Source organism: Pempheris klunzingeri, chromosome 11 (assembly GCF_042242105.1).
Source record: "Pempheris klunzingeri isolate RE-2024b chromosome 11, fPemKlu1.hap1, whole genome shotgun sequence".
NCBI classification, from domain to species: domain Eukaryota; kingdom Metazoa; phylum Chordata; class Actinopteri; order Acropomatiformes; family Pempheridae; genus Pempheris; species Pempheris klunzingeri.
The window spans coordinates 1854523-1915470 of record NC_092022.1 but is presented as its reverse complement, the minus strand read 5'-3'; the positions used below and the strand labels follow the sequence as shown (position 1 = coordinate 1915470).

The window sequence follows — 60948 nt, the reverse complement described above, 5'->3', positions numbered from 1 at the left end:
AAAAGAAATATTAAATTCAAATATGTTTTTGGATCAAATTTGGCCACAAATTTAAAATAAAGACACAAAAGATGCACAAAAAAATTCTGCATGTTGAAACATAAACTAAATATTTGTTAAGAAGTTATTTGAACTATTTCCATGTTTTAGTTTCTGAGCGAGGCTCAAATTTATCCACACTATGGCCTCCAACGTTATTTAGCCTCTTTGGTGACAAGCTAGGCTGATAGGGTTGGTACCAATGGATGACCAAGGTCGTCTAGTTTCATATAATATAACTGACTTAATAATAAAAGTTAACAAATGAAATAATATAGTTATAATGTTAGTCTGAAACAGGATTTGAAGTCCTAAAACATTCAGCTACCACATCTGTATTGATTGATTGAATCAGTAATTTGTTGTTCGAGACAATCTGTATTTTAATTCACCTTTTTTTCTGCATATAACTTGAAATGAAAGGGTGACGTGACAGGAGGAAGTGGGAATACCCGTCAGTTTTCTGGAGAACGTATGCAATTGTATGTTTACCAAGGAAACCTGGAGTGTGACGTGACGGATTCATCATTCACTTGTTTACACTGATTATTTAAACCATATAAAAGCCAAAAATGTAACTGATATAACAAATAAACCTTACTTAGACTTCACTAAAGCTGGAGTTCACAGTGAAGCGCCGTCATCTGACTAATACACGGTGGCCTGTTCCTGCTTGTTGGACGCACCGATTGGCTGCGAGGAATTTCCAGGTGAACTCGAGATGCACTTCCAAGGAAAGCTGCGCGACGGTGACCTCCTCCCCAAACAGTTCTGAGAAGCTCTCGGTGGGAAAAGCATGTTTACTCTGTGGACTTCCCTTTGTTTGCTCACACTTTTCCCCTTTAGAAGCTCAGACCTCGATATTTTTCCTGTTAAAAGGATAGAAAGTTTTTGCTCGGAGACTTGGATGCTATTTTAAACCTGCTTTAATCTGTAGTTTCGTATTGATAATTGATAAAATGACTAAATGTAATGAGCTGACTTTGCCGGTACTCGTAGAGCAGAGCTGCTTTTCCCCTCTTTATGATGGGGAAACGTACTTTAATGTCAAATATTACTTTTAAAATGATCTCTTGACACAAGTTTTGTTAGATTTGGGGACCAAAACTACTTAAAGAATATGGTTTGAGTTAAAAGAAGTGATGGAAGTTGTGTTACGTACATGACATGAATGACATTAACAGTTACATTACATGTGTTGGGTTCAAGTCCTGTGTTTCTCCTCCCTACGCAGACTTATGGAACCAGGGAATCTGTGCGTTGATCACATTAGTGTTGTTTTTTAACACATTACGTGCCACCACATGGTCATTTCAGGTATTTCTCTGTGAAATCAGACTACCAGAATATTTAAATAAGCAACTGTTGGCTAACAAATTCACCACTGCAACATTTTAAAGCTGTTATGGTTACGGCTCGTGCTGTAAACACAGGTTTTACTTACTGTAAGTGCCTCTGCTTTACTGTATGTAACACCCTACGTGACCAAAACAATCACAGCACCTGATGACGCTGCGTCTTCCACGAGGCCCCTGAATGACTTCCTCCTCTCTGAAGTCCGGCGGTTCAACCACGGGTCGGAGTCTGAGCCCTCATCAGCGTCTTCCTCCTTAACTGGAAGTCATTGAGAGGGCAATCAGCAGCACAAATGAAGCTGTAAGCGACAGCCTGCCTGCTGTTTAACTGCCTCTGTGGTGAATGTGAGCCTGTGGAAAATATATTACTCAGTGGGGGGAAATAATCGTGTTACATAAGAAGGGAAATGGCAATGTTTATGGATGTAACTACAAGCTCAAGAAGCTAAACGTTAACTGATACGCAGAGTTCTCTGAGCATTTTACTGAATGCTTTAACTTTGAGAGAGTTTTTGGAGTGTTTTTAAGATGTGGGCAAGTTGTGGGGTGCTTTCATTGCCGAGGGCTCAGGTAGCAGATAAAAGATAAGACGGTTATGTAACCAGGGACCCGCCAACCCTCGCAGCTAGAAGGAAGTGCACACCTCTGCTCCAGACTTACTAAATAAAGACACAATCGCACAGTCAGACACCAAAGCTTTTTGTTTTGTGACAAGCACACAAGTCAAATAGCTCGTCGGCCATGTCTGATTTCAAGCTTTGCCTCGGCGCTCCGCAGCACTTCACAAGATGAAGATTTCATCTCCGAGGCTTCACAGACAGTAAGCATGAAACACTGAGGACTGTTTAACTTGCTGTGTATTTATTTCATTGCTTTTCTAGCTGGTTTATTTATAGCGAAAGGCTTGTTCTGCTTTTCCAAACATCTGACAAAATCTCTACACTTCACTGCCGAGAGGAAGAGGCCTTATTGTTTAAGTTATTTGTAAGTGATATAATAGTTTCAGAGTATTGAGAGTCATAATCTAACAGACAGGTTGGGTGACGGCAAGGCAAAGATCAGCCACCTCCCAAAAAAATGCTTTTTTTAAACATTTAATTATCCATTTTCTAAATTTTGTCCATTTGAGGTTTGACAGCTGTGAAGACACACATTCAATCCAATTTCCACCTCTGAAGTCATGAGGGGCAAACATGACCCCATCTGAAGGTGGATATCATACTTCTTGTGATCTTAAACTGAGACTAGAATAATAACCTCTACACTCCCAGGCCTGGGACGTCTGGGGTTGTTGTTCTCCACCTCACCTCACACTAGTGATACCACAGATTTTCCTTTCCGATTCCTTTCTGAGTGAAATTTCAGGCCGGTATCGACGACACTGATCCGATACTTGGTACAAAAAAATCAAAGTATAAAGTGATGTATTTTAAATTATAGCTTCATAATGAACACAAGACGTCACACTACTCGTTCTGATTGTGTTATAATGAAGAATTATGAGACGAGACAAACTAAATACTGAAAAGTTGCGTGTAAATTGACAGCATCTGAACATTTTAACCCAAACATTCAACATTCACACTCATTCTTCCCTCATTCAAAGGTTTTTGTTTAGGAACATCAGCATATTTACAGTTTTTTCCTTTAAGTCTGCTCCGTTTTTTTGCTCACAACCTCTCCTGCCTTTGAAAAGATACGCTTACGCAGCCGTATTTCGCATATGACTATGACAGGGGGAAGAGAAAGTAGCTCCTACCAACTGGGTATCATTTAGACGAGATCCCAATAGTATAGTTACTTTCCACCGTGTTCCTGTTAATTCCAAATTACTAAAATATCGATATTTTAATATGAGAATCAATTCTAGAACATAAATATCTGGTATCGGAGGTATCGGATATGTCAGAATCGATCCGCACACCACTACCTGACACAACACAACCCCACCGACGCTGATTTGAATTACAGATCCATGAGTTTGAAGGCTTTCTGGACACCACAGCACATGATGTTGCATTGATGGTGCTCGAGCCAACGCTGTGTCTAGACCCCCACTGTGCGAACGCAGTGGCCTCATTGAAATGAATGAGGGAGCTGAGTTTTCTTTCACACATCTCTCTGTTGTCTGTCTGAACGCGGCCCGACACGCCGAATGGCTGCAGAGGGGAGCAAGAGGGTTTGGAGAAAGTGTTTTGAACATATTATTCTCCTACGCTCCCCCCTCCCCCAACAACATAACTGAGATGGACAGCAGGGAGAAAACTCTAAAACTTGGAATTTGATTTTTAAAAATGTACGTCTGGTGGATCGGTGTGTGCCAAACTCACAAGTACAAACAGAAAAGGATCTGCCGATGGACTCATTTTGTTTAGCCAGCCGGATTCTTTGCTTTAACAGAGTTTGGTCTTTCCATCCGAACAAGTGCAGGAAAGGAAAGGTGATACTTAACCGCCGATGCTGCCTGTAACTGTGATTAATAGTCTTTCTCTCTCCTCCCTTATTTCTTTCCAGCCGTGCACGTGCTGTTTTTTTCAAGACAAGCTGTTATTTGTGGGCGCAGCACCGCAGAATTAAGGGGTGCAGGTCGCAGTTACGACCTTTAATTGCTCTTTTTTTCATAATAAAATCCTGTTTCTTACACGAACACGGCTGTTAAATCCATAAAAAGCGAACCTCCAGCACCCAAACACTGGCACTTATAGCGTGATTGTGCTGGATGGCCTCACATCGCGGCCCCTCGGCTGCTCTTTGATGTGAGGCAAGTACACTCGTTGCATCACTCTCACTCTTATCGGCACTTATCCAGACGTTTAGCCCCTCTCCTTTCACTCCAAGGGGTGACGTGCAGAGGAATCAAATAACTCTGGGTTTCTGAGGAGGAGAAAACAAGGATTGTCCTCGTGGGAACAGCGCGGTAAGTGTTGCATCCATCTGCATGCACGTGGAGAAAGAGGGGGAAACATGCTCCTTCTCTGCTTTGAGCTGAGGTCATCCTCATTTAGTTCATTAAAGCAGGTTGTTGCCAAAACATTAGATCATCCCACGGCTTGTTTTGTCATTATCTGAACCAAAGCCCCTCCGCCGGCCCCCTCCCTTTGAGAAGGAGAACTTCATGTTACTGCAGTGGAGCTCGCAAACTTTCCTGCTCATCATCCAGCTCGAGATTTTTTGGTTTTGTTTTATTATAGGCTGGAAAATATTGTATTCCTGCCAGCTTGTTTTCATGATTCCTTTTTGGTATATTAGGATTAAACATATTGTCCTTTTTACAGGTTTAAAAACATTATGTTGTAAATTATGTAAGATTATAGTTGTAACAGAAGATTTAAAAAGGACTGACTGACACTGACTGGTGCAGAATACATCCATGTCTATGCAGGGATAAGATGATAATGTGGTTGTTTTTCCATCACAGTCAGGATACAAGAGAAGCTTTGTTGATGTTGATTCAATCAATCAAATAACTTTAACATGAGATAATAAGCTCATAAAAGAAAAGATAACAGAATTTAATTCCCATTCATTTAGCACAATATAACATGAAGGTAAGTAATGGAATAAATAACACGACATATGCAAAGTATGACCAAAATATTATTATTATTTATGGATGAACTACCTCTCCAAAACATAGTATTAACAGTAAATTCAGTGCTTTGTTTAGTATTTGTTTTGTAGAATATTTTTAAATTTAAAGTGCTTCACATTTATTTCTTTAGAGTTAAGCCATATATAGTATGTGATTGTCTATATGTGTCATGTGTCTATATTTATAGCTGTATATGTGGAGGATGTAAATAGTGTATTTATGTTTATATGTCTATTTTTTTCTTTTCACATTTGTCTTACTATTACTATTAAGTTTATCTTAGGCCTATATACAGTGGTGTGAAAAAGTATTTGCCCCCTTACAGATTTCTTCTGTTTTTGCTTTTTTGTCACACTTACATGTTTTAGATCATCAAACCAATTTTAATATCAGACAAAGATGACCTGAGTAAACACAAAAAGCAGTTTTTAAATGATGATTTCATTTATTAAGGGTCAAAAGCTATCCAAACCAACCTGGCCCTATGTGAAAAAGTAATTGCCTCCTAAACCTAATAACTGGTTGTGCCACCCTTGGCGGCAACAACTGCAATCAAGCGTTTGCAATAACTGGCGATGAGCATTCGCGCATGAACAGCCTGTTTAAGGTCATGCCACAGCATCTCAATCGGATTTAAGTCCAGACTTGGACTAGGTCACTCCAAAACCTTCATTTTTTTGAGCTATTCAGAGGTGGACTTGCCGGTGTGCTTCAGATCATTGTCCTGCTGCATAACCCAAGTGCGCTTGTGCTCAAGGTCACGAACTGAAGGCCGGGCATTCTCCTTCAGGATTTTCTGGTAGAGAGCAGAATTCATGGTTTCATCAATTACAGCAAGTTGTCCAGGTCCTGAAGCAGCAAAGCAGCGCCAGACCATCACACTACCACCACCACCACGTTTGACTGTCAGTATGATGTTCTTTTTCCCAAATGCTGTGTTAGTTTTACGCCAGATGTAACGGGACGCACACCTTCCAAAAAGTTCCACTTTTGTCTCGTCAGTCCACAGAATATTTTCCCAAAAGTGTGGGGGATCATCAAGATGTTTTTTAGCAAGTGTGAGATGTGCCTTTGTGTTCTTTTTGGTCAGCAGTGGTTTTCGCCTTGGAACTCTCCCATGGAGGCCATTTTTGCCCAGTGTCTTTCTTATTGTTGAATCATGGACACTGACCTTAACTGAGGCAAGTGAGGCCTGCAGTGCTTTAGATGTTGTTCGGGGTTCTTTTGTGACCTCCTGGATGAGTCGTTGATGCGCTGTTGGAGTCATTTTGATAGGACGGTAGTCCTGGGAAGGTTCACCACTGTTCCATGTTATCTCCATTCGGGGATAATGGCTTTTTAACCCTTTCCAGACTGATAGATGTCAATGGCTATGTTTCTTGTCTGTTCTTGAATTGCTTTATGCCAAACTGCATTTCATTGCCTTGTACTGTACAGGTGTAATGACAATAAAGTTGAATCTAATCTAATCTAATCTAATCTTTAGATCGGGGCATGATGTGTTGCATTTTGAGATCTTTCAGCCTACTTCATATTGTCTATTTAAGTGATTTCTTGATTCTACAGCTCTGGCAGTAATCAGGCCTGGGTGTGGCTAGTGAAATTGAACTCAGCTTACAATTATGTGGTTAATCACAGTTAATTCGTGATTTAACAAGGGGGGGCAATTACTTTTTCACATAGGGCCAGGTTGGTTTGGATAGCTTTTTTCCCTTAATAAATGAAATCATCATTTAAAAACTGCTTTTTGTATTTACTCAGGTTATCTTTGTGCGATATTAAAATTTGTTTGATGATCTGAAACATGTAAGTGTGACAATAAAGCAAAAACAGAAGAAATCTGTAAGGGGGCAAATACTTTTTCACAGCACTGTATGTGTGTGTGTGTGTGTGTGTGTGTGTGTGTGTGTGTGTGTATAAATAACATATGATATATATAATATATATATTGTATAATATAATATATGATATGATGGTATATGATAAATATACAGCTCCAAATCAAAGTTAGTTGTTTTGCTATTACATTGTGTAGATGAACAATTAAGACTGAATTTACCAGTTAATTTCTCGTGCCTTCATACATCATCATCTAATAAGAAAAATATAAAAATAAAAGAACATTAGAGGGACTAAAATCTAAATTTAAAAAAGGTCCAGTAACAGTTAACAAAAGTCTATTCAACATTTGAGCCAAAACATCGTTCTTTCACGTCCGTATTCTCGCGAGAACACGGACGTGAAATGGTCACCAGGGCAACGGGCATGCAGCGTCCTCCAAAACTTTCGAAGGCCCGGACTGACCAATGAGGGGAGCCCCGACCGTACCACAGTGGGGGCCATTTCAGGGGTGCGCCAAATGTCTCTCCTCAACAACCTATCGCGTAAAATTAATTAACCGTTTCACAATCAGCGAATTTAATGTTACTTGACCGCATGAATCGACTCACCAAATTTTACGGCTTTTATGTGTTTCATTTGCGTACATTACGAACCCCTTCTGTTAGCGGAGGCTGCTGGGAGGTCATTAATGGTATCAGCCGCGCGAAGATTGAAAGTTGCTGTGAAAGTGGACAAATCTGTTTGTGGTTAATGGAGCCGACACCAACGTGTGTCTGTGTCCGGAAATACCTGCTTCCACGCACCTTCACCGACAACTAAAACCCCCAAAGTCTCCCTAAAAACAGCCGAAGACGCTGGTGAGTTTGTACGTTTTTTAATCTAAGTGCTGATGGGTAAATAAATGAACGGTAAATATGGCGCACCTGTGTAAAGAGCTCAACCTTTGCTGTAGCTAGCCAGCATGACCTCAGTTAGCACAATGAAAGGGCCAAACACACTCTAGAAAGTTTGGGAAATGTCTTGTTTTCAAGGTTTCTATCTATCTATCTATCTATCTATCTATCTATCTATCTATCTATCTATCTATCTATCTATCTATCTATCTATCTATCTATCTATCTATCTATCTATCTATCTATCTATCTATCTATCTATCTATCTATCTATCTATCTATCTATCTATCTGACAAATAAATGCACCAGGTCAAATAAAGTGGCACATTTATTGATTGCACTGGTTATTAAGGGTTTTTTTAAATTCTATTTTAATCAATTGCATAATCTAGATGTGATTATAAAGGCTTCAGGAGTCTGGAGATTTGTTTTTTTCTTTTGGTTTAGGCACCTTGAAAGTGCTTGAATTTTACTTTGAAGTCCCTCAGCTGGTTGAATCTTTCCTCTCTCCTCCGCTGCTAAAAGATTTAATGTTGCAGCATGACTATATAACCACATGATGACTGTTTTTTTTTGTAGGTTAGTGACTCAAACATTCTCTGAAATGTTCGTGCCGCAGTAATCCTGCACTGTAATCTCTCAGAGACCACCTCAGCTCCACTGTAGTTGCAGAAATGGGGAGGTGTGATTCCCAGGAGAATGTAAAATGATGTGAGGTAACACGATGGATGCATTAAAAAAAAAAAAAAAAAAGAGAGGAAGTCCGCATGAGTATAACAGGATGTGAGTCTAGTCTGGATAGAAGGTCGCACGAGGCTTCACACTGTTTGGCTGGTGATGTATTTACACCCATGTTTTTACTAGAGGGAGGGGAGCAGGTCTTTTCTCTCCATCAGAGCAGGAAGTCGAGGCCTGAAATGTGCTGCTGATGAATCGGATGTCCCTTCCTGTATTTCCTGGTTGCCTTGTCTTTGAATCAGCAGGTTGAGACCTGAATCAGGGAGATTGAAATGACTGAATCCTGTAGGAAAGTTCTGTGTTTCCTCTCCTTAACTGGGAGGTCAGAGGTCAGCTCCAGTCACATTATATTATTATGTCTCTGAGCTAAAGTGTATTTTTGTATTGAAAGAGTTTCTGCTGAGCCACTTGGACATCCTGTTACCTTAAAAGGATAGTTCAGATTATTTGATGTGGGGTTTTATGAGATACTTGCATATATTTAGTCAGTGTGTTACCTACAGTAGATGGCGGTTGGCACACCCCTCGTTTGGAGGAGCAGGCACTGGCGCTAAGCGATGTATTGCTGTGGACAGTGCCAGCGTAAAAATGTATTTTAGCCACCCACCTAAAACACTTAAGATCAGTTTAAGTGTACACTATATTTACTTTACTTGGCTGTCAGATGGCCCTTTCCACAGAGAACTGAAGCTGTGCTCTTCGCGTGCTGCAAACTCGCCAGACAAAAAGCAGTTACTTTGCCTCGCTGGTCTACCGCTGCCTCGATTGGTTAGTTAGTTAGCATGTGACTAGTTCAGATTGAGTCTGTGTTCTGCAAGGTAAAATTACTGTTTTTGTGAATGGAGTCTGGTGGCTTTGAAGCAAACAAAGAGAAAGAGAACAGGTTCAGCGTACACTTAAAGTGATATTGATGGGTTTTTTTTAACTGACCTTTTTTTAGGTGGCTAAACTATATTTTTCTTGTTACCCATCCACAGCATTAATCAGTGTCTGTTCCAGGACTCCTGCCTGCTCCTCCAGACTGCGGGTATGCTGACTGCCACCTACTGTAGGTAATGCACTGACTATGGAGAAGGACCTCATACAACCCCAGTTCTAAATAATCGGAACTATCCCTTTTTAATATAAGCTATAACATGAGAAAAGCAGGCTAGCCACGGTACGTTGGCATGATAATGGGCTCACACTCGCATAAGACCTGCAAAAGCTGTTCACCTTGGGCAACAGCAACAAATGGAACAACTTGTAACTTCCATTCTTAATCATTCCCAGCTCAGGAATGTGCATCCTGCAGTCTAGAAAACTCTATTTGCTTGTCAGCATGGAGTCTCTTTATTTTTATTGGCCCCTCAGTGAGCGAGCGTTCATCTCGAGGAAAAACAAGAGGCAGTGGCTTGAACTCTGACTCTGCTTCTTCTATCTGAATGGAAAAAACACACCACTTTTGAAATGTTAATAACAGTTCGTGACATGGTGCATATAACAGTAGCGCTGAGCTGCCCACTGTTATTCACATCTGTCTTTTGAAGATTTCTGCAGAGTCTTTGTTTCCTTCATTTGGACAAGGGGGGAAAACATGAAATGGAGTAAAGAGCATGGGTTGGTGATGTCTGGAAAAAAGCTTACTGGGGTTTTAACTGAAGACGGAGGTCCACCACAACCCACCAGTGTCCTGTGCAGGGGAGAGCCGGAGATGGACTCTTGTTTAATGAAGCGCACTTGGAGGATGCTCGGAGCCTTTTGTCTAATTCAGGAGCTTAGATTAGCTCAGTCAGCGGCTTTTCATTGCTGGCGGGCAAAACCATTTAAAATGCTTCTGATTAATATTAAAGTGAACTGGAATGGACACTTGGAAAATGCCACCCTCTCACTTTGAATTATAGTAAGTTGTTTGAGAAGAACAACTATTGATTGTCCACATGCGAGGCAGGTCTACAAACAGGGTTATTTCCATCGTGTCTATTTGTTTGAGATGTTTTGACTCAGTCAGATCATTTAGCACATGCAGAACTAGAGCTTTAGCAATAATAATAACTGTTTTGATTGTAGATATTTTCTTAATGGGGAGTTTGCTTGATTGAGGTTTTTGCTGAGGATTTGCTGCTTTTCACTGTTTGAAATAATTGTAAATTAAATATCTTTGCTCTGTTCTGACAAAATTAGACATTTAAAGGCTATTTTTCCTTATTTTGTATCTTTTTATGGACAAAGCAACTACAGTGGTTGATGCATTAAGAAAATAATTGGCATATTAATCAGTAATGAAATAGTTGCAGGCCTAACCTGAACATGTGTTTACTGGTTACCCTTTCCAGTGGGCCTCGTGGGACCTTATTTCGGAGAAGATATATGTACACTAGTCGAGAGACAAATATGTTTTTGATTCTGTTTGAGTTGTGCCGTGAATTACAGATATCATGTTTGTCAAATTAAAAGGTAATTTTGCAAGTCAAGAAAGTCATATTTTGCCTTGTAGATGGTAAAGTAACATTCAGTTAGATGTGGAACCGCTCGGTGAACCACGTCCTCCCGTCTCCAACGAAATGGGTCATTTGCTAACTAGCTAGCTAACTCAGCTACGTTCCACGCGCTAACGTAACGTTATCTGACTTCATGTGTTTTATCCAGCGACTCCTGGATGAAGGACAAGCGGATCGCTCTACCTGCTCCTGTGACGACATCCTGATGCCATGTCGTTCTAATCATGTATTTTCAAAGTCTGATTCTTCAACATTTTTACGACAAACTTTCCTGACTTGCAAAATTATCTTTCAAACTGACAAACAACACGGCACAATTTAAACAGGATCAATATTTCTGATGTTTTCTCCAATGACGACATACTTCTTAAATATTTGGGTGCAAAAATATAAATCAAGAGATTAATATCATTTGGAAGTTATAGAATGAGTGCTTGTAGATTTTCACATTATTCTCTGGTAAATCACCATGTCTGAGGTTTGGCTTGTGAGGTTTTCTGTCTCTGAGGCTCTCGGATTATCTTTTTTCCTCTGTCTGCCCATCCTGTCGTTAACTTTTCAGTATTTTGGTCCCAGCGGTGGTGATGCCCCGTTGTGAGTTTAGGAAAAAAACGAGGGAATCCTCTCTAATTAAGGGCTACAGTAGATGTCAGCGGTGGTAATATTACAGTTTGTGCTTAACGCAGCTGCCACACAGAGAGACACACTGGAACATTTAATCTCAAACGTTACATCAGCCTGCTGTGATGGCATGCATAATAGAGGAGCTAACCGCTGTCGCTAATGCTGCTCATGTTCTCTGTTTTCTCTCTATGACAGCAAACCTGTGATTAGCTGGAGAGTATCACATTTTTCCTGCCAAACCTAAATGCCATCCATCACAGCGAGTAGCCAGCAGATAATACTGTGGCTCCACTGGCTGTGGCCTGCAATATTAGAACCGGCGTTATTGTTGCAGAACAACATGTGAAGATGTTTTTTGTTTTTCTGCACACTGCAGATCATCTAAATGAGTGTCTTTCAGAGGAGAATGCAGTGATGATACTATTTTGGGAGTTTTTCCAGGATGAACACATGGAGAGTTTGTTGGGAGGGTTGTGTTAGTGCGACTCTGAGCCGGCGTGGCTTCACTTCTCACCCTTACTGTCTGGCTGCTGTCAACGGGCTGTTTTGCTGACTCCAAGTTGTGCCAAGTCCGGCTCATCTCCCCGCCGCTGCGTTTCTCTTCCTGTCTCTTCCGCTCGGCTGTCGTCCACCCTGCGGTGCTACCTGTGTTTGGCCTCCGTCGCTGCACTGACGTAGCTTTGTGTGCCACAAGATGACGATGAGCTCATCTTATGCTGCCATCGTCTTTCGCACCAGGCAAAGTAAACCGCTCCGCTCGGCCAGCATATACAACACAACCACACAGATGCAGACTGACATTATGCAGCACGGGTCCATTAATGTGAGGGAAACACGTTTTTGTTTTTTTTTAGTTAGATGCATTTTTGTGCAGAAGTATCACATGCATTCATTCACATATCATGGGAACGAAGTAAATTCACTGAGGTAGAAGAAGCACAGATTGTAGTTTTTCCAGCAAAATGTACCGTATAAACCTCAAGAAACTCTGGCATTTAGTCTGCCCTGGCTATTAACTGTGTTTACACCCATTACTTAGCTCTCTGTGTGGTGGTTTACGTTGTTGGGGGTCTCATGCAGTCCAGCTCTGGATACAGATACATGAAGCAAAGGGTAGTCGCACCAAATATTGACTTGGTTTAGATTTTTCTATTTCATTGTTGTAGTCGGTTGAGGTGCAGCTAATTTTAACTGGTGGTTTATTCACTGATCATATATTTTTGTAAAAGTAAAATCTTGATCTATCACAGGAACCCGATGGAGTTAAAAGTACAATATTTCTGTCTGTGTGAACCCCACACTGTCACGGAGTCCACAAACAACACCAACCACAAGATGTGATGTCTCACTTCTAAAGAGCACAGTTGGCTCTCTTGCCAGCTTCACAGTCAGGTTAAGCCCTCTCTGGCCCAAATATCCTAGACAGTAGGAGTCATGTGGCTGGAGTTCCCTCCAGTCATTGGCCCGTGGGTGCTCCCAGTTTGTGCCAGTCACCCCCACCCACCCCTCTCTGGAGGAATGGGGCCAAGTGTGACTCGTCGTCCTGGCAAGCTGCGTCTCAGTTTGTGCTAAACTCTGGAGGTCAGCAGCTCAGATCCCTCGCATGCAAACCGCTCGTCTTGTGCGACTGACATGAAGTGACAGCGTGAGAGGCAACACGGAGAGGAGGACTTCCCATGATGCTACTGTCCTGCAAAAAAAAAAAAAAAAACCTTCGCCATCTCGTTATCAGCTCAGATGAGCTGGCCTCCACATGAAGAAAACATGTGATTCTGTTTCTTAAAAGCCTGGCTGACGTACATCAGTCTTGACCTACTTTTAAAGGGTTTTTGGTGAGTGTTTGGCAGGTGAAAGGAGCACAAGTGGTTCATCTGTTTGCTGCTATTAATATGCCAGCAGCCCAAGAGGAGCTTTAGTCATTAATCACAATAATTGGGTCTAAGGCTGGGAACCAGACAGTTAAGACTGAATCAAGGATGACTACACAAGCACAATATCTGGTTTGATGAGTTTGTGTTTGTCTCTGATTCGTCACCCAGAGCGTGCTGTCCTCATGAATCCCTGCACACCCACACAGTGCGCGTTGGGAAGAGTATTATGAGCATGTGAGTGCCAACACATGCGGGTGTGTTTGCTCATGTATTTTTAGGGGAATCTCCCTCGCCCACCAACCTGCCCCGCCCTTCTCAGATAAACGACAGCAGTCAGGATGCCAACCTTTCTTTCATCATTCCCTACATGGTTTACATTCCCAGAAGGCCGTGCTTCCTCCCTGCTTGCGGGAGACGCTGCCCTTTGCCTGTGTGCAGCGCCTCCGGCTGTTCGAGGTCACTTTTAGACAACACGCTCCCGGTTAACCATTATTTGCCCTGCCCCCTCCATGCTGGGCCCACTGACCTACTAACCAGAGAGCTGAAACAAACAGTGTTCAACTTGTTTCTGTGCCATGTTGGGTTCACTCTCTCAACTTTATGTTGCCGCAAACTGTCTGCAGCCTGAGTTGCATCCCAGTCCAAGTCGTGGGTGTCAACTGTAATGTTGCAGCGCAAAGTTTCTATTTAACTGACGGACGCTTCCTTACCTGAAACGTGACAGAGCTAACAAAAGACGCAGCCGTTTTTAATTAATACTAAAAAACACTTTCTGTTTCTGTTCTGCAGTTTGTGAATATATATTATATTATATAATATATATATATATATATATATATATATATATATTTATATTTGCTATTTTTTGTCTTTTCTATTGCTTTGTTTCTTTCACTCTCCCTGTTTATATTGTTGCTGCTGTAACAAGAAAATTTCCCCCTATGGGAGATAAAATAAAGAAGTCTCTAAGTCTCTAAGTCTCGAAACTAACCTCAGCGAGAACGTGGGGGTGTTATCTCAGTCTGGACTTTAGATTTAAAAGTTTTGCAGAGTAGCTCAATGTTTTGGGAAATATTCTCACATTTGTGTTCTTTGTCAGGCGTTGGATGCTAAGGTTGATGCCAATCTCAGGTAGGTGGAGTAAATATGAAGCTGCCAGCGGCTGGTTAAAATGGCACAGCTCAATAATGAGCATGTGACTCGTTTGTTTAATCTGCACTAGAACAGATGTGTGGGAAAAACGTCAATTTTCCATTTTGTGGGGTTTACGTATTTCCTAGTGTCTCTTCTGGTTGCTGGTAACTGGTCATAACTCTAAAACAGACTTGTCTTTTCTTTCTCAGCAAGATATTGCATAATGAGCATATTTCCCAAAATGTAAAATTTATGCCACAGCTGAAGTATTCATAACATATAAAGTCAGAATCATGAAAGTTGAAATAGTTCAAGTTGAAAATAATTAATGAAAAATGTATTCTTTTTTTTTACTTTATTCTATAATTCAGTTGCACTTAACTATGAATAAATAACTCGGATTATCAATCAAGTGCCATTTTTCTGTGTCTTCTATGATGCTACATTAAACATCTTTAAATTCCAGATAGTCATTCGAGCAGAGCAAGCAATTAGAAATACTAATGTGTGTTTTCCACTGTCTTCTTACACTTCACTGACTAAACTATCAATTGAGGAAATACTCATTAATTTCAGCCCTAAATTATGGAAAATGTCGGATCCAGAGTCTCTGCATCTGCTGCCTCAATTCTTGACTAATTAAAAGAAAAAGAATCTGTCTCTTGTGAGTCTCTCCACTTCATGGCAGTGGAAACCACTACGACTACAGTACCCCGTTAGTGCAGCGTAGTAGTGGGCGGTATGAATAAAATCTTCTTGGTGTAATGATCTGCGGCGTTGTCCTCGATGCTCTAATAGAAGCAGAGATATTAACGCAGTGGCTTGCTTTGTGGTGAGATCTGTACCTGTAGTCTATATATCATAAGTTCATCGACCCTGATCCAGAGTTGGATCACGTGTTTATGTAGGTGGTGTCCATCACTGTGCCACCAGTATCTGCTGACGTAGCCCAAGGCAACACGTCCCCCCGAAAGATTGGAGAGACTATCGTGTTCCTTTAGAGATCAAGGAGGGACTCGCATATTTCACTGCTCTCTCTGTATTCGATGCAAATGAGGCGTGATGAAGTTTCAGAGTTTTCTGAGCTGCAGGGCAGTATTTGTTTATCTGCTATGTTTGATTTTTGTTTTTAAAAAAAAAAAAAAGGGGGTCAGGGGCTTTGGAACAAGTCACGTGTTGCCCTAAAGAACTCTTGCTGTTTGAACAAGACCAAAATATTTGCTTTGCATCTTTGCAGCACGTTTGAGCATGTGAAAGTCAACGTAGATCAACTGTCGGCGATAACCAGGCCTGATTAAATATGTCCTGTGAGCATCAACGGCCACTTGCTATCATTTGTGCAATAATACCGCTCACGTGGCCAAATCCAAGGCACGAAGTGTAAACTTGAGCAGATGAATGTCTGGACCGCATACCTGTGACTGTTTGTGTGTGTCATTACAGCAGTGCATTCTGGGAAGTAGAGATGTGAATGCATTCTGACAATTCTTTAAGCCCCAAAGGCACCAAAGTAAATAATTTAACCCATTTTTCAAACTAACAAACAGCACAAATATCACTAACTGTAAAAAGCACCATTGTGTACTTAAGTACCAATCAGCTGACGTCAACCAGAAGATCTAATGGAGAGCTCCACCTGCTCCACCAACAGCTTCTTTATGGTTATTTTACCAATCTGGTGTTGTCTAAAGCTAATTAGCATGTAAGATAGCTACAGCAACAGAAGTTTTACACATCATCACTATTGGTGGAACATGGCTCCAATAGTGGCTGATGGCTGCGCCACCTCCGTTAGTCGTGAAGTGATTTACCGTACGTCACCGATCATGGTGAGAGGAAGATCAAGATGGAAAGTTTGCTGTTTTGTAGTCTTTACCCCTACAACAAGTCCTACTCAGTAAATCTGGCTCCCAGGCACCCCAGAGCTTTGATAAGCTTAGTCTTAGGAGGTATCACCTGGTTTTGTTTTTGATTGGCCAAGTATCAAAAAGGATGCTTTGGATAATTTTTAAGTGAGGTTGTGTAAAGTGCTCATTCATAGTTGGCTCCATAGCAAGGAGTCCCAGCATGGAACTAGGAAAACTATATATCTACACTATATTTAGAATATTTTAATTGCTTCAACTTGCTCTAGACAGTCTCCTCGACTGAGAAAGTAAGCTGTTGTCAAAGCCACCAGACTTCATTCACAAAAACGGTCATTTTATCTTGCAGAGCACGGTAGTACTCTTTGCTACAATGCATTGATCGTCAACATGTTGGTTTGGATTCGAAGTAGTGTGTGTGTGTTCTGTGAGTTAAAATTACTGGTTTTGTCAATGGAGTCTGGTAGCTTTGTGAAGAGAACAGGCTGTCAGACAGAAAAGGCCGTCTGACGGCAAGAAAAACCAGTGAAAATATTCTAAATTCATCAGTGGATATTGGCCAATTAGTCGGCTATTGGCTTTTCTGCCTCAAACTACCGTTGTATCAGCCTTTCAGGATCCAGTATCGATTGGCTTCTACTGGGAAGTATTTTTAATTCTCCTAACATCTCAGGATTTTTCTCGGCGTGATTGATTCCAGTTTGGTATCTTGACCGACGGAGGATGAAGGGTGACTGGGACGGGGCGTGCTCGGGCATGCCGGTGTGTAATGTGAGCAGAAATATGAGATGATAGCCTGGTGAGTCCTTGCATTCGTGGAATGTATGTATGTGTGTGTGTGTGTGTGTGTGACGTGACTTTTACTTTACACGCCTCACCTCCTTTTAGCGATCACTATAAAAAGACACTTCCAGCTGCTGCGTTAGAAAAGAGCATTATGAATAGAGCTAACGGTTTGTGTTTACTAAACACTCAGTGGGGTGTCGGTATAGAGTGGCATGTGTGCACGCTGTGTACTGTGGATCACAGAGCATTTGGCCAAATGAGAAGGCAGCACATGCTGACAATAGCGCTCTTAATCCACCTGCCTCCTCTGTGTCTCCGAGCGAAGGCGTGTGTGTGTGTGTTCTCATGGAGGTGCATTACCACAGCCACAGGCCACAGGAGGCTGTGACGCTAACAGGGTTTAAATGTTGAAAATATTCCCCCCTGGCATAAAGATCGTGTTGCTTTCAGATAGGAGTGACGGAGGAGGAGGAATGCTGAAGAAAGGAATGAGATCAAATGTTGAGAAAATAAAGAGAGTAGAGAGGCGACGTCCTGCTCCTCTATTGGACCTTATTTAGAATAAAATATGCACTAAAGTCAATTTTTTGGATCCCTTTTGAACGCTGTGATTTGCACACGTTGTTTGTCAATTTAAAAGATAAATTTAACTCAAAGTGTCTGGAAATATGTGATTAGAACGACGACACACCCAAAAGTGTGTGTGTGTTTTGTATCAGGATGTAGTCACAGGAGAAGATGTGCTCGACCTTTGGCTTCGGGTAAGATAACATTGTATTTGTGCGTGGAACGTAGCTAAGTTAGCTAGCTAGCTAACGGGTGACGTACATCGTTCAAGACGAGACTGTCTATCTTACGACAAACTGAGACTTTCTTGATTTGCAAAACTATCCTTTACATTGATAAATATTGTGTGTGTAATTTACAGCACAAGTCAAACGGGCTCAAAAACTTTTATATAGTTCTACTGGCCTTCGCCCTCTCTACGTGAAGACAGGATGGAGATGAGGGCGGGGACGTGAGGAGAAAATGGGTCGATCTAGGATGAGAAGAGTAGATGTTTTTCTGATGGAGATATGAGAGGAGGAACAAAAGGCAGAGATGATTATCAGCAAGTCCTCAGAAAGAGGGATGGATGGACAGGAAGGAAGGAGAGTGTGATTGATGGTGCTAACAGAGGAAGAGAAGGTGTCAGGATCTGGTGGCCGAGCCGAAATATTTATCGTCCCACCCCGTGGACTCCCGCTGTGTGTTTTTTGACTGCAGTGCTGCTTTTCTGGGTGGAAGTCCGCTCCCTGCTGTTGCCTCTGGAGAGCGACTGACCACTGCATGTGTGTGTCTTAATGTGTGTGTGTGTGTTCCACTGCACCCCGCCCTGCTGACTCCTTTTTAAATAAGCACCACAGTGTGTTTGGACTGTAATGAGCGACGGCAGCTCCGCCACGGTTTGCAGGGAGTGAAACAAACGAGCCATGAGAACGGGTACGAGTGCATTTACTGATGTGTTACTTGTGTTGACTGGGCACAAACCTAAACTCTCTGGTATTCCCGTAGCTAAAGCCTCTCCTGAACCACTGTTTTTGTTTTGCAGGCCCTAATGACAGGATGTCCTTGACCGCACCTCCTTCATAATGATATTCCTTTTCTTTTGTTTCATTTCATTTCTTTTGTTTATCCCTCGTCCCTCCCCCTGACTCTCTGACTTACTAGAAAGCTCTGATTACCTCAGAATAATCTGTTGGAAAGAAAAAAGGCAGATGTTATCTGGAGTAACTTCAGGTGAAATCAGAGTTTTATTTGGCTGCTGTCAGGAATGTGGTCAGAGTTTTGGGTAAACCCACCTGAACTCGGTCCGTTAATGGTGCTTATGTGCAGGCACAAGTGTTTTCTGAAGTGATTTGTGAGTCTTAGTCATATGAAGTAATGTCTAACTGATCTAGACTAAATAAATGCCCCTTTGAAACAAGCACTTGATTGCATTAGCCCCTTTTCCACCGCAGGGACTTTTCTCATTTACCCGGGATTTCAACCCCAAACTTTCCTCGAAAAAAGCACCTAGTATGGGGGTAGGACTTTTCAGATTCCCCGGGGCTGTGTGCTGCAGAAGGCTGATTGGTGGAACACACTTCCGTGTTTAAGCCAGCGTGGTTGCAAACTTGTTTATTTCATTTCTACAAGCTTCACTTCGTTTGTGTTTTGACCATTTGGAAAATGGAACAAAAGAGGAGAAGCTACGAGAAGCGGACGGACAGCGAGGGCCAGGCTCTTTTGAGCGTATTTGCCGAGGTAGAAATTCAGCAGGAACGACAGAGTGTGTGGAAGAATAGCCGACAAGCTGGCGGAGCTAAATGTAGGGCGAACGAACAGCGAAACACGTTCGGGAAAAGTTGAAAGTTGAAGAAACTTATGCAAGGACCACAACAGTCGCAGTGGGTCCGACCGCCGTACTAACAAGTAGGATGACCAGCTCGACGCCATGCTGGGCCACAGACCGGCATATACTGGCACTCCCCCATACGTCATCAGCCCGGTTTGAATAAATCTTCCACACAGATTATCAGGAATTCTTTTACCCAGGTAAATAAGTTCCTGGAAATGGAAAGGTGGGGTGAAAATCCAGCCATTGTCGTGAGAGAAGAGATGACAATAATCTTTAAATTGTGCTTCTAGTTTATGTGAATAAGGGTGCATATTAGGGATTCTAATGTGAAGCACCCATTATTCATTAACCATCATTAAAATATACTTTTTAGAGTGGATTTTAGAGAAGGGGGATTATTTTGTTAACTTCTTGTTGTATTTAAAGTCGGAGCTCCTCAGCCGTGAGGAGCCGCTCCTCCTCGAGCGAAACCAAAGAAGTCAAAGAGAAGCAGCAAATACTCACAGAAGCTGCAGCGAGGGATTGTTTTGAGTTTCTGCTCAAATAATCACTTGTTGGTCCACCAGCTGCTGTTTGGAGAAATTAGGAATTTTAGATTTTAGATGTTTGGAATAAGCAGTAAAAGGCAGAAGATCTCATGTCACAGTCTGTATTGATTGCTTTCCTCTTGACGATCACTGTGAAACTTTTCCTTTTTGATCCCAGCAGCAGCCTTAAAAAGGTGAATCACTTTTTCCATTTCCTGCATTACAGGTGGCATTTCACAGGTAGTGGAAAATGGCACTTAAAAAGAAAGACGGGGCACTGAGAAAGTGCCGGGAAGCCCATGCGACCATGAGGAAAAGCTCTTGCTTCCTGCTCTCCTGACTCCCTTCCTGCTTCTAGACAGAGGGGGGCGGGGCCTCCCTCGGCAGGGGGAGGAAGTGGGAGGGGAGAGGAGGAGGAGGAGGGGGGAGCACATGAGCCTTGAGGAGGAGAGAGACGCTCAGGTTGGTGTTCACTTTGCTGGTGCGCACACACAGGAACGCACCACGCTCACACACACCGGCACTCCGGCAGCCTCAGAGCTCCTACCTGCTGTGTCTTCTCTGGTTTTCCTGTTTCCACTTTGAGTGCCTCAACTCGTAAACGTCATGTGAGTAAACTTTACCTCCTGTCCTGTGTGTAGACACATGGGGTTTGTGTCTGTGTACTTACCAAGGGGTGGTGGCGGGAGGGGGCTTGTTGCTTAGGTATCGACTGCAAACTTTACACTTGAGTGACATTATTTGAGTCAATATGCCTGTTAGTGACTTAAGCCTTTGTTTTCTTACACGGCCTTCTCTGTGTCCGAGTATTCACTCATTTGTTGCACGTTAGCAAGAAGCTGAGCATGTAAGCATTTATTGTGATAGTTTGAAAAACCACGCAGAGCAGCTGAAATGCTCTGCAATTATACGGACAGCTATTGTCTCTCTCTGTGTCCCTGCCTGTGCTGCCTTGTCCTTGAGATGGAACGCCAAATCTAAAAATACTGGTCTTGATTATAACATTTGGCAGCTCTGCTCCAGGACTATTTTCACCCTCTCAGCTGTAACGGGGGTGAGAAGCTGCATGGCAGGCCGTGGATGTGACGTAGCTCATAACAAGTTTGAGCTTGACATTTTATGTCATCTAGAAAAGGAAAGCGTTTCACAGCGTTGTCGTGCCTGAAGTGCTCCAGGTTACCTCACAGTTTCATTCCCTCATCTTGCACTCTTTTGTCTCTAACGTGTACACGGTTCTAGTTCTGTGTCGCATCAGGGTTTTTGGGGCAGATTTCCAGAAACGCTCGTTTTCACGGCCGCTCTTTAGACTTGGAGCCCCTCCATCTGCCACTGGAGAGGTAATCAAGGGTTATCTAAAGGGTTAACAGAGCGGGAACGACTGCTGTGTGTGAATGTGTTTGTACATGCGAGTGCAAGCAACACTCACGTGTGTGTGTGTGAGTAAAACACTCCCTGAATCCAAGCCAACAGTGAGGCCTAGCCATTGAGGCGACTCCACAGTGACCACTCTCCCTCCCACCAGAGAGTGTGTGTGTGTGTGTGGTGGCTCTGTAGCTGACTGAGGACAGCAGTATGTGATTGCATCCACGCCTGCATGTCTCTGGAATGTGTTCATCATGCGATATTTTCTCTTCTTCTTCTCTCAATTTTTTTTTTCCCCTTCAGGCCCTACTTCTGCAGCATAGAGGTGTGTGTGTGTGTGTGTGTGTGTGTGTGTGTGTGTGTGTGTGTGTGTGTGTGTGTGTGTGTGTGTGTGTGTGTGTGTGTGTGTGTGTGTGTGTGTGTGTGTGTGTGTGTGTGTGTGTGTGTGTGTGTGTGTGTGTGTGTGTGTGTGCGCGCGCGTGCGCGTGCGTGCACCTGACTGTTAAGGTATTCTATATTTCTAGTGTGCACTTGGTATGTTATTGCATTAGTGTGTGTAAGTATGGCTCTATGTGCTCATGTATGTCTCCAGGTGTGTGTGTTACCTAACAGAGTAGATGCCTCCGGTTACAAACACACACTCTTAAGCTCACACTCGTCTCCCACAAGATCTACAGATCTGTTTAGGTGGTTTCATCGTAGTTTCCTTGATAATCAGCAGAAATCCTTTGCTGGATCAGAGTTGTTTCACCCTCTGGAGGCTCGGCAGTGCCAGAGTCTCTACGGGAAGAGTGAATCTGAGGGGTTGTAATCCTGCATGCTAGTTATCCAGTACAGGGAGGAAAATAATCAGCAGCATTTCGTTGTTAAATACATGTGAAATTGTCGCGCTAAGCTGAGGTTTTATCACCGAGACTCAAAGCGTTGATTTATTTTGAAGAGAACTGAAAATCAAATAACTTTATCTACCATTATGTTGATTGGCTGTAATGAGTTGGAGAGAATGTGACACTTTTTAGTCGTATAGTCGTCCTGTTTATGCTGCGACGCTTATTGAATCACTGACTTTTTTTTTTTTTCTTTTTTATTTCTGTGTAGCTAATGTGAGCAGATCACAGATGTTATAACATGTTTGTCTTCGCTGCCGGGTTTACTTTTCCCGAGGGAGGACTTGGCCACCTGCTCTGCCGCTGATTACCTACTCTGTGAAAACTCCCTCCCTTCCTGACATGCGCGTGCGACGAGAAACGAGGATGTTGGCATTTGCGGATGCGCGGCTAACACGCATCCACAGGAGAGACAGGATTTCACTGGACCCCCACCCATGGGTGTAATTGTGCGTGGATGTGTGTGTGTTTCCTGGGGCGACAGACGCAGACAGTGATGGGGTAGAGGCGGAGGAGGGGGGAGCTTCAGGGGCCAAGTGGGGGAGGGCCATACAAAGATGAAGCTAGATGCTATAATAACTGTCTGCTTATGGTCCAGTGGTTGTTTTTGCAGTCGACCAGACCCCAGTGCATAGAAGCGTTGCATAACCGTGCAGTCCAGACACTTCAGTCATGCATGTCGGTTCAGTTCTCCGCCCGGCCAAGAGCTGCCTTCAGTGGGAAGCCGGGGCTGATGGAGGTGAGGCCGGGGCGTTAAGGGTTGAATCCCGCGGGGTCTGGAGCTCCTCTGCTCTCCTCTCTGTCTTCATTAGCTGTCTGTGGAGCTCTCCTAAATCAGCCCTGAAGGGGAGTGGCTGATAACCTTTTGAACTCTTCTGTTTAAGCTTTTTATTGACTTACAAACTGGAAACTGAATGTGGGGTGTCCCAGTGGGGGTGATGGGGCCCTGGGTTGTGTTGTGTGCTCACAACCGGAGAGGCTGTGGCCGACATCTCATCCGTTTAGACTTTAATACAGACTCTTTTCCTCAGGTAGTGCTACAGCTTATCTTATTATCTGATTCCTCTCCAGGATGTATCATGTGAACTGGATACCGATGGCAAAGATGGCGCCTAGTCCAATGAGAATTACTCTCCTGGCACACACGCCAAAGTTTGTCTTTCAAGTTAGGATCCACGTTTTTGGCCCTTTGAATATGTACAATAGTGTTTATCCCATCATGCCTCTGGCTCAGCTACGCCAGTGAATGGCTTGTAACACGATGACGACGTCATTTTGAAAACAAATTGAGAGATTAACTTCCCATGGCCTAAAACTATAAACTAAAGAGAGTAATATGTAACCTCTTTTTCAGTGATGGTTTATGGGGAAAATGCTTTTTTTTGGGGGGGGGGTTTCTTTTTCATTGCAATACCCGGAAAAGTGAGGCTGAGTGACGACCCGTCATTCAGGTCTGATGATACGTCCAAGTTCCCAGAGCATTGTGTGCAGGCGTCATAGCAAAGAGTCCAGAAATAGACGAGCTAAGGTCACCGTAGAACGGGGACAACCTGCTGATCTCACACACACAAACAAACGGTCCCGCTGAGAGCGTTTGTTTGTTTTTCTCTCACATTTTTCCTGTCGTGAGTGCGTCATTACTTCCTGCTCGTCACTCCAGCAAGTGACAAACCAGAGAAACTCTGACTAACTTGCATCAATGACCCCCCTCAGCTCTCTGCTTCGGCTAAAGGTGACTCATTTACAACAACAAAAAAGACACTGAATCCCCTCCAGCTCGGGGAAAGTTGTTGTTGAGCTCAGCCGGACCTCTGAGACACAACTCACCTTATTCAAGATTCAGGATGTTGCACAAATTCACACGTGTGAGCTTTGCTACGTAAGATGAGGAAAATATATATTTAAAAATAAAAGATATGCATGTATGGGGCCTATAAATTAAAAAAATACAAACATCAGATGTAAAAACAGATCAATGGTTGTCTTGTTATCTAAACTCCCTTCATTCAGTTACTTTACAAGATTTGTTAAAGATGTGCTCCTCAGTGAGGGCTTTGTGTTGACATCTGTCTGTAGGTGGAGCTCCTGGTGTTTTCTATACAATCTGGGTTCAACGTCCGCCGGGACCAAGGCCACGGCGATATGCCAGAGAAAACACATAAACGTGCCTCGTTGCTATGCCTTAACGTTTGGACCCTCGGCTGTTAACGACACTCAATTCAGGACATTTTGTAGGAAGAAAAAAGTGTAAAAACTCAAGACATGACCTACGTTTTTTCTTCTTTCCTCTCCTGCCAAAGCCCATTTCCTCACGTGTTTGCTCTTCATTCAGTCACTCAGTAACTTGGTGCTAGAAAATACCGGCGAGGCAAACTGCTCCCAGTTGTGGGTTTGTCCCTGTAATTAGGCTTAAGCAGGCTGGATGGAGGTGACCATAGTCAGCTGTGGCTCAAAAAACTTGAGTCATCCCTTCCTCTCAGCTGGAGCTTCCCCCTGCCACACTTCTCATATCTCACATCTTTCCTCCTGTTCTTTCTGTCGCTTCCTAACACAGCAGGCATCACAGCCCGTATTATTATCTGCTAATAAGGCGGTTGGAAGGGCGAACACAGAGGCGGTCAGATTCAGAACAGCACAGTGGTCAGCATAGTTTTGTGACAATTGAACCCAATCGAGTTTCCACCGCGGAATCGAGACACCATTCCTCGGCGGGTCGCTGTGGTCGGTGGGCTCGTCTCTCTTTCGGAGACGGCGGCCGCTTGTGTAGCCGCAGGACGTAGCAGGAAGGGAAAGCAAAAAGACAGTGGGGGGGAAGTTATAAAAACAAGACGGGCAGGAGATGGTGTAGCTCGGGTCAGTTCACAGCTCGTTTGATGGTGGTGCAGTGGTGCCGTACACACACACACACACACACACACACACACACACCAGCGATGGCTTTTAGCTGCCTGATGCTGCACAGTGAGGTGATGAATGACAAGAGCTGCTGATCAGCCATTAGATGGAGAGTTCACTTTCCCACCTTCTCTCGCATTCATGTCACGACACCTGAGGAGGAGGTGGCTGACATTTCATTGCACAACCTGCATATTTCATGATGAACTGGACAGGAAGTCGGACACAGGAACCGCATAGAGAAGCCAGTGGATTTTCAAAATAAAACATCCTATGCAGTCTCTCAGTAGTACATCCAATCACATCATATCAGACCACTTGACTTCTGGCCTGGTGCCACTGTTTTTTATTTGTTTTTTCACATCATGGACGACAAAAGGTTTGTTTTGGAAGTGGGAATACACTTGAGCCTGTTGTCTGCAGGAAACGGCACAACCCAGTAGGAAATGGCTCCAAGAAAATTTAAAAAAAATGGCACCTGCTTGTTTCTGTTAGAAGCCCGCAAATCGAGGGAAAATGACCAAAACAACAAAATCAATTAATCAGGAAGGTGAAATTCTCTGCGTGCAGTGACATATGATGGCTCAGTCGTGCCCATCTTAGGGAGCCAGAGGGAGCCGTCAATGATGCGAACGTGGCTCCTCAGGGATTGAATTTTCTAATTTGTGCAGTTTACCCGGTGACAAAATGTTGGTTAAGATTGTCACGACCGCAGCCGTTGGCTGTTGCTGCTGATGTTGTGAATTGTATGGGTTATTGGTGTTTTTAGACGATTGAGATAGCTAATGCACGCTAACGTCAGCGCTTGAGTTTGGTGCCAGAGTGAAGCTGGGTGCTTACCATCAAACTTACAGACTATCAAACGAACTAAAAAATCTCAGTTTAGTCTTTTTTTTTTTTTCCACATAAACTGGCAGCTACTAATGGATGTATGGCGACACAACATGATACTAAAGTCGTTATTGTATTCGCTCACAAGCTTCGTTAGAAACGGTCACCAAACGTCAGACAGCTCACACACAGGAGCACCAAAATGATTCACACATGATTCAGGAAAAGCAATGCTTTTATTTATGTGGATGCATTTAAAGAAAAATGTTTTATTCATAGACGTAAAAATGTTATCAGTTAGACCTTTTTGAAGAAGGGTGATAGCTGGGCTGACACTTGCATACTTTCATTGACGGTCATTATTGTGAGCGGTTCGAACTCTTTTGTCTCTCCGTCTCCAGCGGCATCTGAGGCCAAACCGTCGGGTCCAGTAAGGCAACAAAGAGACTGGATCATGGGATTACAGTTATCGGCTGAGATGGGTTTATGTGGGTGTTACGGGGATCGTTGTGTGTGGACGCACACCGCTCTCGCCTGGCTTGTTTTAAAACCTTGTGTGTTTTGTAGTGTTGAACCGGAGAGATATCCCCATCATTCCCTGCACAATCGCTTCCGCTTTGTGTTGACACGATTTGTCCGCTGTACTGCACTAATCGTGTTTAAAGTGTGCGACAGAGGCAGCTTTTGCATTACGTTAATGTTGTGGAAAAGGCAGCGACGAGGGCAGATTAGCGCACTCGCACTTTTCAGGCCGCTACACGTTAAACTGGGACCTCTGTCAAAGCATTCACGTCGTTCCCTTGTGCCCGAATGACATAGTCCAGCCTAAATTGGGCTTTTTGTGGACATGAAAAGGCTCTAAATCTGGACCAAAAGGCTGTAGAGGCTTGTGTGAGGGTAATGACAAGGCCACAGCACACTGAACCTGAGGTGGCTGAGGTTTCTGTGACCAGACGTTTGTCTTCACCGTTTCTGGTAGAGTCTTTCTTTAGGATGAGTGTCTATGAATGGATATGGATATATACAACCATATTCCTTTTTTTATAAGCTTTTCTACCAAAGCTCGTGGCTGCTGGTTTTTTCCTGCCGCTTCGACGGGCTTTTATTTATGTGTCCTAAGTGCTGTAGCTCTTATTTTTAGGGGACTTTCAAGAAAAGCGGAGCAGGAAAGATCACCCAAATGCACTTCACCACAAAAAATTAATGACGAATTAACATACTGTATATTGCTTAAAAAATAGTTACTTACTTACAAAGTCTTGCAAGTCTGGGAAAAGCTCAAGTTTATCCATTATATTTTCAGGGTTAGGAATATGCATGAATTTGAAATGGTTCATTCTCAGATTTTATTTTTATATTTGAAATGAAACAATCCCATCGTCATATTTGTTTGTTTCCAGCAGATTCCTGCGGGTGTAAAGTATTTTATAGTAACAATTCAGATAAAGAGAAACTGGAAGTTTTAGTTTTAGTTACCTTGAAAGCGCTTGAAAAGTGTTTTATTTTTACTCCTAAAAACAAGGCTATCCGGCCTTTTCAGATGGGCTTTAATGGCTTATTTTAAAAGCCATGTTTTTCTTGTATGCAAATATTCCCCAGGCTGTTAGCTCCAGTTCTTACTGTGGTGCAAATGTTTCCTTTAAAAATCTCCATTTATATTTCTGTGTTTATGTTTGTGCTCCAGTACACTCACTCACTCACTTGGCAATAAAGCTGATTGTTACCGCTTGACAGACACACCACGATTTAATTTGTGTGTTAAAAGGGGAGTTGGACTTAATTTCACACATGAAAGTAGCACCCAAATCTCCACCTGAACTGTCGCTGGTCGGGCTGAAGGAATAATTTATCATTAAAGGCAGAGTCGGCAACGTTGGAGGAACTAGTAAGAGTATCCAGATCCCTTTAGCTCTCCTTCCAAAGACACTCCTCGCTCGCTAAACGAGCTAACGGGAGCTAACAGACTGTATCAACCATGTATGTATATTAATACCATGTGATACCAATGTTGTTATTTGAAACGGTAGCCAAGTGTGGGACAAAACATTCACTGCCAACACGTCAAAATTTTGGCTCGCTAAACGCCAGCCTGTTGCGGTGCACTAATCGGCTCGGTGGGCGTGAGCTTCGTGCTGGTACCTTGGGACGGTCCTTCACTTTCTCTAGCTCGTTAGCTTTAGCCTCGTGGAAGACTCCGGTCATGCGTTAGCGGTGCAGCGTGTGTGTAGGCAGGTATGAAGGTAGACGGGCAGGTCGGTCGAATCAAACGATTGACAGCCACAGACACTGGATTTTCTTAAGTCTATTTCATCAAATTCATTTATTTTGTCAAACTATTTTATTTACTATGAGAATTTCAACCTCTATAACAAAAAGTGCCTCTATAAGAACTCACAGACCCTGCCTTTAACCAGTAAGAGGAATTTTACGGCAGGTGTTTGGTCTCATGGGATCCTTACGTCCTTTTCGCCGGGCCAAAAGTCCCAGTTGTGGCTTTCTGTCTTCCTGTAACTGAAACTAAGGGAGCACTCCCTCCTTTCAATGCCTGTTAGATGTAAAATGTTCTACCTTCAGCTCATTCTCTCTCTCTCTCTCTCTCTCTCTCTCTCTCTCTCTCTCTTTTTCTTGAATTTATTTTGCCTTCTTAGTGTCCGTATCCGCTAAATGTGCTCCCCAGAGGGTTTTGGTCCCTTAATGTTTGTGAATCATTATTTCCTGTGATGCAAATGTGTTTGTAATTTAAGCCAGAGACTATTTTAAACCCTTCTTTGGTTTGTCACATGGTGAAGATGAAAGCGAACTGTGTGTGTGTGTGTGTGTGTGTGTGTGTCAGTGTCAGTGTGTGTGTGTGTCTCTGTGTGTGTGTGTGTGTCCGAGTCTAAGCTGTCATGGTCGCTTTTGCTCTTTCTCCCTGCTGCTGGTCTGCTGTTGGGGGATGAGAGAGAGAGATGTGGAGGAAACAGGGTCACATGTTGAGGGAGTCGGGAAGGAAGACTTGGCTATAAAAAGACTAATTAAAAATGTGCGGATAGATATGTTGGAGGTGGAGGTGAGGAGGGAGAGGAACGGGGCCCACTAACTGGGTGTGATGTAACCCTGGAGTGTAATGTTGTAAACGATAAGGAGCAGGGGAGGGTTGAGCAGGAGGGCTGGTGGGGAGAATTGTTTTTCTGGGAAGTTGGAGCTTGGAGAACGAGAGAGGGGGGAAAAAAAACATGCTTTGCACTCCCAAAACTGACAGAAATCATTAAAATAATTGCGAAAGGTGTAGAAACGAGGGGAGAAAACTTTCACGTGTTCTTTGTCTGTAAACTAGTGTTGCTTTTTTACTTTTTTTCTGTTATTTTAATTCAACCTTTATCCAATCGGGCGGCCTCGTCGAGAGTAGAGACCTGAGAACAAGCAGCATTCACTGAAATCCAAAATATAACAAAACAAAAGCACAATAAACAAGAAGAAACATCAGATCATACGGCATTTAACATGTAAACATGTTGCACCAGTCAAATTCAGATTTACTTGCGTCCATTGTTTGTTTTTTAATCGTTCACACTCTTCTTCTCTACTCCTGCGCTGATGAAGACAAAGAGCAGCAGCAGAGGAAGAGTTGTGTGGGCTTTCAGTGTTTTTCACTGTTTTCATAACACCCCGCTGAGCTTGATGCAAGTCAATGTAAAAAATTGCAGCTGTTTCGCCCGTTGTCCTCCCCTCTCTCTCTCTTTCTCCCCCCCCCACCACCACCCCCCTGCTCTCCCTTTCAAAGAATTTTCATTTGAATGAAAACCCTGCCTCAGTGTTTTGTTGTGCTCCGAGGGGGGAGGGGTCCAATTGGTCGGGATCCCTTTCGCGCCGGACCAATGGGGGCGCGGCTCCCGCCCCCCATGCCCCGCTGAGGCTCCCAGCCTGACGCCCCATTGGCCGGCTGGGAGGAGCCAGCGTGGTATTAAAGCCTGTCCCGTCTGCTCCACTTCAGTGTTGAAGAGAGTCCCTGTCTGTCAGCCCGAGACGTGTGTGTGTGTGTGTGAGGGAGAGAGAGTGTGTGTGTGTGTTTCGGTGTGTGTGGATGCTTTTGTTAATGAGAGGCGAGCAGAAAACGGAGAACCATTATCTGACGTGGACCTCCGTCTCTTTTTTTTTTTTAACCCCTGTGCAGGACCTCGGGGCTCTGCTGCTGAGTTGCTGGACGGCGTTTAGTGAGAGATCACAGCTGAGACTTGACAGACGAAGTGGACGCAAGTGGTGGACGGGATCATAAAGGCTGCCAGACCTGCGTTTTGGATTAAAAGCTCCCATCAGCTGCTCTGTGGCTGACCGGTGACCCCGATCCGCAGCCCTAAACCCCTTCTGGGTCACCGCTGAGCTAACAGAGGTGGTCTGGCCGGGTCCGATGAGGAATTTGACCCCGACTGACCCCGTCCGACAAGTAGCCTTTCACTGAGCCCGGACTGGGGGAAAAAGGAAGGATAAAAGAGCAAGAGGGGCGACGGAGGAGAAAGGAGGAAGAAGTGAGAGCAGCAGCAGCACAGCGACCGGTAAGGAAGTTAAAGGGGGCTCTGGGTGCGAGGGAGGGAGGGAGGGAGGGAGGAGGGGGGAGAGTGGGAAGAAAAGAGAGAGTACAAAAGAGCTATTTTCTTAAGCTTAGAGAGGACATGTGGGAGCTCTAAAGGGATGTTGGTTGACCATTAAAGCCCCAGTCTCTCCCACCTTCTGCTCCTCTGTTCCCCTCCAGCCTGACTTCGGTCTCTGTGTGCTCAAAACATTGTGGTTGATTTAAGTCACTTTTTGTCACATTTAACACAATAAATGCAGAGAAGTGAATCTTTCTCTCACTCCCTCTTTGCTTGTCTGTCTTTTAGAAGCAGTTCTGTTTCAAAAACCTTTTGACTGATAGGAAATCTCTCTCTCTCTCTCTCTCTCTCGCTCTCTCTCTCTCTCTGTCAGCTCCTCCACCATGCCGGTGGAGACCCTGCGGCCATCAGACGGCCGTCTGGCTGGGGTTCCCTTCACCTCTGCCATGCCCTTCAGGATACTTAACAAGGGTCCGGACTACTTCCGCCGTCAGGCTGAGCCTGGGGCGCGTAAACTGAGCGCCGTGGAGCGCCTGGAGGCCGACAAGGCCAAGTACGTAAAGAGCCAGCAGGTGGCCCTCACCCGCCAGGCCCCCATCAAACCTCCAATCATCCGCAAGCCCCTGGTTCCTCCTCTGATGCTCCAGTGCCAGATCAGCACTCCCCCGGCCCGCAAAGCTCCTCGCTCGCCAGCCGACGTGGAGAATGGAGGAGGGAGAGAGGGGCCAGGGGGCAGAAGAGGACCTGCTCTTAACTTGGATATTCTCAATAATCTTATCAATGATGTATGTGATGGACCAATGCCATGCTCCCAGTCCTCTTCCTCCACCTCCCCCTCCTCATCCTCCCCTTCATCAGGGGCTAAGAGCATCGGCAGCAGCCTGTCGGCAGAGCAGGAGAGGAGCAACCGACTCCTCAACAACCTCAAACCGCTCAATCACGGCACCATCAACTCCTCGTCCACCTCCTCCTGCACTTCCTCTCCGCTCAACAACAACAACAACTCCCGGACGCCTGCAGCAGAGCCAGCCCGTCGGCCGCCGCCTGTCCCGGCACGAGCGCCCCGCATCGTGGTTCCGGCGCCCTATAGCTCCCCCAACTCGGTGACGGTACGCAGGGTGGACGTTCGGCCTCAGGCTGAGATGAGGAAGCCTCAGAGGACCCAGCTGCAGCCTCAGCTCAGGCCCCGACAGACTGCCCAGGGCCAAGTCGCACACCCCCAGGTTCCACCTCCTCCACCCCCTCAGAACAAACCCCACCCTCAGCCCAACACGCCCCCCAAAACCCTGCCCCCTCCTCCAGCCTACCTGCCGCCTAGTCCCATGCTGGTCCGAGCCGGCATGATCCCGCCGGCCTCCCCTGCTTTCACCCGCATATCCAACGCCAGCTCCAAGGGGTCGGCCCGGAAGCACCCCTCCTTGCACCGCTCCAAGTCGGACCTGAGCGACCGCTACTCCCGCGCCACGGCCGACCTGGAGCGCTTCTTCAACTACTGCGGGCTGGACCCGGCGGAGGTGGAGGGCATGGGCGGCGTGGAGTGCTTCACGAGGGCCAACTCTGACATTGTGTCCGTCTCCAAGCTCCGCAGCGTCAGCACTCCCAGCTCGGAGGCCGACCGGGCGAGGGAGGACGGGGGGGAGGAGGACGACGAGGACGGGCCGGCCAGAGCCAGCGAACGGGTCCCCTACGGCATCTCCGTCATTGAAAGGAACGCTCGAGTCATCAAGTGGCTGTACGGCATCCGTCAGGCGAGAGACGCCGGTAGCGCCGTCTCCAACGTGTAGACTCATGAGGACTTTACAGGACTCGAACAGGGAAGCAGTACGTTTTGTATGTGTGTCTGAAGACCGAGGGAAGCCCGCGTGTTCGTCTTCTGCTGCCTTACATCACATTTGAGGATAATCTAGTCGTTTTTACGGTTTCCTGTGAAAACTCACACTTTTTTTTCGTTTTGGAAACTACACATCAGTGATTTTTTTAACCTGGGCTGCAAGTCAGGACTGCTTCCTTGCAAGACTAATCGGACGATACATTTCCCTTTTCCTCCTCTTGATCTTGTATAACAATATTGGTATACGAAAGCAATAATAGACTGGTATAAATGATGCTGGTGAGAATGAAGGCAGAGGATGTTTGTGATTGTGGTTCCTCATGTAAAGGTACTTTTTGTTTTGTGTGTGTGTGTGTGTGTGTGTGTGTGACTGTTGAACAAGCCAGGGAGAGAGAGCCACGCTGATACTGTGAAACTTCACAAAGAAAAAAAAAAAAGCTTCCATAAACTCATTTGTATTTTCAAAAACACACACAAAAACATCCTTTTCTTGGCTGTAAGACTGTTATTATACACATTTCTGTCAGCATGCAAGTGAAATGTTTGTATAGGTTTATTTTCAGGGGGGGGGGGGTTCGTCATCTCAACGAAGCACACTCACACATCACGCTCACACTGATGGTCGCTCCACAGCGCAGACGTACATTCAGGTCAACTGCAGTGGACACGACAGCATATATCTGTATATCTGACTGTAGCATCTGAAGCTCTGGCTCGTGTCTGGGATTGTGCTGCGCTGGTGCAGCCCGAGAAATCTGTTTACTATGTACAGTATGTCTTAGCACGGATGAGAGAGCGAGTCGTATGGTGAGGGACGATCACATTAAGTGGATGGTTGAAGTAAGTCGGGCGAGGAGAGGATAGAAAAGGAATATCTGTGGCGTATAAACACGTCTGTGGTTGTGAAAGTGTCTCAGGAAAGATGTACTCGGCATTCTAACGAAAATGGACCAATATTTATTTGGAAAAATGTAACTTAATGTATTTTTTAATAGTGGACGACTTTGTACAGAATTCAGTCTTTTGCTCTTAAGTGCAATCTGATCACAACTTCTGCAATTACAGCAAATGTAGGATCACTTTTAAACACACACACACACACATGCACACACGCAAACAGGCATCGGTCACACGCAAAGTGTGAAAGTGCGAGCTAGTGAGACTGTTGTGTATTTATTTGACTTCCTGTCTGTCGTATCGGGAGCCGGAGAAAGGCGTCCGTCTCCCCGTTAACAAGTTCTCCGCCCTCTGCATCTGCTCCCTTTTGGACTGCTCAGGGTGTTCACTGCGAGCACCAGCCGGGCTTTTTGCTCATCTTCCTCATCTGCCCCCACCATGGGCAGATGAGGAGGAGGAGGAGGAGGAGGGTCGGCGGTGGCGGCGGTCAGATCAGAGGGCCGGAGACCACGACGGCAGCGATGGTGAACAAAGAGTGCTGTTGAATCCGGCACTGGATGCCCAAAGAGTCCTCAAGCGAGAGATCCAAAATGCTTTACCATGGTGTATTCTAAACAATTAATAAAAAATGTCAAACTACGTCGTTGCTGTTCTGTTTTTCTTCTTCTTGTTCTTCTGCTGTAAACATGGTGCCCGGCACACCTGGTTCCAGCATATGGAACCACCCCTGATTTCTTCGGGGTTTTGGGAGTTTATGAAGCGCTGCTGCCAGTTCCTGGGTTTATAATCTGAAATCTGGTGCAGGTCCAGTTCAGCAGAGGCAGGTGTTTGGCCCGTCGAATCTCATTTCAGCATCAATAATTCACCCCCCCCCCCCCGATGGCTTTTGTTTACTTTGATCATGTCCTTAAGACCTTTGGCTTCTCATTTGGTTACTCGCATGAAATTGCATGAGTTGTGTCATGCAGTTTGAAAGCTGGTTGTGAGGACTCCCCCCGCCCCCCCTCCTCCCCCCTTTCCCCCTTCCTCAGCACCACACCCTGCTTCACAGCCCGGGACCCTCTTTAAGAGAGCAACTGCTCAATTAAACACACCGTCGGAGGTTTCAGGGAGTGTAAAGCTGAGTGGGGATGAAAGGACACACACTACGTTTAGGCCAAAACATTAAAGGAGCACTGAGGTTTTTAAAGGAAGACTTCACAGAAATTCTTTGTTTTGAGTATCAAGTTTTTACCTCCAGTTGGTTTTGGAAGGCAACTCTGAGAATTTGCACCTCCCAGATGCAGATTAATTAAAGGATGTAGATTAGGCTGCGGAAGTGGTTTGAGAAGTTGCTTTTCGATGTGTTCTGATGGATTTCATTGCTTTCCAAGCTGGTTGTGTCGGCATAAATAATCAAAGTGGTGTTGAGGATTGATTAATGTATTAACAGTGAGCTTCCTCTGAGAGCAGGATCAACAAGAGGATAGTCAAAGTTGAGAAGATCTAACTTTTAGACCCTAATATAGGTCCAAGCTACAGAGTGCAGCTTGGTAGCATCTTTAGCTAGACCCCATGAGCCTGGACAGCACGCTCACCCCTCTGATGCCGAGCTTCTAGCAGATCCACGACTGTTTTTACAGGCCTGTTCTTCCCATCACCTGGTGTTGAAGTTCAACTTCAGCACCAAATTTGGGAAAACTGCCTTTAGCTTTTGTGCTGCCACAGTAAAACTTAACACGATGTTTAAAACCACGACGGCAAACCGTCTTTCTGCTCCTTTGTTTTCTCCTTCGTTATCTTCACGTATTCATTCAGTTTCCTCAAGATTTAAATAAAGGTTCCAGCTTCCTCCCACCATACAAACACGTGCAGGTTAATTGAATCTAATTTTAATGTGTCAGCGCTGCGATTAGCTGGTGACCAGTCCAGGATGCACCCCACCTCTCGTCCAATGGCAGCTGGGATCGACTCCAGCACCCCCGCCCCCCCACGACTCTTAAGGATAAGCGGTTCAGACAATGGATGGATGGATGGATGGATGAAGTTTTCCCTCCTCTTTATATTTGGTGTCAGTCAGCTGGATTCGCTCGCCTCGCAGCACAACATCATCTCATGCGTGATCTCCTCCAGGATTTACTGCTCTCCCACTTTCCTGAGGTCTGAGGATTGTGGGTGGCTGGAGGATTGGAGCACGCTGTTGTTGCACATGATAAATATTGCTGCCTGGAGCCTGGGGCTGGGCATCCTGACAGCAGCCGCCTGATGTCCCAGGCAACGCTGATTAACAGTTGGCTGTACGGAGGGGAGAGGGAGGACACGGACAGATCGCAGCGGTTTAACGGCTGGGAAATTGAAGGAGGAAGAAATGGAAAGAAGAGGGAGATATCGGAGGGAGGGAGGGAGGGGGACTCGAAAGATGCTGCAAGTGTAGAAGTGATTTTATCTGTATCCAGATAACTGGATGTGTCAACTTTTATTAGAGGAGCAAATAACCCCAGTCTTGGAGCAGCTGCGGCTCTCTGGGGCTTTAATGTCCAATAAGTGAGATCAGCAGCTCTGCACTCGTGGCACGATACACTGACTCTGTTAATGTGCAGTGACATGAAATCAGGACGCAGTTTTTCCCTCCAAACAGTCACAAAATGTTCTGCCAGTAAAACACTGTTACTGGCAAGTGATTTTAGTCTTTTAGCAAATAAGTGTTTTATTTTTGTCACGCTTTAGTTGTTTCATTCCAGATGATTATAGTCTAGCTTTAGTCAATAATAATGACTTTATTTATAGAACAGCTTTCAAAACCTGAAAGGTCCGAGCCATCAGCACGTCATCGGATACCCTGCTGGTATAATAAGCCAAAGATATCAAGGCAAGGAAGCTCCTCACGTGTCAGGGAGGGTTTCATCCCAAGTCCAGCAGCCTGAGACTGGACACGGGACGAAAGAACCGAGATCCAGAAATACATCAGGAAGACGAGCTGCTAAGTGGAAACCTCAGGCAGCAGAAAGCTGACGATGCAGAAGAGGAGGATGGACCTTCCTGGAGGAGGAAAAAAGCCCCAACACGGCCTGCATGAGCCCCATAACAACACAGTGCTTCAAAAGTGATGAGCAAAAACTTCAAATCAGCCCTGAAGTGAACTGAAGGGTGTTTAAGACGGAGCTGCAACAATCAGATCTTATTCTGAGTGCAAAAAACGTGACAAAAAGCACAATGAACAAAGGAAAAGATGAATTTGACTCATAACGTTATTATTTTTTAAACATTTTCAATCAATATCGCAACAATATCTTTATCACAAATTCTTTTTTCTACCATAATCGTGCAGTTTTGATGATATTAACTATTAACTAATATCTTTTCCCACAAACAGCATCCCAAACATGTCTGGGAAAGACTCACTGATACAAATCAACAGCATGCAGAGAAAACAATGCGAGAGATTTTAGAGATTATCTATAGGCAGTTTTCCTTGACAGTTTTCTATGTGGATACAAACGGGACAGACAGAGAACTTGTCTTCCCTAAATAGGACACGTAACAATTAAAAATGCATCTCCAGCCTTCTTTGGGGCGACTTCCAAGTGAATTCGACTCTGATGTTGCAAAGAAGAGCAAAGAGAAGAGCACAGGCGTAAAAATAAAGACTTTTATTCTGTTTATTTGTTTCTGGAGTTGCACAGCTAGTTAGCTACAGGCTGATTTAGACCTGTTATCTCTGAGCAGGAAACAAAAAAGCGGCATCATGGGAGTATAAACAGTGACAGGGACGCGATCGGGTTGCTTTTATCTACGAGTTCATCTCGACTTGAATCAATTGCTTCTTCAAATGTTTCTGTGGAAACTTACATAACTAACTAGTCAGTCAGGTTCCCTTGTTGTCACCACGCAAGGGCCTCATCGTTGTGTAACCACGAGCAGACACCTCTGACCCTGCCCCCCCCCAGCCGCCATGTGGCGAGTCAAAGAGGGCTAAAGGCCTCAGCTTCGGGAGGCGAGCGCACGTCCTGCGGGGATGAGACGCCTCCATTCGGCCTCTTCTCTCCGTGGACACATGAGGAAGACACGCCAAGAGCCGTCTCCCTGTCGTCCTCACACACTCTCTCTCTCTCTCTCTCTCTCCCCACAGAGGATGACCATATGTCCATATTTACTGAGAGATCAGCTGGGCTTTGGCGTCCTGTCAGAACACACACACACACACACACACACAGATTGTATTTGCCCACGTATGCTCGGTAGTGTGTCTCGGCCTTGTTTGTGTTGCTCTCAGCTCGGCTCTCTGAGTGTGTGTGTCTGTGCATGTTTAATGATTCTTATGGAGCTTACATGCAGGGAACGTTTCCAATTTTTTTGGGATGAAAACATGCGTGCATACTTAAGTCCGAATTTGCATGTATGTGTGCATGTTTGGAGTGTGTGTGTGTGTGTGTGTGTGTGTGTGTGTGTGTGTGCTCAGCTAAAAACTGTATATTGCTTGATCCTGGTAGTGCCACTAATGTATGTCAGAGCTTGATACAGTCCTTCTGAACAGCCTCAGTGCAGGGAGTGATAAGCTGATTAAGGCGCCGAGGCAGATGGGATCTCTGTGTTTTTGACTATATTCATGTGTGTGTGTGTGTGTGTGTGTGTGTTTCACTGGGACCTACCGTGCACCCCGTGGGAAAACAAAACTGGGTTGTCTGTGTTAGCTTAACATGTTGTTGCTTCCCTTATCTCTCGGCATCCATCTCCCCGTCTTCCTCTCTCTCTCTCTCTCTCTCTCTCTCTCTCTCTCTCCACCACTATCTGTTCATCTCAGTCACGTCGGGCCGTGGACGCTGCCTAAACACACACTCCAAACTCTGCTTTGTTTAAGCTGCTCCATACAGTGCAGCTTTCATCTTTCATCCTGACAGGATCAAACTGCAAATACCCTCAATCTTACTCCAGGCGTTCAGATTTGGCTGCTGACAGCGGACGCAGTCGCGGAAACATGCAAAGAATGCAGCTGCTGCGGTTGAAGTTTTAGTGGGAGAAGACTCATCTGCAGCAATTAAAACTGAGTGAACTTGGTGTTCAGCCTTTCGGCCAGCTGTTTGAGTAAAAATGACACTCTTAAAGATTAATATGTTTATGCAGATATGGTGTGATCTGTGTGTGTGGCACCGCTGAAAGGTGCTTCCTGTTTTTGCATTCAACTTTTCTCCTGTGCTGATTTAAAAAAGAAGAAAAAGTGATTTACTGCATAGATCTAACTGTGCGGAAACTTTTTTAAAAAAATCAAATATGCAATCTTTATGCTTCCAGCACCGTAGCAAAGATTCTGCCAGGTGAAGCGGTGGTTTTGTTCTCCATCCCATCCAAGCCAAACTTCTGCCGACATTTAAGCTGCTGCTGTGGTTGAAACCACCGAGCAGACAATATGTTGGGAAAGTGCAGTGAAGTCCAATTTAATTTAGACCGACTTGCTGCTTCTCTCGACCCTGAACAAATGATTTACTGCATGTTTTTTTATATATATATCTACTCCCAGTGGTGGGCAGAGCGCTGACACATCTGTACTCAAGTAAATGTACAATTACTCCCTTTAAAAAATGATGAGTAAAAGTAAAACTTCATCAGAGAAACCTGCTCAATTAAAAACTGAAAAATAATCAGGTTAATGAATTACTCCAAGTAAACGTCACTTTTTAGGCCAGTGTGAGTGAATGAGTAAAACTTTTTAATTAATAAAGTAGAGCAGCATTTAAGAAGAGGGTCTCCAGCAGCACGGAGCAGTTGAGTCTGGCAGGAAGTCAGACATAGGAACAGCGTACAGCGTCAGGCCGATTTTCAAAATAAAAACCCCCCCCCAGACTCCCGGTCACGTATCACATCACTGCATCAGTTAACAAACTGAAGACAGCGGTAGAGCAGCAGCTCCTGTGTTCTGTGAGCTAAAATCTCTGTTTTAGTGAATGTAGTCTGGTGTGTGTGCAGAGAGCAATATAATGGCTGTTTGTGGTTAAACCAAAAGGATCTTCCAGGTCTCTCTCTGTAGGGATCCTTTCCATAATGCTGTCACACCCTTAGAATAACAATCTGTCTCTGAAGCCGCTGTGGGAGCGTGACCTGGGGGTAACATTTAGCTCCAGTGACTGGACCAAGATTTGTGACGGAGTGTTCCCAAAATGTACTTCCATCTCAATACATGAACAAAATTTCAAATTTTTTCATAGGACTTACTTCACGCCTGTTCGCCTCCAAAGGATGTTCCCCAACAGCTCAAACCTTTGTTATAAATGTAAAGTTCATAAGGGGTCATTTATCCATTTGTTCTGGTCATGTGATCACATCAAAATGTTTTGGAAAGGTGTACACTCTGTTATCCAGGAAGTGACTGGTAAACGTTTCACAATGTCATCCTCTCTCTATCCTGGTAATCTTTTTGCCACAGATACAAGGTCTCTATTAACAATCCTGTTATTCCTTGCTAAGAAATGCATATTACTGCGATGGTCGGCCCCCCAGGTCCCTACGGTCAATATGTGGATGTCTCAGATATCGGCCCTTCTTCCTTTGGAAAAACTGACCCACGATCTGAATCACAAATCAGAAAAATTTTGGAGACTCTGGACACCTCTGCATATTTTTCTACAAAAACTGACCGTAGCTCCATAGCATAATAATTCAATATCTCACTGAAGGATGCAATGTTTTTTTTTTTTTAAATACTGTCTGATAAGTATATGTGGTTGCATTTATTTCTGTAAAATTCTGTATATTGTATTGCAGCGCATGAAGTTAGTTTTGTGGTGGGTGGGATTGTTTTGTTTTTGTTCTTGCCTTCATGTTTGCTTGTTTGTTTGTTTTTTAGTTTATTCTTCTTATTATTACTATTATTATCATTTGCACATACCATAAAACTCAATAAAAAGAATATATATAAAAAAAAAGAATAACAATCTGAGCCTGTCAGTGGATCAAACAAGCACTTTTAGTGGACCTACTTGCCCCAAAAGACTACATTACAGCCATTGTAGCCATTTAAAGGCAGGCTGATGTGATTTACTGGACCAGTTCATAATGTTTTTGTGCCTGCCAGTCACATTCAACCCAAAATAGGGCCCATATTGACAAATACCAGAGTTATCCTTTAAAAAAGACCTGCATTGTGCAAGATGGGATTCCTACAGTGACTGTCCACCAGCAGATGTGATTTTAAGTTGTGTTTTTCCACATGAGAGAAGACGACAACGTGGGAGGATGAGCAGGAAAGCATGAGCGGGCGTCGTGATTAAGAGTGTTAAGATGCGTGTGTGTGTGTGTGTAAGCTGAGTTCTAATGAGGTGGACTGTGGATGTTGCCCAACGCTGATGTACTCACAGACCACAGCAAAGAGTAGCATTTCTTAACACACGCACGTAAAAACACACACACACACACACACACACACACACACACACACACACACAAGTCCTCACAGGAACCACATTAAGACTCTTTAAGGAGTAAAAGTGCAGAGAGGCATTGTCAATTATTTATTTTGCTTATTGTGGTGTGTGAAAGCCTGAGAGGCACTCAGGCACCTCAGAGGATGATTACTTCATCCTCAAATATTGTCCACTTCATGGGACTCCCCGAGTTTGGAAAGAGCAAAACTAGTTTTACAGGACAATGTCTGTATTCTTCATCCTGGATCTTATTCTCAGACCTGTGGAAGTTTTGAATGCAGCTACTACCCTTTAAATTAAGTTGTAAAAATCTGTTGTAATCAGATTGTAATTATCTCATAGCATCATGAGAAGGATCCCTGCAGAGACAGACCTGTGAGATCCTTTTTGCTTAATCAGAAATAGCCGTTACGTCGCTCTCTTCAAACCCACCAGACTCCATTGACAAAAATGGTAATTTTACCTCACAGAACACAGGAGTGGCTGGTGCTGCTGCCTCCATCTGTTAGTTTGTTTGTGTTATTGTGTGTTAAACAAATGTTGCGTTGGATCCGAACTAAGCCTTTAAAACACCAGAGGCACACATTAACTCAAACAAATGAGACGACTTAAGACAGCAGAAGACCAGTAAATCCCATGTAAAATTAATGTTTTTATCAATGGAGTCTGGTGGCTTTGAACTGAGTGATACAACGGCTGTTTCTGGTTTAAAAAAAGGGATTTTACAGGTGTATCTCCGTAAAGATCATTTGATCAATAATCAGAATATCCACATTTATGGAAAAAAATACATTTACTTATATCCTCAAATTCATTAACATGAGAACAAAAGAGGAGTATTTGTCATTTAACGGCACTTAATCTAATCAAATTACTATTATCTTTAGTATAGATAACCTGACTGTGTGTGTTCCTTGTAGCCCACAACATGTAGCATCTTTCTTTCCTTCTTCCTGTTCCATAATTGTCTTTCTGTAAATCTTCCCAATCTGTCCTGACGTTTTCTGTGACTCAGTCGTGGCGCCTGGACTTGTGTGAGGACTTTCCGATGGAGGTGTGCTGACCTGTGGGTTTACGGGCTCCGTATTCTCTTTCATTCAAACGCCGGTGGATCGGGAGGTGGGAAAAGGAGTCACAATAACTGTCCTCTGTTGGGAAACAAGCAAAGTAGAAGCAAGGAAAATGTGATTTAAACATACGTCATCGTAAAGCTTGAAAGCAGTGCGAAGGATTTTTTCTTTTTTGTTAATGTTTGGAAGGGAATTCACACCGTCCATCTGCAGCCAAAACAAAATCTCTGGCCGGCAGCAATCAGCGGAAACATGGACTTTACCCGCCTGACGACGGCTGCCAGAGGCACATAAAATGTGACTGGCAAGTGTGTGTGAGAGAGAAAGAGAAAGAGAGTTGGGATCCAGAGGCTTAATGTTTACCTAACCTGACCTCTGACTGAATGAAAAATCCCCGTCTCTGACCAACCAACATCATAAACACAATGTAGGAAGTCTCCCACCCTGCTGTTCTTCCCAACTTCCAAACCTGCTGTTACTTCATAACAGATACACAAGAAAACACGACTCAAATTAAGACTCTGTTCGGTATTTAACTCATAATGTAGATCATTTCTAACAAAGTGGTAGGACGAGCTGCAATGTAAGAATCCAGTTGGTAGCCTTTGATTTGATTGTAAACTTGGAGAGGAAGTGGGTGTCTGAGTGGGTGTCGGACTGCCGCTTTGAAGCCTCGACTTTGGCGTTTTGGCTGCTGATTAGTTGGTGTTTTTGGAACCAGAGGAGGACCTGCCTCTGATTGGATAGTCATAATGTGGCCGGCATTAAAGCCTCTGCTGCTTTATGGTCTGTTTTCTTCTAAATGGCACCACAATTAACCAAATGAACATCATTCTGTATCGAAGAAGGTCGTTTTCACACCAGGATAGTCCGGGGACTTCATTTGGTTTGGTTCACTTTCACACTGCACTTTTGAAAGCTGCTCGTTTGGGGCGGTGTTGGCCCGAAACGAGTGACTGACCAGGAAGAGAAAAAGCATGAAGAAGAAGAAAACCCGGCTCTGACCATATATCACCCACGAGACATTTTCCAACTTTGTTTACCTCTGCGTATTCGGATTCGCGCTGTTGGCTTTGTTTGTTTTCTACCCAAAATGCACTGTGCTCTACGTCACTTCCTCTCTTTGGTTTGCTGGATAGTCTGGATAGTTTGCATTTCCCACTTGCAAGCGAACCAAGACCCACGTTCTCAGGCGGAATAGAGTTCACTTGTTTGGTCAGCACCAGAGTTCGGATGAGCTTTCACACCTGCCCAAACGAAGCGGACTATCCGAGGAAACAAACTCTGGTCCGTTCACAGCGGATCAAACAGCTCTGGTGTGAAAACGACCTTAAAACCAGCGACTGAGACCATAAACACATTGACCAGGAAGCCACGTCCACTTCTTTTATACAGTCTATGGTGTCTGCATACATACATGGTCGTTTGGACTGCGACATTTACATCGTGTGGAAATTAAAGAATCTCTGTGAGGCTGTGCCATCGATGTTTTATAAGACCTGATTCCATTTACTTCCATTTTCCAGGTGGACATTTGTGGTTTTAGAAGAAAACCAGTTTCAGGACACCTCAAACTACAAACATAATCAATACTCATTGTGTTGTATATTTTAGGCCCTGAGAGTTTAATCTATATAAAACTTTGCCAAGGCCAAGAAAAGTGTTTGTGACAGTGACAGCTATAGTGCGAGTCATTCACCAGCCTGGCTGAGCCTGAGGCATGATGGGATTTTGTTGGACAGAACAGGTGCCATTTTTCTGGTCTGGTTATCCAGGTCTTCTATTACATCCATGGGCTGTACCCGAGCACAGTGGTGCTTTGTGCTAACAGCTAAATTCTTAGGGTCGGGGCTGCCTTATGACTAACGAGCCATGAACGCCTCCCCTGGCTCCGTATCCAAGATGGCAGCACCCACTAAGCCAAATTCGAGGCTTCAAAATGGCGGCCCACGAAGCAGTGGGAGTCGTCACAGTGGCTACGTCCACTTCTTACGCACAGCCTTTGATTCTGTGTTCCTTCAGCAGCTTTAACGACTGGACTGGACACATGGACGGAGATCTACAGCTGAACATATGACCCGTAGACATATGAGCTCTCCAGTTATGTGATTAAAACCTCCCTGTAAGTTTCCACAGGCAGCCTTTTTGTCGTGCCGAGGCTGAATCTAACCAACCGAAATGCTTCCTCTTCCCTTTTTGCGACTGCTTCTACTGGGAACAAACACTGAGCACGATGATGTCCCAAACACGCCCACGCAGGCCCAAAGAAAAGCCCACAAACCAAATGTATTGTTAAGTCAGACAATGAACCAGCACATTCCTCCGTGTACCTGTCCTCCCCAGTCATAACAGCAGCCTCGTGTCATTCATTACCATCTTCCTCTTTCCATCCCGTCTCTTCCAGTTTTTGCTCATACTTTCTTCCCCATGTGCACACTTTTTGTCTGCAGATAAGTGTGTGTGTGTGTGTTTCATAAGATAGCAGCAGCTCTCGCCCTTGGTTACATATTTTCCAGCCTTGAAACAGACGTGCGTCTCTGCAACTCTGCGAGACTATCTGAGCGCGAGGAAAGTTCAAAGAGCAAAAAAGTCATTATTCTGCAGATGTGTCTTATTGAGGTCTCGTCCTTAAATGAGAGATCTGCAGACTTAACAGTCTGACATCAAAATGACTTCTGCGATGAAAGTGAAACTCCATTTTTTAAAGCACACACAGAGTTTGTAAAACCTTCACTTTCCTGTGTTATTATTGAAAAACGAAGCCTGACAGGACGACGCAGGGCTTAAAGTCATCCTGAAGGGAGTCTCTTATTTTACGTTATCCGACTTATTACACTGCTTAGTAAAGAAATCAATCATTTTAAATGAAAAAAAAGGATTTAAAGATGATTTTACTGATTTAAAAATTACATTATTGCTTTCGCTGTCAGAGCTGTGTCCTCAGCATAGACTGTATAAAAGAAGTGGACGTTGTTTCGTGGTCTGATAAGTGAAGCCAAAGCTGAAAGGTACAATGTTCGAAAGTGACACAACCATTTATATTAGAAGATAAGGGGGGATATTAATGATGGTATTTTACTCCACGCTGCCGTTTAACTATGTGTCCAACCCATATTTATTCTACCAGTGCACTGGATGTACTTTATATACGGTTTACTTGTTTAGGTTTTGGAAAATGTTATTTTGTTTTTGCGTTGCGCATAAAAATGATAATAAAGAAACTGATTAATTAACTGAAATCTTAATGAAATCTGTCTTCCACACTTCGGAGAAGCCACAAACACGACCCCCCTCTAATCTTAACGTCTCTAAAAGCTCGCCGGGCATCTGGTGCCTAGTTACAGTTGCTAGCGTAGGATTGGACGGAGGCGCTTAGCGAAGGGTTGATTAAAATTTCACTGCGATCTAATGAAACCCATCATGTGAGTAAGGATTCATTCTGACGAGTTCAGAATGTAAATATTAGTTAATCGGAGAGCTCAGAGCGCTAGAACTACTCGCGTCATCAAACTGGTGAAGATGTTTTTCTTTATTTGTTTGTGTTTTATTAATTAGGAGTGTGTTGGGCTCTCGGGGCCACCGTACAGAAGCCCCCCAGAAGTCCATTTAAAATGTTGTTTTTGAGAAATGTGTATAATGTCGTTCTCCACGTGCACCTCAACCGCCTCCTGTGCCACTAGAGTCATTATGGCGATTGGTCACGGGGGCCTCATGTGCATAGAGAATGTGTGTGTGTGTGTGTGTGTGCCAGTTGTCTCTTACAGTGGACCGTTGGGCCACAGCTGGCACTCAGCGATACAGTACAACGGTCACGAGCAGCTGTCATCTGGACTGAAGTGAACTGTGGGAAAGTGTCTAATAGAGACGACAACTAGCCAAGTACAGTTTGAGCCAGTTGTGACTGGAAAACCACACTTAGATTTCACATTAGCGGCAATATGGAAAAACTCCTAGATCAGATTTAGACCTTTTTCTCATGAGCAGAGCAGCAGCAGCACGGCTTGATGGCTTCATCTGTGCTTGAAGCGAGGCCGTCCCAGTGGAGCGTCAGTCCTGCAAGTTTTTTCACGATTCAAGTTGATTCAGGAGCCGATTCCCCGCTGAGACGGAGAAGAAGACTGAAATCCTCCCAGGGAGAGAACCTCGACTTTCACGAACTGAACAGAGTTTGCTGTGAGTCGTAGTTTAAATCTCTTACAGCCCCTGGGGGACAAAGACGGACGGGAAGCGGCTCAGATAGAAAACAGAAACACGCTCGGGGTGTTCAAACCATGTAGATAAAACACACAACGGCAGCCGTTTATTCCTCTCCTGTCTCTGCTCCCTCTTTTCAGGGAGTAAAAGCCACAGCTCTGATTAGAAATGCACCATGTAGCCCACTTTTGGCTCAAGCTGACGTCCGTAAAAACTGCCTCCATAAGGCTGCACAGCTCATACTCAGTTGCACAATGAGGCTGCACGTTCCTCAAGCCCCTTTTGTTTCAGTCGAGCGTGCAGCGCACAAATCTGCCTCTTTTTTTTTTTTTTTTTCCACGCTAATGCTAATGTCATGTGGCATCTTGGATGCACGCGCGCCCTCTTACATCAAATGCATGCATCCTGCACAAGGTGTGTGCCACAGAATAACAGCGACGTCCAGCACGCAGGGGATGAAGATAAGAACACAGTTTGAGCTGCAGCTTCCTGTCACATACAGCCTGTGTGTGATGTGGCAGTGAAACACAGAATGGTGCACTTCCATTTCTTTTTGCTCTGTCCAATGACTGATTTTTCAGGCCCATAAACTAATTTAGAGGGCTGTCGTGGCAGTTTGTCACACCGACTTTATTCTATTTTAACACACACACACACACGCACGCCTCAATTTCATCCTTTCTGCCGGGCTGCCAGAAGAGTGTGTCTAGATTACAACAGTGCAATGAAAGACGGTAAAATAAGTGGAGCCGTGTGAATGTGAAACAACCCGGTGATGCAGCCGGAGACCTCCTGATATGTAGGTTACTGTTGGGTGTTGTTTATCGTTGCGTCGGCCCACTTCAGCCCTCGTCCAACTGAGGAAGAGTCCGTCTGTGAGCCCGGATTAATATTTCACTATTGTTGTACAAGGGATTTATGCATGTATGTGTGTGTGTGTGTGTGTGTGTGTGTGTGTGTGTGTGTGTGTGTGTGTGTGTACATCACTTATGTGTGTGCATGTGTGCATTTAGGTGTGCATGTGCAGAGGCTTAAGTGTGTCTCTGTATGTGTGTGTGTGTGTGTGTGTGTGTGTGTGTGTGTGTGTGTGTGTGTGTGTGTGTGTGTGTGTGTGTGTGCAGATTCATCAGTGCAGCCTGGTTGCATCTACTGTACTGCATGCTGGCCTGATTGCTTTAGTGAATGCTTTCATTCGTGTGTGTGTGTGTGTGTGTGTGTGTGTGTATATTTGCATGCACACTTGTGTTATTTTACATAAGCATCATCACTTTATCGGGTCAAAGGTCGCTGTTCTGTTGTCGATGCCCTGCAGACGTGACTCTACTGTACAAGAAGAAAACAGCAAAACACACTGACTGTTACTTCAAATCTTGAATTTTACAGCAGCTTCAGAAAGTCTTCACTTTTTTGTGTTTCAGATTTCAATGATCAAATTGAGTGAATGCACTTTTTTGGCAAATACTTCTAGCATCATCGTAAAAAAAAAAAGAAAAAGGAAGGAGTTTGGACTCTTTGTAGAAACGGTCGTCCAGCCAAACTCAGTGATCAGGCAGGAAGGACCTCGATCAGGAAGGTGAACGTGATCAACAGATCAACATTATGACATCAGAAAGGGAGCAAAACTCGGACTTGACTCGTCTCTTGTTCACTTTATTCTGTTGTTTATCTCGTTGGTAATTCTTTTTCTTGTGCTCACATGTGATGTTTGACCCTGCTTCTGTTTTGTTTATTCTTTCATCAATCAATCAATCAATCAATCAATCAATCAATCAATCAATCTTTATCTATATAGTGCCAATTCATAGCAGCGTTATCTCAAGACACTTTCCATAAAGAGCAGGTCTAGACCAAACTCCAAATATTTAAGAGAGAGACCCAACGATTCAGGAATTCAACATTAAGGATTCAAGAAATCGTTTCCTGTTTTACTTTTTCACTCACTTCTCCTCTCATTCCTCTCATACCCACCTGTGTGGTTACCTACCTTTCACCTGCCCCTCATTGTCCTCGCCTTCCCGGTGTATTTAGTCTGAGTGTTTCCCTTCTCTCTGCCAGTTTGTCTTTGTACCTTTCGTGTCAAACACTCCAGCATTCCCTCCTGGACCAAGTCTTTTGTCCTCTCCTTGTTTGCCTGCTCACCTGTGTATTGATTCAGTTTAAGACTCCCCTGTCTGTATTTACACCCGTCATTGCAACAAGCAAACTTTCACCACTGACCTGCTGCAAAGCCTTGAGTCTTGACTCTGCAAAACTTTGATGGAGGAAGACATCATAACTTTTTATCTGTCACCAAACACTTTTATTTAACTCTCTATTTGTATCCAGGTGGCTTTTTACACCTGGTCTGGTCCCACAGTATTAAGAACGACAAATTGCTATCCAGGTGAGTGTAACTATATTAATTTATTTAGAAACTTAACTTATTTCTTTTATTTATTTCAGTTATTATTATTATTGGTCTTCCGTCACAGTTTGGTTAAGTTTATGCACTAAAATATAAAAGGGAGGGAACCTTAAACATAAAATATCCTCTCTCCAACATACAAATTGACTTGTTGACTACTGTCACCTGCTGCAAATCGCATCTGCTTTCATTTAACCTCCTCTGGTGATGTGCAAACTGCCTCACAAAGGAGGAATGCTTTTCAAAGAGTTAGAGACAGTAGTTGAAGGTGCAAATATGTCTTCTGAATAAACTTTGTCCTGAGTTAAGAAGCTTGGTGACAGTTAGCAATCTTGTTAGCTTGGAGAGTTTTTAATTCCCCTTCAATAACTGAGATTTCAGTTCAGATTTTTGATATTATGCAATCCTTTTATGTGTTGCCATCATCGGTTCTTGTGTGCACAAAAAAACTGCCGAAGCATTTCATCATTTTGAAATGAAATCAATAAACTACAGAATAAAGTGTGCAGGATACTCTCCAAAGCCTCTGTTGTTGTGTGGGAGCTCTGACTGTGTATTGTAGCTCCTACACTCATAATCTTGTATTCGTAACACTTTCATTCTAACTCGTGCAGCTTCCAAGGGGCCAGGAGAGATTGTGAGATGGTGTGTAGGGGTGTTTTTAAAAAATTTTTTATGAGTGCTATGATCGCTGATACCAAAGTGTGATCACGCTGCCAAGCACTGGCACAAGAAGCATGTTATAAGCGTGTGATGCTGGAGTGGATCTGGTAGATCCACCGCAAACAAAGCTGCATCGCTGAACTGTTTGAGCACAAATATACCAACCTAGCTCGTGCTGTGTATCATCCACGGAGAGAGAATACATTATTTTGTGCAGCCAAACACTTGAGCATGTTTTATTATTGAGTCATAAAACCTGATATGGCTAAGTGAATAGTGCACATTGCTTTTCCCTCTAGAGGTGCCAGTTGGTAATTGAGCGATTTCTCCTCCTCCGGCTCTATAATGGGCTTGTCATGCTGTGCTGCTCAATGCATCTTCAAAAGCAACCAACTCTCTGTGGCTCAGAGGCGAGGGCTGTAAACTAGGTCGCCTGAATGAGCCAAGGAATTTTGCAAGACAGGGAAGAAAGTTTGTGTGTGTGTGTGTGTGTGCGTGTGTGTGTGCAGGGGTGGGGTATAAAATAGTGTATTATTAATACTAAGGTGTAATGGCTCGAGCCTGAGTGAATACTTCTGGTTTGGTTTATTTGGGTCTGGGGAGACACTTCTAAATGTGGCTTGTGTGCTTTAACAAAGCCATAAAGAGACATTCATTTATTCAAGAGGCACATTTCTATCATTCATTTGGAGAATTGCATAGATCTGAGGCAGACCTGAAGGTAAATTGAGGGTAAAGTCAGGAGGGGTACGGCGGGAAAAGGAGGACAGAATGTCCTCAGCGGACGAATCAACAAATTCAGACAACTCGTATCACGGCTGACGGGCAGATAAGGGCATGTTTGAGCGTCTGAGGCCTTGTGCACGAGCACTCGAATGCACCGCTGCCTCCAGTGCGTAAGAGGTGGGAGATAATAATGATGGGGCTCCCCTCGTGTCCATCCGTGTTCTTTTTTTGTCTGATCGACATTGTCCCGTCCATAAAAGGTGTCACACCATTAAAGGTCCCCTCTCGTTCCCTTTCTGCCTTAATGCAGTTGGCTAGGAGGGGGTGCAAGTGTGAGTGTGTGTGTGTCTAATGGTGTGAGACGGGGGGGGTCCTTGCATGTGAGGATAATAGCCTTGTTGAGTGCCAGACCTGGGAAGCTTTTACATTTGTGGAGGTGAGATCCCATGAGCCTTTTCAACATCTTAGTGTCAGACCACAAACTGGAGCTTTGTGCGTGCGTGTGTGGACATAATCATGTAAGCAATTATGTGTGTGTGTGTTGGCGGTATTGGAGTGTGTGTGCGCTCCTTATTTGCTCGTATTTGAAGGTGACTAGTAAAACGTGGCACCCGGGCAGCCCATAATTCAGTGATTGCATTTTTCCATTAAGTCTCAGACCTGCATGTGTAAGCCATGAAATATGTAAACAGAAAAAGTGTGTGTGTTAACAGTAATGGGCGTGTGCCTGCAACCATGTAGTCCACCTTGAAGTCCTTGATATTGGTGCACGTAGCCAAGTTAGCTCTGATTTTGAGGTAAAATGTTAGTTACTCTCAATTAATTTGACCATGATTCTTTTTGTAATGTTTAAATGTTGATGTTAAAGTTAATTTTTCCACTTTCTCCTCTTTGATAGGTTGACACTGATCAATTTATTTTTTTAAAAAAGCACTAAGATTATAGTAAAAGACCTTAAAAGTAAAATGTTGTGGGTTTTTTTGTTTTTCAAGATGACGTCCACACTTGTTCAATATATAATTATAGACCACTGTTGGTAATGTAGGCATGTATGTGTGTGTATGTGTGCATGCATATGTAAACAGGGTGTAGATGAATTATAGAGCGGCCCTGTGTTTCTAAGATCAGGCTATCAGAGAGGAGCACCAGCTGATGAGCATGGTTTAGCACAGGATCTGCTAAATTACTGGTGTTTCAGTTGAAAAGTGAGCAATTTGGTCATTTCAAAATCTGCAGCCTAGAAAAACCTAACATGAGTCGAGACATCTCAAGACAATAAAAAAAAAAAAAAAAAAGGAGCCAGTTGTTCGAATTTGGTTCATTAACCATGTAAACACGTTTGGTTTTTCTGTGGAATTTGCTGGTGGATGGACAAGTATGTACCCCATTAGCGTGGTTTCCCCTCGCATAGCCCTGCCTGCGGTTGTGGGATCAAAAGCAGCAGGAAAAAGGCAGAATTCTCGTGGTTGTTCATGCGGGAACTCTCTCGTGTGAGATGTAGACTCCTCAAATAGGACCGGTTAATAAAAATTGGCCTGGAAGTGAGCAGACATTGTGGCTCATGTTCCAGCTATTTATCTGCTGCATTGAAAGTGGTGGAAAATGAAGGCATCTGAGGGAAGGTGGAGCGAGAACGGGCTTCAGAGGAGCTCATGGGGAGGATCAGAATAAGATGTGACAAATTTTAATGGCTTAAACTCAAAAGTGCAAAGTATTTATGGATAGATTTTGAGATTTGGGGCTATTTTTTGCTTCCATTACATGTATTTTTTCAGATTAATGGAAAGAAAACATCAAAATACACATTAAAGTGTTTGTTTTTCTACAACCTGTTGATTTCTGTCTATAGATTTCTTCTAAATTCATATCTTTAAGGACTCTGGTTCTCAACCTGGGCTCTATTTTTGACATACTTTAGGTTTGAAATGACTGGTAGGTACAAAAACCTCTGGGACTGGTCAAGTCCAAGCTACTATGGCTGCAATGTAATCCTTCATGGCCCAATCAAAGTATGTAAGATCCTTTTTAACCAGAAGCAGCCATTTTGCTCGATTGAACGCCACCAGACTCCATTGACAAAAACAATAATTTTGCACAGGAGTTGCTGATCTACTGCTGTCTCAACCAGTTAATTTGTTTGTGTTATTGTGTGACTTTGGTGTTTTTAAAGGGTTAATTTGGATTCAACATGGGATCTGTGTGACACATAATAACTCAAACTAACTAACCAATTGAGACAACAGTAAACAAGCCAATCTCGTGCTTTGTGAGCTAAAATGACTGTTTTTGTCAATAGAGTCTGGTGGCTTCGAATACTGTGATGGAGCTGTTTCTGGTGCAACATCTGGTTTAACATTTCTGTTGTAACACTTACAATAATAATATAAGCCTGTCAGTGGAAAAATACTATCAGTGGACGTACTTTGATCAGGTGCAATTGGACCTGAATTATTAATGCACATTACAGCCTGCTCTCATCTACGATCTACTGCAGGCAAACTGCTGAAGCACCTTTCTATACCTGACAGTCATTTTGAACATTAAGTATGTCAAATATAGAGCCCAAGGTTAAAAAAATACCAGGGTTATCCTCTAAAGGTGGTTTTCTCACACTCTCAGCCAGAAATGTCAACTTCAGTATCACTTCCATCCACCAAAACTTTCAGTTTTACTCCGATCTGTGGTCCGAAGGTTTTCAGGTGGTTGGTTCATGTATCATTCACAGCCTGATTTATACGACATTTTATTAAACATGGCAAGATATCAAACATTCCCTCTGTGCAAACTTTTGGCTCAACAACATGAAACAAGAATTTTGAACCTGGACTTATCCAATGTTCTGATTTCTGTCCTTGAAATGGGGCAAATGTAATTAGATAATGCCTCGTTAGTATATTAAACATACAGTTTCAGAAGTCTTGCATAATGTCTGCATGTGAAATCTTGACCCTATTCATGTGTAGTTCCTCCTCTTCTTCCAGGAAGTAGTGTAAATGCACTAGTATCTAAATAAGTGCATTGTAAGAACAAGCTTCCAACATTACTAATTTAAGAATGTAAGAGTCTGCAGCCATGCTAAGAGCTCTGTGAGGCTGTACGTATGCACAGCAGTGCATTGAGCTAAATGCTAAATATAGCATCATCTTAGGTTATCGTGTTGACACTCATTTACTGACTAGCATTAAATACAAAGTACAGCTGGTTGAGGGGAGCGTCAGTTACAAGTATTCGGCCATAAACCAAAGTACAGGCCAGGAAAAGTCATTAGGATTCATCCTCTGGGGACCATTAGTGCCCGTCGTAAATTTCATGGCGATCCCACCAATAGCTGTTGAGTTTTTACAGTCTGGATCTGTGGACGTTAAGGTTGTCATGATGTGTTCACTGTCCTGAAATCAAACCCACGTCACAGGAGTGGAAATGGTGTGATGGAGACAAAGCACTGATGGAGATCGGGAAAGGAAGGAAATAGAGGCAAGGCTGGGGGTGAAAGGGAGGACATTAACATGGGAAAGGGATGGGGGGGTGCAAAGAGGGTCAAAGAGGAGAGGATTAGAGAGGAAAAAGACATGGATCCCATGTGTAAAGGTTTTATAGGAATTCCAATTTCTTTTTGTCTTACGTGAAAATGGAAAGTCGAGCCTCTGGTGGACACATCACGGAAGGATTCAGCCAAACACTTGAAATGAAATGAAATGAAAAGAGAAGCTTTGACAGTGAGAGAGCATGTGCAAGAAATCTGTCTGCTCATGCATAACATGCGAGGCGGAGGGGGGAGGGTGTTACCTACTGTACGTATCTGTGTGTGTGTGTGTGTGTGTGTGTGTGTGTGTGTGTGTGTGTGTGTGTGTGTGTGAAACCATGTGAGAAGTGAAATAAAGAGGCCAGGTAAACATGGAGTCGAGTCCAGATCCAGGGAAGAGCAGATTCAAAAGATCTGCAGCGTTTTAATGTCAACACGCAGCTTCGGTCTGCGGGGGGGTGGGGGGGGGGGGGGAGGCTGCGCAATCTACATGTCTGCTTTGAACTGGAGACATTTTTCACTGTGTGACTTGTAGAAAAGTGTTTTTGCTTTGTGGGAGAGATGAGACCCAGTTTCAGCAAATGGCTGTCACTTCAAGTACTTCATGGGAAAATTTTTTTGCTCCATACTGTGAGGACAAAGAATTTTATGTGAAATGAATAGTTTGGCATTTTGGAAATACGTTTATTTGCTGTCTTGTTAGATGAGACAATTGATATCTTGTTAATATGAGCCAAGTTTCCAACCAAACTACTGGAGCTTTTAGTTCAAGGATCTTTTTTTTTTTTTTGAATGGAACTAAAAGGTTTCCACTGCAGGCTAAAGGCCTGCAGAGATTGGCCAAATCATTCTGCTGACATATGTAAGGAGATGTCAATGTTGTGCTTTCTTTTAAAATGACATGTTGATTTGTTGAAGCACAAATGAACCAAAAGAGAAACTGTACCTATGTGATGCGTGGATTGCACTTATAGCCGCTAACATTATCAGGCTGCAGGTGGTTGAAATAATCCATCGTTATTGAGGTGCTGTAAGAGTCTGCAAGATGGCCGTAATTATGTAATTTAATAAAATCTTACTCACCTACTTGTAGAGCACGGTTCAGTTCCATTAAGGTGTGATGTGTAATGTGACTGGAGATATCCCTGCTGTGTCCTGAGTGTTTAGAAATCTACTGCAACACCGAAGCACCATTCAGAGACTAAATAACGTGTCAAGATAGTTATCTGAAGTTTATTCGCCAACGTAACGACGGCTAACGAATGGCTGTCCTCACGTCGGCCTACTCTCGCCAACGCTTTGGCTGATGTTAGCAGAATGTAGCTAACGTTTGCTGCATTTGTCAAACAATGTAATGCAACCACGTCTGTCCACAGGGGCAAGAAAATTAACACACACTGAAAGTTTCTTGTAGTTGCTTTAAAATATAGTTCCCCTAAAAAAGTGAATGTTTCTTGTTTTTGTATTTGTGTTTTACTGTCTGCAGAATTAGCCGCCGTACTAATGCAGATATTTGTCTCAGTGATTTTTTTTTTTCTGTTTGCCTGCAGCAACGAGAGATGACTTGTAATGTAATATTTCATAGTTAATGGTCTCATTGACATGATTGCATCTGTTAAAATAGTTATTTTTCCAATAAAGCAAAACACAGTTGTTGTTTTTTTTACTAAGGTGCAATAATACAAATATCTCTATCATCCAGGTATTATTATCACTATTAAACCAGGCAAATGGGGCCATTTCTCCATTTAAAAACATCAGTAGTGGTGCTTTCTGGTACGGATTTAACTGGGGGCTTCTGCATGTGAATGCCTGTTTTGATTGGTTCAGCTCACAGAGGCTTCTGCCTGATGACCTACAATTTTCCTCATTATACAGAAGAGAAATGGGGTACTCAGAGGGGAAAGAGGTGATTAGAGTAAACCTCTTTCATATGGTCTGCTGGGTGCATAAGAGAGGAGTGGTGAGAGGATGCAGGGGTTAAAAAGAGGATGAAAAAGAGGGAGGAAGGGGGTGATAATGGAGGCAGGGGATGAATAACGACTATAGAGGTTAGAGAGCAAAGAAAGATGTAAAGTAAATACACATGGAATGATGATGGGAATTGATACGATCTGCTGGAAAGAGTGGAAGGTACCACAGGAAAAAAAAGAAAAAGAGAGAGATGTGCAGAGTTGGGGAGCTGGTTGAGGAGGAGAAAGAGATGAAGGCAGATTATCATAAACTGTTGTTGACTCCAGGCTTACAGCTGGTTGATTGTTCATCTGTCTGTTTTCCCCACAGACTATTGGACACACGACCAATCCTCTTACATGTACCCCGACCTGTGGCCGTCTAATCCACGGCCTCTTATTCCCAGTCGGTTCCACACAGCCGCAGAGCGCTGCGGTGTTTGACCCAACCTGCATGCATCAGTCATTGATTGGAAATACTTTAATTAGAAGTGTAACCCGCTCACTCTGTAATCCTGTTGCGAGCCTCTCTGCACCCCACTGGGGGTCTGCGTTGTGTGTTTTAGGGATGTTTGCTGTGCAGGAAGCAGGAAGAGCTGCACGCAGGGCTGGAGATCTGTGGCTGAGACAGCACTTCACTGCTAGTGCATCCACCTGATGGGGCAAAAACAAGCGATGTCTCCTTTTTAGAAATAAATCCCACATGAAAACAATATTCTGGCAATGAAAATGAGATACATTATACTTAAAATAAAAAGTAACGTTTGTGTTAAATTAAACCCAACGCTATTATAAACATAAAGAAATAAATTATTAACTGAAATAAGCACAGCATGCTAACCAGCTAGCCTGTTATTGTCAGTGTTGGTTCATTGTGGTCTACTGGCTGGAGGGAAGAACCTGTGAAGCACTCCTCACACACTCAAGAGTTATGGCTTGACAAATTATTAACCAGAATGATGAACAGATTCACCAAATCCATGTGCTAATATTTCATAGTACTGCTAATAAGTGTTTTATTTATTGTTATCGATGTTATAAAATGGTCTGTAGAGCTGAAAGGAACTATAGAGGTAGGTTTGTCATTACTAGAACACATTTTTCATTAAATTTATTTATGTATTTATTACATTTCACATGATAATTTAATCCACTATTAATACAATATGATTGAGTAGAGCAACCTTTAACTACTTAATGAATTAGTCAAATTTCAGTGATCACGTGAATCTGATTTTCTGGTATTTTCGGCCAACTTGTTTTGGGTTTAAGATTATCAGAGTAAAGCTTCACAGATATGAGAGAGAGGGTGAGGGGACACAATCGGTGTCGAATCCAGGCCGCGATGGTCAGGGCTCAGCTTTAAAGGTACAGGCGGACGACCTCGGTTCCCCATGTGGAGAACATTTAGTAAACATCTGTGCCTCGGAGGCAGGTGTCTTAGGTTTACAAAGTGTAAACAAAGTGGAAATGCACCAGGCAGCAGCCCTCATGGAAGGATTGAGGCCAACTTACAACATTCATCACACGCCCGTTATTCACACTTTAACTCCTTCACTACTCCGGCCGAGCTCCATGTAGTGCTGTAATGCTGTCCACTGACTCATCCCGGTGTTTCCACACAGGCGCATTATGGCACGCTGTGAATCATCGTTGGTACTTTTCCCACATTATTCTCCAGACTCGCATATCCAAGGTCACAGAAAGGACAGAAAAGATCAATGACGGAGGCGTGAGCGGTGTGAGGTGTCGGCATCTGCACAAATGTTCCATGAATAGTCAGTGCTCTCGTCAAACTGGCCTCAAAAATTCTCTTATCTGCTAAAGAACATTTAGCAGATAAGAGCTTTGGCCTCAATTTTGTGTGTTGGCAAGGTGCTCCAAACTAAAACATGAGACAGGGTAAAAGAATTCAAAAACAATGCAACAGCCCTCATGAGTATGTTTTGTGCTAAAGAAATTTAAATGTTCTCATTCTGGAGAATTTAGGTGGATTTGATTAAAGGCAAGAGGAATAAAGATGCCAAACACAAATGAATGAAGTGGGAATATATCTTTCATGCAAGTCCAAATCTATATTCTGTTAATAGAGATGTTTACATGGACACTAATATTACGCCAACATCTGGAATAATATCACAATCGGAATAAAATGTTTTCTTTCAGTGCCTAAACGTACTAGACCGGGACAGGAAGAGTAGCTGCAGCCTTAGTGGCCTCTGATAATAATCTAATTTTTAAACAGGATGATTCCAGTCAGATTGCAGAAATATTGTCCCTGTAACAGCAACTGTCGTCTTCCTTCCTGGACGTGAGTTGTGGTGTTCCTCAAGGCTCAGTTCTTGGCCCTGTTCTGTTTGTCTATAAACATGCTGCCACTTGGCCAAATTATTCATACCATTTTTACCATTTTTATGCCTATGACGCTCATTTATATTTACCTTTAAAATCTACTGGACCTAGCTGCCTAACTAATCTCGCTACTTGCCTCTTATGTTCTTTTTAGCTTTATTCACATTTTAACCGTCTTGTCTGGTTTCATTTTGTTTTGTAAAGCACTTTGTGACATTTTTACAAAAAGTACTATATAAATAAAGTTTTTTATTATTATTATCATATTATCACGTAACTACAGCCATTATCTAATCATCTGTCTCGCTTCCTGAACATGAGCTTGAAAGGAGTTTGGTGGCAATCAATGAAAGTAGATCAACTCATACTTGAAGAAGAAATAAAACGAGACAGCACTGTCAGTTAAAGTATAAGCGCTGAAAGAAGTTGAGCTGTCATTTGAGGAGTAAGAAATAAAACCAAGTGAATTGTCAGTTAAAGAGCAAGAAATAACATTTGTAAGACTGATGTGTGAAATAAAAGCAGTTGAAATGTCAGTCGAGATGCGATATTCAAATATCGGTGGAGGTGCTTTCAAGTGTGTGCGCTGAAAGGCGTTAAAATGAGGCGTAGCAGCCGAATAGGCAGTTGAAGAGCAAGAGATGAAAGCAGTCGAACTGCCACTTCAACAACTCAACAAATTATGTCAACAATCTCAGTCAGCTGTGTTTGAGGTGTGGGAGATGAAACGTATCACAACTCTGAATCACAAATAGAAATGAATGAGCCAAACATTTTGGATTTCTACTGTGTGGTAAAGTGTTGGGAAGTTGAAATGTCCTAGAAAAACAGCCAGAATATGAATACAGATATAGAAATATGAGTTTAAGACCCCGTCTCTTCAGACACAGCAATTCATCTGTGCGAGTCCTGCCGTCCTGTCAAGAAGGACGTCCAAGACTTCATAGAGATGTAACGCATGTTTTCTGTCTGTTCAAAATGGCGGGAATTTAAAAAACACGTTGTGCGGCAGTGAGGCATTTAAGTGAAATTATAAAGACATGTTGTTTCTGTTTTTTTGTGAGGATGTCTCAGCTGCATCATGGTAAGATTTTAGAAGTGTATGTTCATTTTAAGCCTTTCGAAATACAGATGTCCTCTGTGGCGGACAGTGGGACTCACTTCTTCTCAATTTCAGCCATTTTCCAGACTTCAGGAAGCAGAGCGCCGATGGAGGCAGGAAATGTCTTGTTAAAAACGACTGAAGGAGAGTCGGTGAGGATGACGACAACCAGGAAGTAGAGAAGTTTTTGCTTCATATTTGTTTCCAAAATGCATCAAATGATAGAGAATCGTAAAGAAAGTCTGTGGTTCTAAAATAGTACCTTGCAATGCACTTTTTGTGGAAAAGATTGACCCGATGTCCACTACAAGGAACATGCCATAAAGAATAACAGTAATTTTGAGTATTTTTCAATAACTTTCTTGCATCCCAATTCCCAAATTATTACACAAACACCGACTGATGAAGTGCTCCTGAGATGGCCGTCTGTCTTCAGATCTTCCCATCTCTCTCGACCTCTGAAGCTCTGCTGCTTCAGTGACCATAAAGTTCTTCTTCACCTCCCCGATCGAGGTCCGTCTTGCCTGATTACTGCCAAAAAATCAATAACGTGTGCAAAAAGCAAAATAAAAAGCGATGTATAAAACAAGATTTGAGGATGACAGTCAGTGTGTTTGGCTGTTTTCTTCTTGTACAGTAGAGTCTGCAGGGCATCGACAACAGAACAGCGACCTTTGACCCGATAAAGTGATGATGCTTATTTAACATCTATTTTCCCAAAAAATGCTGTTTATCTTTTACATGTTTGTCACATCCCAATAATCCAAATCCTGGCACAAATCTAAATATGTATCAAAACCTTTTCTCGCCACGGTCTCAGGAGGTTAAAACGTTTGTCTCTTCATCTCCTCATTTAAAAAGATTTGAGCAGGAACGTTTGTTCTCTCGTTTCTCTGTTCTATTAGTGGAAAAGCTGCTATTCATACGCTGCAATGTAAGCTGAGGCAGAACAGAGAGGTGGTGTGGAATTTCACTGGGGAGAGTGTGTGTGTGTGTGTCTGTATCTGCACGTGTGTGGGAGTGTGTGTGAATGACTGCCAGACAGTGTGTGTGTGTGTGTGTGTATTGGAGACATGGTTGTACTTCTTTTATGGTCACCTCCAGGCGAGGGAGAGCTAATATCACAGCGAGTGGGTTTCTGTTCCCGGTCAGGACTTAATGCATGTTATTACGGCCCGTCATGCTGTCATCTCCTCCACACTGCAGGGCCTTGTTCTCCCTGCTCCCTCTATCGTATTCCCACGTCACCAAAGCCAAGAGATCTGATCCAGTTTCTGTTTGTGTCAGTGCTGAACACGACTGCTCCAAGACACACACACACACACGCATCCTATTTTCCACCACGTCTTTTTCTAGCTCAAAGATGATTAAATGTTGCCTCTGCAGCCAGTCGAACATTTAATGTTTTTTCTCACCAGGGCAAGTCAGACCAACCGGCTGGCATCTTAAAGTCTGTCTGTCCTCCTTCCCATCATGATTTTAGACAGTTCGATGCAAATAAAACATCTGAATTACACATTCAACCTATTGTTGGTTCATTTCTGTGCAAACACGCCAAAATGACAAAGACTAATTCACAAATGTAGGTCCTTGAATTGTGTGACTTTCATTTTTATTTACCTTCTATTACCTTTATTTAAAGAGAGAAGGACATTGAAAGCACATTCTGTTTTACAAGAACGCTCTGATTAAAGTACAATAAAAAAAAAAAAGGACATCAAGTAGAGGGACGACATCATTTCAAGGAAAACACATGCATTCAGGCAATTGACAGAGATTAAACGGGATTAGGTCGTCTAGTTTTTCAAGCTTCTGCAGATTGTTCCATTTGTGTGGAGCATTAAAAAGCCACTTTGCCAGTTTCAGTACTGACATGATGACTTATGACGACCAAATAGTCTCGAGTGCTGGTGCAGTGTCTAGATGACCTGCAGCTACAAAGACATGTGAGATACTGAGTGATTTGTGAATAAATAGGATACACAGCCGTTCTCTCACTGCCAGCGACTGACACCAGAGGGATGATATGTTTTATTTAGTCTAATTTCAAGGCTCCGTTACAAAAACTAAACTAACACTGCTGATTTCCTTTATTTAGAAACCCTCTTAAGGTGGTTAGGAATACGCTGAAAAACTATTTATTTTGCACCTCTCACTGTTCAGGCTTTGA

At 43.5% G+C, this 60948-nt stretch overlaps 1 protein-coding gene across 1 annotated transcript; it reads left to right on the top strand.

Annotated features, from left to right (window-relative positions):
* The first annotated feature begins 20644 nt into the window (after nucleotides 1-20644).
* Nucleotides 20645-34023, top strand: LOC139209179 (protein FAM110A). The gene is made up of 3 exons (XM_070838795.1): nucleotides 20645-20735; nucleotides 30256-30634; nucleotides 31044-34023. The coding sequence occupies exon 3, from the start codon at nucleotides 31054-31056 to the stop codon at nucleotides 32452-32454; it is 1401 nt and encodes a 466-aa protein (XP_070694896.1). The 5' UTR covers nucleotides 20645-20735; nucleotides 30256-30634; nucleotides 31044-31053; the 3' UTR covers nucleotides 32455-34023.
* Nucleotides 34024-60948: the final 26925 nt, after the last annotated feature.

Excerpts from the sequence above, each read along its gene's own strand:
- LOC139209179 (XM_070838795.1), top strand. The coding sequence starts at position 31,054 with ATGCCGGTGGAGACCCTGCGGCCATCAGACGGCCGTCTGGCTGGGGTT.